This window comes from Thunnus maccoyii, chromosome 3 (genome assembly GCF_910596095.1).
Source record: "Thunnus maccoyii chromosome 3, fThuMac1.1, whole genome shotgun sequence".
In the NCBI taxonomy this organism is placed as follows: domain Eukaryota; kingdom Metazoa; phylum Chordata; class Actinopteri; order Scombriformes; family Scombridae; genus Thunnus; species Thunnus maccoyii.
Window position 1 is genome coordinate 15889885 of NC_056535.1, and position 52060 is coordinate 15941944.

Below are 52060 nucleotides of genomic sequence, written 5' to 3' on the forward strand. Positions count from 1 at the left end.
GGGCCAAGGCTTCTTCCAGTCTGATGCAAAGACCTCACTTGCCACTATAAACAAAGTTCATGGCTTGCATCACTGAAGAAAACAGTATGAAACAATCCATAAACGTATGTGTGTGTATGTGTGTGTGTGTGTGCATATATACAGAGCACACACGCAAAAAAAATCTACCCACTCATCAACGTCCTTCAAGAGAATCACAGGTGCATGTCGTCCCTGATAAAACAACATGACCTTTAAATCAAGGCAATGCAGCGAAGGATGAAAAGTATTGACATTTAAAATGGAGAAATCTGTCACTCTGTATGTTTGCCAAAGTGACACACATTTCATATGTCTGTGAGGCCAGAAAACACTAACGCACATAACAAAACCTGCACTGGCAAACAGAGAAGAGACAGTCCAAGAACTTTGTTACAGTATATAAACCATATACAGACTGTCCTCGCAAGATAAGCCTCACCATTTGCTGCAACGACTATAACGACCTGTCTACATTTACCAAACGAGGACCCCTACTGGCTGTCAAGAGTAAATCGGAAATATTGTGATATTATTAGTGCCTCAAAACCAACTGGCTGTCCACTGGAAATTTTACAAACATCCTGAACACACCTTTGCTGCTCATACATGATCACTGATGTGGTAATAGATAGTTTGTGGCTGTACTTTAAATATTTAAATTACCTTTTTGTATCTATATTTCCTGAATAGTGTATACTGATATTACCAAAAGTAGAAACGCAGCCTTCTTTCTCTAGCTTTACAGACCTCAGACAAATGATGTGAACAAACAACCAAAAGTACTTTTGTGATATGCTTATGCGACAGAGACAAAGTCAATAACAAGTGAAATCCGTCATTAAATCATAGCTGACAATAAATATCCGCATTTAGATAAAGTCACAAGTGAATTTCACGCTTCAGAGATGCGAGTTGCTTACTTTGTGAGGCAGCTGGATTCACAAGATCACAACATCACAAGGTCACGCGAGAATCCATCTTGTCAGGCTTCAAGTTATGTGCTTGTGTCTGAACCACCGGTGGTTCTGACTAATCAGCGTCGCAAATACAGCTGCCTCACAAGGTGAAACGATAGGTGGTGATAGACAGATGGTTCATCCAATCACCTGTCAAGTATTTTTTTTAAGTGCCTGCCCTTTTCAAATCAGTTTCCATGGACGACTTCTCAGATGGTTCTGTGTAACAAACCATCTGGCGCGTCAGGTTAGCAAGTTGACAAAAATAGACCTAGCACGTAAAGAGCCCAACTTTTAACCTGTTAACAGTAACTGCGATCTATCCCTAACATTACCCAGTACTTCTTTTAACTATGACCATAACTGTTTCCCAACTTTAATCAAGTAAATTTTCCACCTAAACCTAAATTAACCTGACCAGCAAATGGTCAAATTTATCTGTTTTGTAACAGTTGTATATAATGATTTTGGAAGGCACTGACAAAGAATGATTTATCACCAACAGATGCATCAGATTGAAAAAAAAAAAAGTTAATGTGTGTTGTTTTGGAAGGCACTGACAAACAAGTATTTGTTGATAGACTTGTTTGCTATATATATATATAAAATTAGAGGGCCTTGGAACCAAGAGCACAAAACATGTACAGTACGCCTGTCATTTACTGGTTTCTAGGATGCCAAATAAGGCAAGAGAGCACATACGCTGAGCATAAAGTCTCTTTGTTATTTTTTGTTTTGTTGTTTGTTGTCCTCAAGTCATGCAGACCACAGTTGATCCACCAGTCTGACTCACCCTGCATAACCCTAGCGTGCTTAAAGACCACACTATAGCATAAAACCACATTCTGCCCTTCAGACTCCAAATCTTAATCTCAACTCCAAAAATAAAACCTGTAATTTCTTCATCCGCTAAAAATAACATCCTATATGCATTTAAGCCTCATACAGCCACTTGCTCTATTTTTCTGTTTATTGAACATCAGGCAATGATTGTCTTTGTGTGCTTTCTATTGTATAAAATAATAGGAAGATGCACCTGGCTGCTGCACATCCGATTCCATTGTTATGTACGTGTGTTCACCTTTTTACACATGTGCTTTTGTGTGTTTGCATGCTAGCTTGTGTACTTTACATGATCAGGTTTCTATAGGTCTGCATCTGCGGTAGTGTGTTCTTCCAGCTCCCAGCAGGTGTGTAAATGGTTTGACAAACAGAATAATAATGTGGGGAAGGGCTGCCGGTCATGTTGACAAGGTGGATCTCTTAATGGCCCTCACTTTGCTGTGCGTGGTTTCATGCTGTAATGTTCTCTGTTTGCCTCAAACTGTGCTACATCATGACTGCAGCGTAATGAAAGAGAAAGTTGGCAGCCAGAGTTCAGGATGTTCCAGCACCTCCCTGAAGAGCTGAAGCCTAAGAGGAGCTACGGAATAGGCAGATGTTCACGAGCCTCTTTATGAAACAAGCTCTCAGTATCCAGCATGTTAACATGGACATATCTGCACAGTTGGATGACTATGTTTCATTCTGTAACTATAGTGTTGAAATCCAATATACCATCCTTTCTGTGCCTTAAAGGTACCCTGTGGAGTTTTTGACCACTAGCTGCGCTATGAGGCAATATTTTTACAAGCAGGCCCCCGTTTTGTTTGAATCTAAACACGCATGTGGATCCAAGCAGGTACACATTTCTTCTTCATGCTATTCTAGTGATCAACAGTTAGTGGCGATGACAAGCAAGAAAAGGTCTACAAGCTAGCCAACGTGAATGTAAACAATGCATAATTTAAATAATCTTTAAAAAATCAGTTTTGTAAATGTACTATGATGAAGGAAATGGATTCTAAATCTTTGTTAGTCCTCAAAGGAAATCCAAAGAACTCTGAAAGTAAACACAACTTGGGTGGTTTACGAGAAACTCCAAAGAACACATTTAAATGGAAATTCCTGTATTTGAATGATGAACATTTTCTTCACCAGAAATTTAGAAAACATGGACTGAGGCAAGAACATTTCTACTGTTTTCTGATCTCATTGTTCTGTCGACAGCTTTCCAGAAACACACCTCTCTTAAACAGAAATCATTTCAAACCCTCGTTAAGTCTGAAAGAAAGTAAAATCCGCTTTACCCATGTATATCACGGCTATTGCATCAACTAGGACCACAGCAAAATATTTGTATAAATGTGTCAGTATCTGTCTTGAGCTGACAAATAGCCTAAATAATTTAGGTAGAAAATCCACTTTCAGCTTGCCTCATATGATGCAAACACAGACTAGTGTTGCTATACAGGTATATGTGGGAAAGGTGCTTTACTCAGATTCACAATCAAACAAACTGCAGACACACATAAAATACCCAACCTAATGTCTCAGGATTCTTATATATGCTTAAAACAAGACACAACATGTGGACAGTTCATGAGGAGAGCAGCAAAATAACCGAAAATTGTTCATGCGCATTTGACATTTTGCATGTGACAGCCAAAGGTTCACCCTTAGAGGCAGCTGTACTGACTGGACTGCTTTGAACAATTTGACAATGTTACTATGAGATTTTTAACAGATGTATGTCCAGCTGCAGAGTATAACTGCATTTTTCAGTTCACAGATGGCATTTCTTCTGTACATTAACCTGCAGGTTAACATGGCTCTTTACCTCCTTCGGTCACCTTGGACTCACCTCGAAACATGTAGCTCCCTCCCCCCATCCTCCGATGCTTTCCCTCTCTTTCCACCTCATCTCCCCTCCTCGTCCAGACCTTTCTTCCTCGCTCAGTCGACTCCATCCACTCAGCCATTATTTTCCTACCAAGCCCCTCTTTGCTCCTCATTTCCCGTTCCTCGCCAATCAGGAGCTGTTTGCCACTTCATGACAGCTCATAATCAGACTCTACGCAAAGACAGACGGAATTTTTCATGAGAAATTATTAGCGGGGAAAAGCCCAGACAAAGCAATGTAACACCATTATTACATAATGATTTTTAATTTTAATGAGAGCAGCCAAATCTGTAGGGGAAAAACAAAAGTCTTCATTAATTACAAATACTGCATGAAATCAACTGCAGAGGGACAAGCTGATCTCAAGAGCACTGCATGAAAACAGACACACACACACACACACACACACATATTTTCAGTAAAAGAGGACTTCTGAGAGTTCTCTGGGAGGCTGCATTTAAGCCTGGCCACTGGGGCGCAGAGCATCTATCATTAAAACAAAGTGCAGACTGAAATCAGCTGTGCTCTCCTTCACCAGCACTCAGCTCTCCTTCTCCGCTGCGTCCTTTTCCTCACTGTCCAGATCTCACGCAGACCAACACCACATTAATCAGCCTGTAACTTACTTCTTTTAGAGCATCATTCATTCAGACTACAAAGGTTTGTGTGTGCATGTGTGCGTATTGTCGTCTGTCCCCTGCTTAGGTTGAAATAGCTGCCTTTGACTTGAGGGTAAGCTGAGCTGCAGTAAATTGGATTTCATGCTTAGTCCTTCACAGTAGCAGTATGCGACACTAAGACAGAGCCATCCCTCGCCTGCAACCACGACAAAGTTAGCAGCTCAGCATTCCTGCCGAAAAACTACAAACAGGAGTCATAAATCATTTTAACAAATCACGATCATCGGTGTACTAATGGCATCATCTGCCACCAAACATTGGATCAACTTGACACCGTCTCTTTGTCACGTAACTTGGGGGAAAGACGAACGAGAACGTGGTGGATCCACAGCGGTTTTTCTGGTTAACAGACCCGCTGCCACCACAGTTGTCCCCTCTCTGCAGCAGTGACAGAGAGGGGTTTTTTTTTTTTATCAGGGGAGGTTGGCTAATCCGCCGCAGAAGCTCATTTCAGAGTCATCTGAGCACAGCAGCCCATTTAGATGCAGATGTGAGACGGCTGGCATCGTGTGCCGAGCTGGTCCTCTTGAGTGTGGAGCTGAGGGGGCCTGGCACTAAACATGGCTGTGTTTCTATTTTTTTGGTTTTTGGTGGGACCCTGCAGTGCTTCTGCCTCACATCTGACTTCATTCTGGTAGACAGCATGTCAACCAACCCCCCCCTCCTCACTCAGTCTCCTGTCCCCTTCCCTTCTGGTCCTGTCATGGAGCACAAAGATGGAGGCAGGCAGGGAATACAGAGAGGCTCCAGCATCCTCACTGACATTGACATTACCTCTGTGATCATTAAACCTAAATTGGCTAAATGAATTGCCAATTTGATAGACCTTAGTCACAGCACATTGGTGTGTGCACGCCTGTGTGTGTGCACGTCGGGGGGGGGGGGGGTTGTGAAATCTACTGTGACGATAAGAATTCTGGTTGTCTGTTTTTCTTCTCTTTTTTTTCCCTCCACCTTCTGCATCTCTTCATTTCTGTCCAACTACCTCTCTCTCACAATCTACACAAAAAATTCAATAAGCTATTACACAGGCATTGATCTTTTTCTCACCCAAACATTTGCATTAGAAAAAAAAGGCAGTAAGATGAGGGGGCCGGTTGAGACAGCGCTGTCTGTTCATTTTAGTGGAGAGAAGGGGCAATAGACACCGAGGCCTGGATTTATAGAGTTTGGCAGCACTTTAACACTTTAACTCTCCTCAGAATGTGTCCAATCAATGCTCTCCCTCCTGCGTGGCCGCTGTTGAGGAGTCGTGGCGTTCACTTATCTGATGTCATTGTAAATCAGTCAGGAGGGGGGGTGGGGTGGGGTGTGAGGGGGGAGTGGGGGATGGGGGGTGGCGGGGGTGGGGGTGGGGGGTCAGGGGATGCTGCTGCTACACTCCGTGCTCAAGCTGCTGTGGGGTGCTGCAGAATATGACACTGAAAAGGCTGCGTGCCAACTATAAATACATCACTCTATTGTGAGTGTCTGCGCTGTAAATGCAGATTTATAAGGAACAGCAGACCTTTAAATTGGTAATGTGGCGTAAAATGAGCAGTGGATTTAGCAGAAGCGTGTCAGGAATACACTTCACTAACCAAAGAGGAAACATAATGATCATATCTCTCACCCGATCCATGCAGCTTGAAACATTGTTGTCCCCCTTATTTGCAGAGTGTTTAATTGCATCTAAGACACTTTCCAGTTTGCTTTTAATTGTTTTTTCATGCAATAACTGGATGCAAGAAAGAATCCACAGAATGTGATAGAGAATCTTGAATTTTAGGGCTTTTAAACAATAAGTTTTGTGATAATCTATATTTTCTTTTTGTCACAAACCTCTTGAAAAGACCAAAACCAACAATAACTTGAGCTAATTTCTGTGCATCATAATTTTTTGTTGTCCAAAAACTATTAAAAACACACCAGTGAGTCACACAGGTACAAGTTGTTGACATCTTCCTAAAATACAACGAACATGTACAGTGGCTCTGTAGTTTAATTTGAATCACTCCCATCATACAGTCCTGGACTATTGGCTGAAAACAGTCCCCAGCAAATACACTACTCATTCCTGTGAAGTAATATTTGCTAAAAAGCTACAGTGTCCAGGAATTTTCGAGGAAATTATTTAATGAAATAAAACAGAGAAGCCGTGTGCACATCCACAAAACCTCAGTGGGATAGGTGCTGGATACAAAAATCTATTTAACTGCGGTTCCTCCTCTTTCTTTTTTTTGCCTGAGGAAGATCTGTAGTTGGTTGAAACGTTGCAAATAGAATGAAAGAGAGCTTTGATTTAGTGTGCGGGTACTCCTTGTATCACAGGATATTATTTAGTCTGGTTTTTTTAAATGAAACTATATAGAAAAGCCCAGAAGTGTTAAGAAATTAACACATTAATTGGATTTGTTGACAGCGAATCACAAAACAATAAACATTTTGAACATCACCAGCCGTATTCTTCAATATTTTAACATTTCAAACACTAGAGTAAAAACAAACATGTATTTTTATATGACAGATTGCTTCTTAAATCAAAATTTATTTTTATCTTGTTATGGCTTACGCGCATTTCGTCATGGTATCTGGTGTTTAGCGTTCACTCATTCCTACATGTTCGGATGTTGGTGTGAACTAAGGTGTCTTATTACCGAAGGTTTTTCACTGTGCACAAATCTTGCTGTAGTTGGTTTGGAGAGGTGATAATGACCACCATGTGAGCTGTGGGATTCTTGGTATGTCTGAAGGACATTGAAACCCTGACCTCCAGTTCTGTATCTTATTTCCCTTCCTAGCCTGTAAAACTCTCTCCTTCTCGTGCAGCATATGCGAAAGCTGCCACACGCAAATGACAATAGCTACAGCTGAGCTTCAGCTGCCACAACCTCCCAAGGACTGAAACGGTCGGAAGAGGAATGCCAGAAGGAAAGTCTTTCCCCTCCATCTATTTCTGATCCTGACAGCACATTCTTTGCGTCTCCCCTGCTGTCAGTGAAAGGAGCCTCCTCTGCTGTTACCAAAATAGCTTTTTCTTCCCCTCGTTTTGACAAGTGACCAGTTTTTCTTTTCATATGTAACAAAATTGTTCAGAAGTCATCACAAAGCGGCTGCAATAAGGATGATGGTTGCATATAATCTCAGGAGAAAAGATTATACAAATTCTCTCTGCATAGCCAGATTGGGCCTGAAGCATCCTGCTGGTTTTACGCTAAAGAGAAGAATAACTACAGGAAGCAGAAGTGGAATGGAGAGAGCGAAACAGAGAGAGGATGAGGATGAGGAGAAGGAGGAACAAAACAAGCAGGGGGAGACTGGTGCTGGAGTGAGGAGAAGTATAGATGAGGAATACAGAGGCAGGCAGGCAGACAGAATAAGGGACCGTGAAATGGGGATAGAGAACAACGCTTGGTGAGAGAGAGACAGAGGGAGAAATTGAGAAAAGGCGGATATCTGCAGCACCCCAGCTGTGAGGCTTAAGGAGCTTAGCCCTCCTGCCCCTCAAGTGCAGGCATCCACCGCTGCTGAGCTACTAGTGAGAGAAAAAGTGAGCGAGAGGAGCAAAGAAAGTAGAGGTGTGGGTGGGTATTGGGGCTCAACACAAGAACATGATGCAGAAGATCATGGTTTTGATTTAGAAGGAGAAAATAACATTAATTTAAACAGTAAAGCAAAAAAAATAAGTTCCTACTTCAGTTAAAATCTGTTTTGCAGCAAGTGCCAGTTCTGATATGATGCTTCGATTTAAAGAAATAGTTCAGCATCCTGGGAAATTCACTTACTCTCTCTCTCGCCAAGAGTTAGATGAGAGGATTGATATTACTCTCATGACTGTAGAATAAAGATGAAGCTATTGCTGCTAAAAGCCAGTTAGCTTAGCATTAAGACTGGACTGTACTGATGTGAGTGTAGTATCAATCTTCTTATCTAACTCTTGGCAAGAAAACGAAAAGTCCTTTTTCCCTTAATTAACTATTCATTTAAGGGTTAGGGTTAGAGGGTTAAACAAAAAAAAAAAAAGACAATAACACAACAATAAGTCATATCTTAAACAGACAACCAATCAGACAATTCCATAAAAGACAGCAAGCGAACGAGCAAACAAACAAACAATAACCAACATACACATACACACATATCGAAAACACACACAAAGACAATAATTAGGGGATTTAGCCTCTCCAAGTCATAAACTCACTGTCTTACTGTAGCAAATGTATAAATGTGCATTAGTCTAGCTACATGTCCTCTTAAGAAAAGACTTTAATTTAGTACATTGGTAACATTTCCTCTAGGACATGATTGCTAAGAAAGGTGACCATGTTGAGTTGTACTTACACTTATATTAATGTAAATGACTTTCAAGTTTAGCTATTTTCAACAGTACATAATTGTGGTACTTTTTGGTATCTTGTCACTAACACATCCTGTGCAACTATTTCACTTTGTGACTTTCTCAACATTATCCTCTGAAAGAGCAAAATTTGATATAGGTGTATTATTTATGGGGTTTTATGCATTTTCTCCCATTTTTTAATCTCCAATTTCCCTGTTTGTACATCTACCACAGGAAGTGTAAACCGACCGGGGCCGGTCCCTGCCTTCCTCAGGAGCCCGTCTGTCATCCCACCACCCCCTCTGGACATGAAACCCTTCCTCCAATTCCCGCTGGAGTCGCCTCACCCAGCTACCATCGGCCTCTTCCACAACTTTAATACAGTGAGTGCTCACAGGCAAGCCTGCATACAAGCGTGCACGCACATGTGTGCACACAAACAGTGTCTGGGATTTGTTATCGTCTTGTTTGACTTAATGGAAGACAGAGTTGGTATACAGTTGTGGTTTTGGTGTGTTGCCTCCTGAGAGACGACAAGTGATAAAGCGCTGAGGATTTATACATAATAATCCTAAATGATAAGGGGACAGCTGTTTACCTTTTATTCAGCAGAGTGAGTTTCAGCATAATTGAGAAAATGCCCAGGCGAGTGTTTTACTGCAATAAAATGAGTTACAGCTAATCAATTGTATAAGAGGCACAGGCTGTGTTCTCTACAGTCAGCATTTTCTGTGGCTCCTTCTCATTTCCAGATTGGGTTTCATGTGAAGGTCAGCGTGGTGACAAACACGGGTGCACGTGCAACACACACATGCATGCACACACATACATTATCATCCAGCTCAACTGCATGCACTCGGGCAAAATGACCCTTCCGCAAGTTCATGATTCATCCTGCTTTACTGAGGACATTGAGTGTGGCTACTAATGCTAGAGTATGTCAATCCAAATCACTCTGTGTCTGCGCCGTAAAATTTAAGCAAGTCTACAACACTGCTGAAATCTGGAAGGCTGCAGCTTGCTGTGAAAAGCTATAAAAAGCCGGACGGCCGCATTCAGCTTGCTTGTCTTCAGAGGCAGCAGAGACTGAGAGGACACAGTGAAGGGCAGAGTGAGAAAAACACTTGATTACTGTGATTCAATCACAGTTATGTTCCAGTTTAGGTAGAAATTTTTCAGGGGAATGTCCACACATCATTTCTGACAGCTCATATTAGGTCTGCCTCACCAGGTTTACAGGTAATTTCCAGACATTTTATAATCTCAGGTGCATACTGTAGGTCTCACCTCCCTGCAATGAGACGTTAGCTGCACGATGAGGCATTGTGTGGGCAGACGGATAGACTCTGACTCTGTTGATCTGTAACACTCCAGGGGAAAATCATTTTTCTGTATTGCTAAAGTTTAATGTTATTAACCTCTGTGTCAGGTTCTCAGTACGGGAAAGAAAAATTACTTTAAAGTAATGTAATTTTCATTACATCACACCCCATTCTTGATACTTTTTATTAATTTTTTTTTTTTTTAATATTTGTAATTGCCTTTCTATTAAATGATTTTCATTGTTATTGTCCATCCTTCACATACGTACACACAAGAGATTCACAGGAAACAATGCATGCATGCACTGGACGTGATGTTGAAGACAACATTCAATCATCATGTCAGATGACATTGTTGATTGTCTTCTGGCGTGATAATCAGATTGAACAGCCATTTTGTTTCACATCATTGTTATTTAGTCCGCCTGGGAGAGGACATCTAATCAGTCAGTAGTGAGTGACGTATCTCTCCATCAAAATTAACACAGCACAGCACAGATTGATTAATACACCAATTTAAGAGCCAATTTTAGTAACTTAAAGTAACTAACAGCAGCCTGTATGGCTGTGTGTTACTTTACTCTATTATCTATTACATGTTTTGTTGCCACCATTCTTTATTCCTCCTACAAAGCTCAGATGGGCATGGATGTTAAAACAGCTGTGAAAGACCAAAACACCAGATCTGAAGATTTGGAAAAAGGCTATCTGTCTTCTTTAGTTCAAGGCCCTGTTCACACCTGGCATTAACATGCGTCTTAAGTGATCCGATCACAAGTGGAGAGCTTTAAGTACATCGGTTCACACCTGGCAGTAGAATGCGTCTCCACATGCGAGTGACTATACCTGTGATCGGATCTCACTTCTCCGCTCTGTATGCAAATGAACATGTACATCATTTCCGTTTGCAAAGACCAAGTGTGTTATTGTTTTTAGGCAGCAATTCCCTTCCTGTGCCTAGTCTGCCGGAAATTGAAAGAAGAAAATTAAGTTTGCAAAGACCTTGGCGTGCGGGTAAAATCAAAACTCTTCGGCCTAAATGGAAATCAGACAGTGTGTTTCATGTGTACTCCATCCACGAGAATCTATTTTGCCTGTTGTTGTGTCTTCTTCTTGTTTCACACTTTAATATGATGCTGTTGGTGCACAAATGAGTACATACCTCTGTGGCCCAGAACACATCCGCATACACACTACTAAAAGAATGTGGCCATATGCGGCCCAGACCACCTCCAAATATGGTCTGGGCGTTCAGATCTCAATGCGTTCGATGAGTCACACCTGTACTTAGAGCTATCCACTTGTGATCAATCACCCAAGATGCATTTTAATGCCAGGTGTGAACAGGGCCTAAAACAACTAGACTAGACAGGATGAAAGCTCTTAGCCCACAATTGGTTTGGCTGCATTGTAAACAGATACATTGGTTCTTCTTCTGTTGCATTTCTAACAGAGTCATTAATCAAGGTGTGTTTGCAGCCCCCAGTGGTCAATACACATGGCATTTAGCACTGAACTGTGGGACCTGTTTTATTAAAAGACGCTTCCCGTTACCAACAGCAATCACAGGTGTCGCTGAGTCAACCAAGACTGAAATTTTAAGGATTATAACTTCAGAAATGTGAAATAAATGCAAAAATGTGGGATAATCTAGAACCACAGAGGCCTTACACCATGTCTACACTGAAAATGTCTCAGCTGTGTTTTTCAGTCGTCCGTGTCTGACGTGTCTGACGGAACAATGTGCTTCTATGTTAATCAATACAGCTGTCTACAAAGCCCATGTATCAGCTCGCATGTCATGCGCGAGTAACTACAGTCATTGTGGTAACGGTGTTACAGTGTATTAGAGATCTGATATGTAAGAATGGAGCTGCAAATAAATACCCATAATTTATTTGTGGTGTACATTTCTGGTGAAACAAAAGCTCCCCTGTTTGAGGCAGGAGAAAGTGAAAGAGGAGACAAAAAGTAGACTAATAGGTTAACGAGGTTATAACTGTAGGGACGGATGAATAACAAGAGAGCCTGATGAGAACAGGTGGTCAAAGAAGCAGAGAAAGATACATATATGATGTGAGACAGAGAGTCACCGATAAAAGACGGAAGGGTTTTTGTTGGTACACACACACATCCACATGTGGAGACTAATGCGCTCAGATTCATACACACATTCACAACACACAAGCTGTCGTGCCACACTCGCTGGCACTGAGACAAATGTACAAATGTAAACAAAAACAAAACTGGAGCTGTTACAGGCCTCCACGTGAAAAACACAAAACAAGAGAGAGGAGTGGAATGGAGAGACAAGAGACAGGAGCAAAAAAAAAAAAAAAAATCAGGCTGAAGTCTATAAATATTTCCAACAATGCATTCAAACAGGGTTTAAGTTTTCAGACCAATTATACTATTTCCCCTGGTGCCTGGAGCTTGAGAGTGTAAACAGTCTCTCATTTGGCAGTGTTCGTTCACAGACAAGCAGAGATGAGAGGCTGAGTAAAACCGCAGTGTACTTTTGGCGGCTTAATGAGGGCAACACCCAGCACTGCGGTTGTTGAACCCTGCCAACGGGTCAGAGAGCTCACACGAGTCCATTTGAGTCGTCTAAAAATGAGGTAGTAAACGTTTCATAAGAGATGTGATGTGGCATATATCTGAGCTTGATCTAAGAATGAGAATGAGTTCGGTTAAGAAAAAAACATGGTCCGATCTTTTTAATATTTCTGTCCATGGCTTTGATATTTTATCCTCTGGTTTTCTCATAACTCTTTTAACATATGTCTAAATGTATTGTTTTACTGTTTACTTTTTATGTTAAACAGTTAATTAGACTGTTCTAATTTATTTTTTAATTATTTTAATTAATTGTTTTAATTCACCTAATAGGATAAATGTCGGGCTGCATTTTCCATAATTTTTAATGACAGTAATTATGGATGTTTAATGACAGAATTATACTCCTGATCATTAAAAATATCTAGGGCTGCAACTAATGATTATTTTCATTGTTGATTAATCTGTTGATTATTTCCTCGATTACTTGATCAGTTATTTGGTCTCTAAAATGTCAGAAAATGGTGGAAAAAAGTCAATGTTTCCCAAAGTGAAGGACGGTAAACTAAAATGTCATGTTTTGTCCCAACCAACAGTCCACAACCCAAAGATATTTAGTTTATTGTCAAAGAGGTCTGAAAAAAACAGAAAATATTCACATTTAAGAAGCTGGAACCAGTTAATTTTAGTTTTGAAATGACTCAAAACAATCGATTATCAAAATAGTATTATATATGTATTCAAACATATGTAAATCCATGAATGTTAGAAATCCATGCTCTTTCCCATAATTCCTAAATGTATATACCTAATCTTAAATTTATATACCTAATCAAAATTATCAACAGCATATGTATTTATAACCTCAGGTTGTCTATATTCATTTTGGCTTTAAAATTTGTTTCAAATGAAATGTTTTAAAATTGTAATTTTTTTTTTCATCGCACAGTTAAATGATAAATATAATTTCCCTGCAGTTGAATTCAGTTGCTTTTCCTGCTGCAAGGACCAGTCAGTGATGCTGCATGTTATCTAAAATACATCTCTTCTTTACCCAAGGAAACACAGGAAATATCTATCTGCCATGTAATATTGTCGTATGCGTACCTTGTTTCAAAAAGAAGTTTTGTAGCACACAAACTAAATACAAATTTTTGGAGATGGGGATTCTGTAATTAGGCGCTTCTAATGCCAGCATGAATTAAAGCGTTTGAACGGCACCCAAGAACTGAGGCACAGACAGCAGCACCAGCTGCTACTGAGAAAACACACACCCTCCTGTCCACATCAATCACCGCTCTCACTTCAATTCACCACTTCTCCACTCTTTTTTTTTTACCTCCCAGCTTTCTCCCCCTTCAGCGGCTCCCCCTGTCATTCACCTGCACTTTTTCTTTAACGCCTTTCTTTCTCATCCACATCCACCTTTCGATGGACTGCGGTTAAGAGAAACATTGCCCTCTGAGTTCCTCCTGTGTTGCTAAATCTTTGATGTGACCTCTCAGCTGCATCTTTGATGTCCTCTCTCCTCAGATGGACCCTGTCCAGAAGGCTGTGATGACGCACACCTTTGGGCCACCAATGGTGAAAACAAAGAGGCCCATCATCTCCTGCAATGTCTGTCAAATACGCTTCAACTCAGAGGTATGAAAGCTTGAACTCCTTTTATAGACATTCCTTGTGTATCTCTCTGAAGATTGTTGTGTTGTTGTTGTGTAAGAACATTAAGATCAACTAAAGAGGAGTCCTTGTATGTATAAACATACTTGGCCAATAAAGATAAAGATAATAAAGATAAAGATGATGTTTACTGTCCTCCATTTTATTTAAGTGTCTGAATTGGAGGGATTTCAGACTCAGCCAATACTCTACTAATTGATTGTTCGCTAAACTCCTCCCCCGAACAGCAATCGTCCAATCATAGCTTCACAAACGTCACAGAAGGCCTGTCAAGCTTTGGATGTCTCCATATGCCGTAGTGGTGTACATGGAGCAGTCGTAACAATGATACCTGGAAGATAACGAGTGTGTGGAGGGTGGTGTAATTTTTTTCTAGCCTTTCCAAAACCAAAAACATAATAGTAAAGTGTAAAGGATAGAATAAACAGTGTGTTTACCTGCTCAAACTTTAGCTACAAATTTTAGCATATCAGGTTAACTATCTTACTACTACCTAGTAGTAACCAAGCATGTCATTAACGTAATACTAAGTTTGTAGGGTTACAGGTTACTTTAAAAAAGCCTTGTTCATGAGTAGCATAAACTGTGTAGTATTTCCTCGCTGTGTGGCCATTCCTGGATGCTACTATATCAGTGTTTAGGCAAATGTTTAGCAGCTCTGTCCTGCACTTGATTGTATTTAGGGAAGTTACACTCCAGTAACCCCAGCCAAACTGGTTAGTTACCCGAGACAGCATTATATTTGCCAAACACATCAGGTAGTCTTCAGTGTTTCCCATTAATTACCTAGACTATGGCAGCCCCCCGCAGTCTAATTTGTCCCGCCACAGTTTCATAATGAACTGAAAATGTTTTTACACCTCTCATATCTTCATTCTGAATGCCTTTATTGTTAAAAATTAAAACATTCAATTTGGAAACAAGTTTGTTAGCTAAGCAACCAAACAGGGTTATATTAGCATGAAATAACAGTCTGTAGACATTTTTCCTTAAGCTAATAATATGAGGATTAACCAGCGCTACACCACAATATTCTTAGTATTCTTTACTCTAAGGATTGTGCAGACTCTCTAAACATTTGCGTTTTATTAGAAAAATAAACTTGTCATTATAGAAATATAAACTTTATTGTCCCCCAGTCTAGGCTCCCTAACTGCAAATATCAAACTTGCAGCCAGTTACTTGGGCGTAATCTTCAATAGTGATCTTCTGTTTAACAAACAAGTCACAGTCATGACTTCTTGTTCCTCTCTTGTGCTGATCTTTAGAAGGTCACACATGATTTTATATCATCACACCTAGACTGTTACAATTTGCTGCATTCAGAGTTTAAACAAAAAAACAATCTCATGCCTTCTGTTAAGACAAAACAGCATTTAACAAATTCAAAGAAACAAGATTGTATCACTCCTGTTCGGGCCTCTCTTCACTGGTTACCAGTCAGTTTTAGAGCTGATTTTAGGATTTTACTGATTACATGTAAAGCACCGCATATGCTGGTTCCTACTGTAGTTACATAACTGACTTTCTGCTCCCGTATGAGCCAAAGTGCAGCCTCAGATGCTCAGGCAGGATTCCTCTGGCTTTTCCTAAGTCCTGGCGCAAGACTAAAGGCATCCAGGCTTTGAGTCTGGGCACCTCGGCTCTGTAACTCCGTCTGGAGATCTGAGGCTTGCAGGATCAGTAACATCTTTTAAATCACTTCTTAAAGCTTACCTCCTTAAAGTAAAGTTGTTTTGAAAGACCATATAAGTAAAGTTAGTATTATTATTCTTAAAAATCTGCCAGATAGTCGTCATTTGATCTGTCAAAATCGACAGTTGCCTGCTTTCATCTGCCTCTGAAACCAACGGCTCATTATTTAAAAAAATACTAAGAATTTGAGTAATAAATCTGCGACTGTTATTCTTGTAAACTGCGTTATGTGCCCAGTGAGAACTGAAAGCTTGACAGGCGTAGCAACAGTAACACTGGGGGAGGGGGGGATTGGCTTTTGTGAAAGGTCAGTTGGTTCAAGAGGGCATGTTAGGAAATTCATGTACTTTTAGATGATATTTCCTAGAGGCCGAGAACCCTACATCTGCACTCTAGACACATGAATTCATGACCTAAAAAGTTAGATGGCTGGACTCAAAGTGGGCTGGTGATTGACTGTACAGCTGGAGCAGGTGAGAACTTGGTTCACAGTTTCTCAGCTCCAATTTTAGCCCCTCCAGAGAGGAGAGTGGGGGGAGGAAGACTGAGAAAAACCTGCTTGCTTAATTTACACTGACAGTCCAATTTTCGATGTCCTTCTGCACTTTTGTATCAAAGTCTAAAGAGAATGCTGCGTCAGGAAAGCTGGACAAATAATAAAGGAAGACAGCCGGCAAATTTCAGAGTATTTGCAGGAAGCTTCCTTTTTAAGTTTGTCCAGACCCAACACAGGTAGGTGTACAGACCTTTTATTGGGCTGAACTGTGTGACTAGCTTGGACAACATATTTCAGGTGCTGAAAGCAAGCCTCCGTCAACAAGAAAGATTTTTAAGTTCACTTTGGTGAGGTTTTAATGGAGGCACGGCTAACACAAACTCTTCCTCAAAGCTACCTTAAAGCTGATCAAGCATATTTTCTGCATTTCAAGTCTTGACACTATGCCAACATGAGGCAGAGAGACTAAAATAAAAGAGGCCAGAAATTATGAAACGTTAGAGGAATGATTTGAGTGTCCCCGTTAAAGAGGCAGAAGTGTAAACTGAAGCTGAAAAACAAATAGCTCATAATCTGGACATCCAAAACCCAACTACTGGATGACATGATTGATGTGTTATGAGTATAGCACTGGGCCTTTAACTGTATATGCCTGTGTGTTTGTGTGTGTGTGTGTGTGTATACCAGGTATTTTATCCAGAGTGTGGACATAAATCAGTTTACAGTCACATTGTAGGGACTCGCCTCTCTTTGGAGACAAAATTCAAGTCCCCATAATTGTAAATCATTAAATTATAGGGTGAAGACTTGATTTAAGGTTAAGGTAGGGTTAGGGTTACAGTAAGTGTCCTGGAAATGGAAACACGACTGTGTGTGTGGGTGTGGGTATGTGTATGTGTGTGTGTGTGTGTGTTTGTATATGACCACATGCATGGAGCGGAAATATTTCGATAGTCCGAAGATGTGTTTCTTTGCAAAGAGAAATATTTCAGATTTAGATGGCCACTTTCCATGTCTTGGAGGGCTGAAAAAAAACAAACATTTTATGATCCACAGCTCACAATAACTTCTATGGTCTAAAGTAACCTAAACATTTGGGTTAAACATTTCAGCAGTGCTAAGAGTGTATCCCCATCAACTGAATTAATAAAAGGACTTTTACAGATGGAAAAAGCCCGGTGCTGTAACCTTTCTACTTAAACATAAGTAGAAATCAAACAAAAGCCTGATATACAAGCCTGGCTAAAAATATAAATACATTCCAGTGATGAAGTGCTAAATACTTGCACTCTAAATGCAGTGATGTGTAAAGGACACAGGCAGGGAGTCATCTGAAACTTGTGTAACACTGCCCTGTTCTCTCTGTGAGGGGCCGCTTAATTATATCTCCTCTACATGTTCTCACATGGTCTACATGAGCATGAGGTACAAGACTGGCAGGGGCAGTTTTATTTACTACAGTATGTTCATATTTACATACTCTATGTTTTCACTGAGTATTCATGTATGAGAATATGTCCATGCATGTGAACATATGTGTGTATGGTTCGTGCCAAGCCCGCGTTATGCTGTGAGATGTCTAATACTGAGCCACCTGTTTGTCCGGCCTGCTGTTTTACTTGTGAGCCGCGGTGTGCATCTGCTCTGCTGCAGCTCTACAGCACTTTCCACAGTAACCTGAGAAAGTGGGAGCTTAAAGCACGGTGGACATTCTTTAATAATGAAGGAATACTCTGCTTACAGTACAGTTCTTGGCTTACTCAAGCTGTCTGGGTTGCGCTGCAGTTCAAAGGCAGACAAACACTCATTATTTTTCATCAAGTCCTCCTTAGGTCATGAGCTACTCAAGTATTTTAATAATACCAACATTTTCTTTCTTGTTAATGTCTGAGGGAGGCCAGTGTTAAATAGAAATTCTCAAGTGCTTAAGTGTACACAAAGTGAAAGAGGCAGATTGATTGATAGTGGTCATTGAGAAGCAGGTGCCTCTCATTGCTACTACACCGTAGCCCCTCGTAATTGTTGTAATTATAACGTTGCACTTCATTTGAGGCCACAGAGGACATATTAGCCTGCCAGTGTTCAGCTCAGCTCTGCTGCAAGGCTGACGTCACACCATGCTGCATTAGCCATCGTCACCACTGCAGTACCATACTGGACACCTCTCTCTCTTTTCCTCTGTTCAATCTCCCTCTTCTTGTCCTTTTCAAGGCTCACACCGAACCATGTTTCATTCATTACTGTTATCTGCTTGGCGAGGTTAGTTTTCTCGCCGTTCGCCTCTACAGTTTTCATGTCTCTGCTTCCCTCTCTGTGGGCTAAACTGTATCATCTGTCCCTTCTCCTTCTCTCCACCTCACCAGCTTCTTCCTACCCCCTCTTCCTGTCGCTGCTGCCTGCACCCCGTACAGTAGATTTGGCTGCTAGACCAGCTCTCTCCGCTTTCTGTGCCTTTGTCGCTTTATAGATAAAACATCAAAGCACATCCTGCTTAGAGAGAAAAGGATTTCAGGGACATTCACTTGCTCTCATTTTCTCCCTCTTAAGTCCCATCTATGCTTCCTCAGTCATCTTAATCCTTCTTTCCATAGGCTCTTTCATGGCTTCTCTCAGTCCATTTCACCTCCTATTCCGAACATCATTTATATTTTATCATTATTCACTTTTCCTCTTAACTCCAATGATCTGATCTGATGCCTTAATCTCTTTTACATCCTATTGTCTATGCTGCATCCTACCCCCAACCTACAAGGCTGTCAAGCTTTTTATGTTTGAATTGATGGCAGACCTTCATCGATTTCCTAAGACCTGACATTGAAGGTCACATGGAGAGTGAAAGTATCAAAGCTCAAGCTGAAAGAAAAGAAAACAATTGCAAGTCACCGAAAGGAAGAGGGAAATAAGCAGACAACACAAAGTGTGGACTGCAGTGAGAAGAAGAAGCATTGAATATTTGTCCATCCCTCGCTCCCTGCTGTCATTTCTTTGTGGACTTGTAGGGCTTCATCTCCTTGTCTAATTGCGGGGCTTTGGGGAGCAGTAGTCAGAAAGGTTGGGTTACACAGGCAGAGCTATATATGCCTTTCTGTCATCACCAATCAGGAGGAGGGCTATATGGGTATCTATCACTGGCAGTTAATACTTGAGGCTTACAAAGGCATCCTGGACATGTCCCAGTGGTCTCTTTGCATCAGTGAAGTATCCCACCCACCGAGCCCCCACCATGTACCTGTCACGCGCTCCCTCAGCCTTGTTATTGACATAATGAAACCTATCTAATCCCAGCAGGTCTATGCCTGTGCATACACATGCACATACAGTCACAAACACAGTCTTGTATTACTGTATTATCAGTGAGGAGCTTACAGAACTATATTTGTGCCCTAACACCTCACTCTTTCCTTTGATTTCATTTGATACTTACAAGCATATCTGGACTAAGAGGATAACAATGATTCCCAAGCCCATTATCAGTAGAAATTATTTCCATAGTGGAAGATTCTGCACCTCATGGTCTACATCCAATGCAGACTTTAAGTGCTGATGCAGGAAGAAGCGTGCCCTTTGTGTAGCGAGGTGGAAGCAAGTGCGTGGAGGTCAAGGTGGTAGATGGCATGTGGAGTGACAGACTTTCATGCAAGAGACCAAAGTTTGTGTCCTGTCACAGACATTTTTATTAACCATAACCACTATCTTCCCCAAACCTTAATACAATGTTCTAGTTGCCTAATCCTAACCATATTATAGTTTATTTGCCCAATCTTAAAGGTGCCATGTGGAGTTTTCTTGAAGTCAAATAAAGTTCTGGGTACATTCAATGTTACTCACCAAACATATTGTGGATATCCTTTAGGTCTACCTTGTTGAACACATTTCAAACACAAGACAATGAAAAAAAATGTTGTAAATCATACATAGTTTCCATCCATGTTTGCTAGCTTGCAGTCCTCTTCTTCCTTGCCTTTGTTGGCACGTTACTACACTTCTTTGCTTGTTGCCATGTTAGTGTCAGTCAGCAGAATTGCATGAAACTAGCAGCAGAAATATGTTTCGCCATGCAAACAAAAACGTGGACCCACTTGCACTCCATAGCGTTACAAGTGGTCAAACCGCACCATAGTTGCCATGCATATTGTATTGTAGAAATAAAAACAGCATGACACCATAATTGTTTTTCAGAATTGTTCAATATCAAAGTTTTTCGATAAGGTTGCATATCAAGTGCAAAAGTCAAACATAAAAAGTTCTCATAAATGCTTGACTAATCTTAAAACGTAACTTCTCTCATTACCTTAACCTTAAGTCTGATAAACTGCAACCCAAACTCTACACCCACTATAAGGACTTACTGAAATGTCCTGTTTTTTGATCCTCTTAAGTATGATTATACAAGGACAAGCAGGCAAACACACACTAATGGACACAAACTCTTCTTGATTTGATTTTTTTTCCCCTCAGTAGCTGACTGTCAACTGTCACTAGTCACCCATAGCCCTCCAGCCCATTTCAGATAATCCCAACACTCAATAATAATCATCAGCTCAGCAGGCCAGTACGGTGATTACACTGGTAGTGAAGGAAGACGAGAATATTCTGGAGGCTAATCTTCCCTGACAGCCTCATCAGCACATCAGACCCACAAACCATCAGCTGAGCAGCCATTTACTGTAATGCACCAAAATCACAGGGTGCCAGGATATATTTCAGAATTTGTGGGTAATTGTTGGATTATCCTTGGGGATAAAAATCCAAATGTTTGTTTAGTTTAACATGTATTAACAAGACAAATTTGAAACAATGGAACGTCATTTAGTCAGTCAGGTCCTGCTGCAGTGTGACACACCTGGAAGTCACCCGACACAACCACATTCTTCCACATTGAAGACATTGAGGGTTAGCTGCGTTGTTCAAAGATATCTAATCAGTGGGAACGAGGAGCGTACTCTCTCAGTTTCCAAACTCTCATTTTCACCGACAGCGGTCAAGGAATCTAAGAGGAATTAAGACAGCACCTTTCTGGTCACAAGGACGGGTCTCAAATCTCTACACTTCTCTTAAAGTGACAGCAAAGCAGAGTGAATACAATGCTTACTGTATGATTGCATCAGTGATTAAACAAACAAGTAAATATGACGCTAACTGGCCACAGAAAAAGGCAAATGAACACATGAAATGTTCTGTTAAAAAATGTAAATAAGCATCAAATCCATTATTTCTTGTAAATCTCTAGTATGTCTTGCTCTCCTTCCAGAGTCAGGCAGAGGCCCACTATAAGGGGAACCGCCACGCTCGGAGGGTGAAGGGGATCGAGACATCCAAGACGGCTCGTCTCCAAGATGGCGACAAGCAGCACCCTCCCCCTACTGCTTCCCCCTCCCTATCAGGCCCCTCGCCATCCAGCCCGGAGCCTGATCCTAATAAGCAGGGTGAGCATCACCTGTGACATATGATGTTACATACCCACACCCAGGAATCTGTCACAAAATGGCACAGATGCTCAACACAGCTGCAGTGTAAAGTGATAGGATAGAAACTAACCAGAGAGGAGTGTTGATACCCTGGTGTGTACAAAGGAATGTAGCTCAAATATGATTTTATGAACCTGCAAATCTGATTAACAGAAAAATATGAAACATTCATTCTAACAATCTGTGTAAATTTCTCTCATGCTCCAGAGATTCAAGATTTCATCACACAGTTCAATGTTGAGCTGATCAATGGCAATAGAAAAAAAAAACTATATGTAAAAAAATAATTAAAAAGTATGTTAGACGCTAAGCCTAATATAGCTAACATGTCACCAGGGTGGCTGCCTGGCAGGTGCAGATGGACCAGCCTCATTGTTTTCACGCTTTTATATGGTGATCATCAGGGTTGAAGGGGGTATTGTATGTTTGACTTCCCACAAATTATTTACTAACCTGAAAACTTTGTGCTGTTCACAGATGACACCCAATCATGTCCCAACTCTAATGAGTCACCTTTGACCCCTAGCCGCCTCCCAACACCCACATTTAGCTCAGCAGACGCAGAGTGTCCCCTCTTGCCCTCTGTCAGCACACCTTTGCCATCCTCTCCCGTCCCCTCAGCGACCCTCAGTACACCCCCTGTGGACCTGGCAGTGGCTGGTCTTCCTGACACCCCGTCCCCAGCGCCCAGCCCCTCTTCAGGGGAGTCAGAGGAAGAAAAAGCCAAGAAGCTTCTCTACTGCTCCTTGTGCAAAGTAGCTGTTAATTCCCTCTCACAGCTGGAAGCACATAACAAAGGTAAGTCCAACACAGCTTTGTAGGAGTATTTATATTCATGAGTACAGAGTGCACAATCTTGAGAAATAAAACTTATAAACAAACAACAGCATTATGCACGATGGGAAGCAATGTCAGAAAGCATAAGGCATGGCTCCTCAGAGGGAATCCTGCACTTGTTCTGAATTTGCAGTCTGAAAAACAAAAGTAGGTACTTTACTGCCACTTAGTGGTAAAAAATGGCAGGTTAAAAATGCAATTATGCAATTGTTTTCTGCATTTTTAAACCAACATGTACTACACTGTAACATGGCCTTGATTACAACCATTGAGATATCTTTTTATTTATGTATTATTATTCCCAGGTACCAAACACAAAACAATTCTGGAGGCTCGGAGCGGACTAGGACCCATTAAAGCATACCCACGTCTGGGTCCTAAACCCAGCCCTGAGCAGGGAGGGGAGCTATCCACTGACCCCAACACTCAGGAACGCACCTTCCACTGTGAGATCTGCAACGTCAGAGTCAACTCAGAGCTGCAGCTTAAGCAAGTAAGAAAACAGACAAAAGGACCTTGAGTGAAGTCATTTCCAAGCAATGTCAATATCCAATATCTGTCCTGTCTCATTTTATGTTGCAGCATATATCAAGCCGGAGGCATCGGGATGGAGTTGCAGGGAAACCCAATCCTCTTCTCAGTCGGCACAAGAAGCGCACAGACTTTATGGTATAGACTCTTTGTCTTTACTATCTCATTATGTTGTGGAAACTCTCCTGATGCACTATGTTTAAGTTGTTTCACATCAACTTGTACTTTTTCTTGAATTTCTCAAAGGAACTTCCAAAAACTCTGGGGGCCGGACTTTTACCAAGTCCTCTGGCTGTTGCCGCAGCCATGGCAGCTGCAGCATCCTCGAATCAGCTGGCCCTGCGTCCCCCCGGCCCGACCTCCCACCCTCACCCCAGTCACCACTTCCTACAAGGAACACCCCTCAGCCTCCTGAGGCCCGCCCCGGGTCCCATCCGCACCACCCACGGGCCAATCCTCTTCACTCCTTACTGATGGTGAGAGAATGAGGACGAATCAGGAAGAAGCACACTGTGAAGTGGAGGCCTGCAACCGTGTGCCATCAAGAGCCAAATCGGCTAGTGTGGCTCCAGCTGGTGTTTCATTATAATGAAAACAGTAACCGTAAATACGACTCTTTATGGTGCATACTGTAGTTGCAGACCACTGCTGTTATGTTAACAGGGAGAACCAGAATTAACAGACAAATCTAAGACATTTTAAAGAGACTGTATATGTTTCCATCCTTCCCAGTTTTCCCTGCATCACTTAACTATCTGCCAATCAACAGACTGACTCTGCAGATAGTTTAAAGAGGAATAATAAACAAGCATTTCTATCAAGCATGGACTTCTTTGAACATCCTCCAATCTGCAACTGACTAAATATCTTCATCTAACATATGATCCACTGTATCTGACTCAAAACCCTACCTCTCTTATGTTTTTAATGTTCATCTCTGCATCCAAAGCATCAATGTTATCAAAAAAAAAATAAATAAAATGCCCGCTGGGTTAGATATAGTAGTTGCCTCTGATGTTAGCTGGTATCATACTGTAGCTGTCACAGTGTGTAGTGGGTCGCTCCACTGTAAAGTTCTGTTTTTGTGGCCTATAAAGAGAATAAGGTACCAACAATTTATTTTTCGTTGCTGCAGTAACTGGCAAACATTTCTCTGTACTGTATGTCTAGACTTTCACAGCTGGCCTATATGGTCACTATTTACCTCTGTGGGACAGAAACAGGAAGTCGAAGTGGAGCAGCAATTACGTTACGTCTTAAAGCAGATATTTACTGATGCACATCAACCACATTTGTGGTTTGACAAAGGCGTTGAGTTGTGATGAAGAGGTAATTGCTGACGGAGCACTATGCAGCTATGAGTGTTTATCTTTGTGGTCTGTTTAGAATGAAGTAAGGTTGGAGACAGTGAAGTTAGTCAAGATATAATTGTCACCAGACAAAACGTTTCCTGTAATGCTTCCCCAGATTCTCCCAAAATGGTACATGTGCATAAAGTCTTACTAAGCACATACAATAAGTACATACAGTAAGTCTGTGGTGAAGATGACCTAAGATTCACTTAAAATGAGGATCTATTGTTTTTTTTTTTAATTTGCACCTCACTGCACAAAACAGCACGGTTTCAGTGTCTTAATGGAATAGTTTCAACACTGTGAGTACAGCAGGACAATGGTTGATTTATATAGTAGCAGGTATTTGCAATATGTGCACATATAATTACACAGACCACATTTTCACCACAATCCAGTGCAAGGAGTGTGGAAACAGTGGGATGAAAGACACCAGCATTACGTTACAGAGGGAAGAGAAAAGGACCACATACACGGATGAGACGTTGTATGCAAAAAAAACAACACGTGATTTTTGATAGCATTATAGGCCTGTAGTTGGATAAAAATGTTGTTTGTCTGCTCTGCCTTGTGTACTCCAACCCGACATGAACCCTGAACTATCCCAGTGAAAACTGTCACGACGGCTTGTGAAACATTAACGGGAAGCTTTAGGAAACGGAAACTGTAGCAATACTTTCAGCACTCCTGCTAACTTTTCATGTTAACTGCAATAAAAAGAAAATGTCTACAAATGTATTAATTGTTATTTAGGAGAAGTGTATTGAAACTTTACTGTAAATGTAGATTATTAAAAAAAATGAGAAAAGGTACATGTTGGGGCTTCCTAATTGTTAAATGAAAACAAAATTATACATGAAATCATTAAACTGAGTTTATGATTGTAAAAAACGTTGATTGGTGAATTCTTTACCTTTTTCTTCTTTTATTTTCAAATGTAATGAGATGTGACATTGATAACAATAAACCACACATGCATTTGGTTGTACCAGTAGTTGAGTACTGTGATAATGTGAGTACACAGTGTATGCAAAGTGAGTAATGTGCAGAATATTTCAAGACATTTTCTGTTTTGACACATAGTACAATACGTTAGTAATAAGTGACTGTTACATAACAGATTATGTATATAAAACAGATCCATTTGGCTTTCAAACTGTTTGTGATCAGAAATTTATTTGAGTTTTTAATTTAGTTAGTAATTTAGTTAATAATTTAGAGTTTTAGTTAGTGTATTGACTACAACAAACATTAAGGAAAAAGAAAAGTCACCGTGTCTGTGGAGGCAGCGTAAACAAAGTGGATGCACATAAAACCATCTGTCAACAGGAAGCCTGATGTTCAGAGGAAGAGACCACTGCAGTGAAATAACATGCTACACATGAACATGAAACCACCAACTTTAAGGTAAGGAATTGAACACCACACACACTTTTGTTTGATCAATTTTGTTTGCAAAAGCAATTACACTGAACCTGACAGAAGAGATAAAGCTGAATGCTGGGTTTGCCATTGTTTGGGTTATGAACCACAGGTTTACCACATCAAACAATTCAAAGACGCCATCTTGGGCTCTCAGAATTTGTGATAGGCATTTTTCACAATATACAAAATGTTATAGACTAAGTGACTGATCCATTTGTTAAAAAAAGAAAAATGAATTGATAATCAAAATAATTATTAGTTGCAGTCCTAGTCTACATAGTGTCATATAGTTTCTGCTTGTTATCATTTTCTTACTCTCTGGTGGACAAACTACAGAATAGTGACACTGTTTCTAAACATCTTTGGCATTTCTGTACTACAATTTCTTGTCATTTATAGTCTGACATCTACGCAGAAACATTTCACTGCCATTGTCTTGTAATGTGTACATGACAAATAAATCTTACCTTACCAGGTCATAATAAAAACTAATAGACTAAAACATATTTCACTTATAGAATACATGTTTTCCACATTTGGGCTGTGAAACAAGTTATGTTTATGTTTAGTTTTTAAAGTTTAGTCCATTTGAAAGATAAGAAATATGCTTATTATGTAAGAAATACGCAAGATCTCTCTCTTCCTTAATTTAGGCACGAGACGGAAAAACCGTACGTCACACAATTTCACTTAAGCAGGCACTTAAGCAACACAGAGTTTAGTCATAAATTGAAATACTGACAGGAAGCCAGACATTCAGAAAAGCAGATCAGTGCAGAGCATGACACAGCTACGCATCAGCATTTAGACAAAGAGGTAAGGTGAGAAATTTTGTGGTCATTCATGAGTGATTTTTTCTAAAATAGGGTTTTTTATTTGCCTTACAAATATATTGTAAATAACAATATAGTGTTATTTATTTTAAATCCTTAGGAATATTTTTTATCGTGTTTTTTGTTCAGTTAAATTATAACTTTATTACAGCAGTGTTTCGCTGATTGAATCATGATCTATATTCAGAATTCACCTCAGTGATTTGTTACACAGAAGGAAATTCTTTTGAGATCAAACTATACACAAAACATTTTTTGTTAATTCCTTATTTATAATCATTTATAATGGCTAATGTTGAGGAATGATTTCAACTTGCTCGACAATGTATTTCAAGCTACAAGAGCCACAGCAGTTACACATACAGTTATAAATGAGAAAACAAGAAATTATCCTAAAATTATCCTAAAAAATCCTTTTAAAATGTTCTCATTAATTAAAACTGAGCTTATAAAAATATAATGAATGGGTAAAAAAAAACACTAAAGGCAACAACAGTGTCTGTCAATGAGTGAGGGTTTTGTACAAGAGGAAGTGGTGACTATGAACTAGACCTCCTGTGACTTCCCTTTTGACCTGTTTGGCCTGGTTTGGGTTTCTGTTTTACTGGAACTTTCCATGCGAACACCGCAGCGCTAATCTACATACTATTCTAAGCTAACTTATATTCTGATTCATCTTACCTGACAGAATGCTGCTGAACCAAACAAACCAAACGGAGGACGACTTCTTCTCCTGCTACAGTCCTTCAGTTGTAGGTTACCGGTACTTCGCTGTGCTATGGGGATGTGCTGTGACCATCACTGGTACGGTGGGAAACCTGATGACCATTCTAGCCTTCGCCTTAGACCCACATCTGAGGACTCGCTTCAACGTGCTCATCGTCAACCTGGCTGTAGCTGACCTCATGTACTGTGCCATACTGCAGCCCATCTCGGTTGATTCCTATCTGCACCTCAGATGGCGGAGCGGTGAGCTCTGGTGCAGCACCTTCGGCCTGCTCCTCTTCCTCTCCAACTCTGTATCCATTATCACACTCTGTCTGGTAGCAGTGAGTCGGTATCTCCTGGTTGCAAAAAGGGCCGTGTTTGACCGTGTCTTCTCTGACCGTGGTCTTACTTTCCTCTTGATCTCAGCGTGGGCACTGGGCCTTGCCAGCTTTGGTCCACTCTGGCCTGTTTATGTATTTGTACCGCAGGTGTGCACATGCAGCTTCCACCGGACCAAGGGCCGCCCCTACTCCACCATACTGCTCTTTTTCTACTTCTTTATCGGCCTGGGCTGCGTTGGCGTATTCTACCTCCTCATTTACAGACGTGTCCTGATTGCCTCAAAGGCTCTACTCCGCTACAGGCTCAGCCGTCGATCATCCAGGAAGAAACCAGCTTCTTCTGTACAAGGGGCCGATGACAGTGGTGTAGAGAGTGGCATGGCTAACACATGTAGCTGTGAGATAAGCAGCCAGGGGGATATAACCCAAAATAAGGATGAGATCACCTGTGATAATTCCTGCCCAAAACCCCAGGGCTCTGCTGAGGCTACGGATCCATCAGCAACCAACAAGCCTTCCCCTGATATCTTCCCTAAACCCCTTACAACCACACCTGCTCCCACCACGTCCCACTCAGCAACCTCAGGAGATGATGGCGAATTTAAGCGTGTGACACGCATGTGCTTTACTGTTTTCCTGTGTTTTGTGTTCTGCTTCGTCCCCTTCCTGTTGCTCAACATAGCCGATAAACGTAACCGCGCCCCCCAGGTACTGCACATGTTCTGTGCAAACCTCACCTGGCTCAACAGCTGCATCAACCCCGTGCTCTATGCTGTCATGAATCGACAGTTTCGACAGGCCTACCATGTGCTGCTCACCAGGGCTGCTGCACCCTTCACCTGCCTCTGGACCTGGTGGCCAGCTCTGAGGTCCTGAACTCCTGGAACTTAAAACTTGTCTAATCTTTTTCCTGATATAAATCCTGTATGATATTATCTTCTTTCTATTTAATAGGCCAAGGGGGACAATGTATATTAAAAAAAAGTGTTATGTTTGATTTGTGTTGCATTACCAATATTTCAGACTGCTCCATTTCCTTCACAATTGTCCGTTATTATATTCATAAGATGTTTTACTGTGTTTTGTTGTTGTTGTTGTTGTTTGCTTTTACATTATGTATTCTATACGTACAATATTATAGTAAGTGTTTATCTTATGTATGGAATAAATTTTATTTTCCTCATACATATTCCACAGTGTTTGCAACAGTTCTTCAGACAGCCATTTGCAACCATTAGCCTATATGTCATCACTTTTCTACACGTCTGTTACAACATCTTACACCTCCCCAATGTTACCAAATTAGCACAGGATATTCCTGTTTAACACAACATGACTATTTCAGTAATTCAGAAACTTTTGACCCTGCTCAGTTTCTCAACTCTGTGTTGCCTCTTACCTACTGACAGTAAATGACTAATGATAAAAGGGCTCAGATGATCTGGCCTTTAGCCTCACATGTAGGTGGACTGTGCATGTGTATGCATGTTTGAGTGTCAAGGCATTCATTTATTGAGAAACCAACAGAGGCAAAGAAGATTCATACTCGTATGTTCACATCCTACCAACTGTTACAAGGTGTGATTTATCTTGCAAGAAGACTAAAAGTCTAGAGCCACACTAGCGACCCTGTGAAGCTGTAATGCCATCAACAACAGAGCTGCTGATCAACAACAAAGTCGCTGATTGGAGGAAAAACAAGACGTCTATTCTTAGGTCTTCTACACAAGCTATTGTTTTACTGTGGAAAGAACAAAGACACTAAAGCTAACAGCAGCATTATCTGGGTGCCACTAAAATTTGAACAAGTTCAGTCCTTTTCAACTCTGACCTTGCTGGTGACCTTTCTATTTTTAACCTGGAAGCAATGACACGGGGATGTTCCCAGAACAACACAACACAATACCACCTTAAAATCATACCACAACACTGGAGCTGCAACAATTAATTGATTATTTGCTAACTATTAAATTTATTGCCAACTATTTTGATAATCAATGAATTGTTTTGATAATTTTTTAAGAAAAAAAAGCCCAAATTCTCTGATTCAAGCTTCTCAAATGTGAATATATTTTCTGATTCTTTAGTCTTTTATGAAAGTAAACTAAATATATTTGGGTTGTAGACTGTTGGTCGGGACAAAAGACATCTGAGGACGTCATCTTGGGCTTTGGGAAACAGTGATCAACATTTTTCAACCATTTTCTGACGTTTTATGGGACCAAACAACAAAATAATAGACAGATTACTCAATGAGAAAAATAATCGTTAGTTGCAGCCCTACACAATATAAAATGTTAGCAGTCTGACAGGGCAACCAGATTTGTGAATAGGACGATAGTAAAAAGGACGTTTTCCTCCTACCTGGCACATGTTGGTGACAAAGACCTTATCTTCACCTTGGCTCTGCACAGTGCTCCGAGCCGTACCGAGCTGTGAGAACAGTTCAGGAGAAGAGGACATTACACACAAATCACTTTGCTGATTCAAATCATTTCGTTCAGATCAGTTCAAAGATTTGTAGTAACTATCTTCTTGGACCTTCCTAAGCTTAGCAGTCACATTACCGTTCAAATGCACTTCGGTATGAACAACAGCACTATAAGTGAAAGCATCATTGTTCATCTGGTGTGATATTTGCTGTTCAGTTCAGTTCAGTACAAAACTTGCCTATACAAGCACTGCACATAAATTTAATAGCTCAGCAGTCTGTTACTTATGACAGACTTATGAGATTATGGTTGTTTCTGTCTTTTAATATGCTTTAGCGAGAAGGTAGCTAGTGAGGGAAGCTCCGCTGCTAAAAGCTACTGATTCAGTCAGTGACAACTGTGAAGCTGTGAAGATTCTTCATGAGGATATATATATATATATATATATATATATATATAGAGAGAGAGAGAGAGAGAGAGAGAGAGAGAGAGAGAGAGAGAGAGAGAGAGAGAGAGAGAGACATATAGATTTATTCGTACTTGTACTGAATACCTCCTTTACAGACCCTTCAATTAGTAGAGCAATGTAAAGTGGCCCAAGGTATGGCCATTTTGTTACCTAAATTGAAAGAGTATGTCCCCTGTACTGTGGCTGTCTTACGACATCTTGGAGTGTCCTCATGCCCAGGGGATAAGGTGCCAACATTAGCCACAGTGCTTGCGGTTCCCATCCAGCCAGGGACTTGTACAGAAAATCTCAGTCCTGCATGAAAAATCCTACTTAAGTAAAAGTACAAAAGTATTAGCAGCAAAATGTAGTGGTTTGGTCCCTCTATTTCAGTCCAGTGCCACTCCAAAGGGTCACCAGATAAATCTGAGGGGTTGTGAGATGGTTAATGGGAGAAGAAAGAAGAAAAAAACAAAGTTCTGATACACAAATTAGTTTTCAGTTTTGGACTTTTTCTCTAAGCTTTGATTTTTGGTGAAATATTGGATCATTTGAACATTTGATCATTTGATTTATTGAAATGAAACCATGTGAGAAGTTTAGAGGTCAAAAATCACTATTTGGTGGAGCTGTTAACAACTCATAGACATCTGAAATGTGATCCTAAAAAAGTTGGAAACCACTTATTTCATCTTTAACAATGTGTTGTATTTTAAAAGCTTGTTATATTGTTCATTGTTTCAAATCTTCATTAAGTAAAAAAGTAAATAAAGCTGTCAAATAAATGTAGTGGAGTAGAAAGTACAATATTTCCCTCTGAAATGTAGTGGAGTGGAAGTATGAAGTAGCAGCAAATGTCATTAAAACTCAAGTAAAGTACAAGTACCTCAAAATTGTACTTAAGTAGAGTAATTCTGTAAATGTACTTAGTTACTTTCCACCGCTGGTCAAAATATATTACTTAATCTAAAGATGCTCTTTTTGATTTTGTTTAACTTACTGGATAACAGATAACTGCTAACGCTAACCTATTTAAGCTATCACACAATATCAACGGTTAAAGCGTTTTTCAGAGCTAACCACTAACTGATAACAAACAATAGTTTATATTTACACACCTGACCTGTACACAGCAACTGGCTTGTGTTTCTGGCCACCTGACGACCATAATATAAGTCAAATATTCACTATTCCTTCAGCTTTGGTTATGTCTCTTCAAAGTCCGGAGAAACATTTGTCTTTAGCATGTTAGCTGTCTGACTCTTGCTGTTTATTCACCTAAAAACAGCTGCCTGCTGTTGTTTAATAGGCGGAACTCAACCATACAATTATATATCTCCCTAAAGCTGCAGATTTATTTCTTATTGGAATTCATTTTATTTATTTTAACATACAGTTTGATTAATGCTGGACCACGTTACAATACAGTGAACTTTAGACTCATGGAAGAAAAACAGCTTCATATCTGTTTTTCTTAATTGTTGTTGGGATTTACAACATTCAGTAATTAATGAAAAAAACAAACAATCAAACAGTCATATCACATTTATTGATGATAACAATTCATTTTGATTTGAATGAACAGATAAACGCAAAAGTATATAAACGGCAGAAGTGCTATGTTTCAGTATAATGGATCACAAGCTGAACATACCAGTGAGGAACAAGTAATAATAAATTATGTGCAGTCTCGACATTCTACTATACAATACCTCATATAATCATTTTCCCACCAACTTAAAAAGACAGATTTATAACAATCCTTAGACGTCTGGACCAAAAAATCCAGGGCCTCCAAATGCTAATTGTTTCATATTTTTAAAAAAAGAGTTTAAAATGCATGAGAGTTAAGGGGTCTAATACAGGTGTCTGGGACTCTAATGGAGTGGATATGAGTCCAGCTCATTCAATTATCTCTTTCACGTCTTCAAATAGTCTCACTGAATCATGTTCAACGATATGACAGCAGAATAAATTGGAATTATAATGAAAGTTAACATCGGTATTCAAATGCTGGTAACAAAAGTTCTTCATAAATATTCGCTGTCAGGATTAGTAGAGTAGTATTTCACATGAAAACAGTATTCAAAGCAAACTATTATATCAGTGCTGGGTTTGCTAAGTACGCCACAATTTTAGGACACGTATGTTGTAATGTAAGAAGCTAAGAGTAAAGCTGACAATGAGCGAGATATAGTGGTTTGGTTAATAACACAACAGATGCTTAATTGAAGATGCTTCCACAGGATTGTTGGGCGGGCAAATGAAAGGCTTGAAGACTGAAATCAGGCAGCATTTGGTCATCTTGCAAGATGTCAGAGTCATCAAAGAGGTTGGGGTTGTTGAGGTACATCAGTAAATCGTCCTCTGGGTTTGAAACCGAGCCAGACAGCATGGGATCAGGACGATACGTTTCCAGAGACGACTCTAGAGGATGAGGATCGCCGTTTTGTTCTGAGAGAAGAGAAAGAGCCAAGAGAAAGACATTATTTCTGCTGCTGTGGCCATGTTATTTATTTCTGGTACTACTTTCACTGAGGAAATGAGAGCAACAAAAGGTTTGTTGTGCGATGCAGCTCAAAACCACAGATAATTTCTGTAGGAACTTATGTACAAGTAAGATTTGATTTAGTGGAACATACTCAATGCAATGTACTTTGGTAATTGGGTGCTTTGCTCCAGCACAGTCACTATTCAACTGTGCTGATGACGTTGCACATTTATCATTACTAATTTATTCCTGAATACATTTTACTAATTGCATTTGATTTATATTTTATGCTTGTATTTTCTTTTGAGTTTGTTTAACTTGTGTAATAGCTCAATTAAAAGTACTTATATTACTGTGAGCTACAGTACATCACTCATACCTTTTGTACTTCACAACCAAATCTGTACAAGGATCTCAATATTTACTGGGTTGGAAGAAAAAAATAACTTACCCAAATATTTCTATGTCTTTCCAAATTTTCAAATGAATTTAGATTTTTACCAATGTAAGATAAAACACTATTACTAGCACCAGAGCCGCTGACACCAGGGAAACACCGGGTCCTGGGTCAAGGGAGGACCCAAAAAGGCCCTCTAACCTTTAAATAATCTACTGGAATATTTTGTCAAAAATACATATTTGTCAAAACTTAATATAGTATTTTTGAGGAAACAAAAAAGAGAAAATGATAGCAGAAGTGCAACGGACTTTATGGCCAGGTATTTGAAAAAAGATATTGAAGTGGAAGATGCAGCTGCGGGGGGCGGCGCGGACAGGGCGCGGCCTGGACATGAGCAAGACACACACGGTGGGCCTGAATAGCACTATTACTCATAATAATAATAATAATAATAATAATAATCATATAGCCAAGTTATCTTAGCTTTTCATTATTGATCAATTACTGCTGTTTTCATTTTATACAGTTTTCCAGTTGATTCAGTAGAAACATCAAGCAAAGTGTCGGGTGTTGAAGCATCAGAAGATAAAATCAAACACTTAAATAAGATGTTAATAGAGTTAGTAACAGTTTAGCTCAACCAGACCACCTCCATACCGGTTAGATATTATGTTCCAACTACATGTGCATGCAGTACAAGCAGCCCCACAGGTTATAAGTAAGAAGTTTCACACAATTTCATAGCTGTCACGTGACATGTATCCAGCTGCAGCACATTCCCCCTTGATTTCATGCACCGCAAGGCCGAAATAGAGAGAGCAAGACAAGAGCTCTGTGATGAAGGGAGGGAGAGCGATTTGTTTGACGAGGTTTTTAACTGGATGGGACAGCAAGGAGAGCCATGACTCACCAGCTGACTCTCCACACGGGCCATTGTTTGGCTCCAGGCCTTCACCCTGTGCCATGTCAGAGGACATGGGTGACTTAGCCCCCGGTGTGTTCCTACATGACCAATGACAAACAGTCATTACTTAAAAGGGTGTGGGTACACTACTTCTTAGATGAAGTAAGTGCTTTTTTTTTTTTTTTTTTTTTTTTTTTTTTTTAAGATGTTTTTGTATAAAAAAGTATATTTAGAATATAAGGGACGGTTTTATTTTAATTCATACAAACAAGACACTTTAAACCAGGCTGTAGAAAATAAAAATAATATACTTACTCCTTCGACACAAACATCAGCTTAGTTTTGATGTACTTTATGTAAGGACTGTCAGCTGAAAAAGAATAAGTTTAAATGTGATTTAATGTGTCATGTTCATCTCCAATGTTCACTGCAGTGTAATTTTACCAATGACAACTGCGAGGCAAAACACCATTCAGCAAATGACATGTGAGTTGTATTTTTTTCATATTCCAAAAATCTTTTAAGTGGCAAACAAAAAGACTGACGTTGCACTCACCTCCGCTTTTGCCAGTGTAGTATTTTTGGAAAGCCTCATTTTTCGGGGTGTTGGGATATAAATAAAGTAGCGGATTTTCTGGGACATTTTCAGCTTCTAAGATCTGGTAATTCCTGATGATTTCATGGAAGGGAATCTGGCAAAGGTCAACTTTGGTGAAGGGCTGGACCGTCTTTACTTCAGGCTCACCTAAAATATACAGAGGATGATCACACAATAGAAGAAACATGAGTGAGGATAATGAAACATGTAGCTTGTCTGTACTGTATTTCTTAACCGTCTGCCTTCTAACAACTTCAAAATATTTTGCAGCATCATAATGAAATGAAAGCCTCTCACCAGTCGCGGTGGTGTCCACCCAGGAGAAGGTGATACCTCCGATGACACTTTCACTGAAGCGCAACAAGAACGTGCCTCTCTGTTTTTTCTTCAGGAGGGACTTCTCTTTGCCTTTGCTCACGAAACCCATAATGAGGCTACAACACAGATGAAAAATCTTACTCAGACACAAACTCCTGTTTCCCAAGAATTAAAGAGATGAGCTCAACTGCTCAACTCTGACTTAAACTCAGATTTGGCTGTGTTCAGCATACTGTACGTACCCATCCCTCCACAGGTCTTCAAGATATGTTTTCACCATCACCAAGATGCCATCAAACCACACCCAGAAAGTGTCAGGAGTGTTTTCCTGCAGCAGAAGTGATGGAAATGCTCATCAACACACACCAACAGAGAGTATTCACAAACAATACTTAAAATGCTGATGTCTAGCAGCTAATATTCACCATGTTCACTGTGTTAGTTTGTTAGGTAGCTGAAATATGTATTAGCACTCAGCACAAAGCACAGTGAAGCTGTTAGGAATGTTGTTTTTGCAGATGTTTGGTCATAAACCAAAGTACTGGCCAAATTGAGATTTTGACCTGACGATGGCCCTAGATGAAAAATCAGGGGATCACCAGGTTATTACAATTCATCCTGAGGGGAACATGAATGAGTTCACCAAATTTCATGGCAATCCATGCAATAATTGTCAAGACTTTTCACTCAAAACCAAAACATCAGAGAAGCAGATCACTGAAGTCAAGATATATCGAGTCAAGTGATCGGTTGACCGGCGTTGCCTTTCAACGAGCCGCTAACGGGCAAATTTCCAAATATTCAATATTCTTACCTTGCTAAATTTGGACCAAGCTACTTTGCAGGTGTCATAGTTCTGCTGCTTTCCTGATGAGAGAAAAATGAATAAATGATGTATTATGCAACACACTGACACAATCTATAATAAAAACATGTTTACGAGACATGAAGGATGCTGGATTATATTGTTTAATCATAATTATCATCTATTCAAACTGTGCACAAGTCTTTATGGGTATCTTCATAATTCCAATCTAATACGATTAACACACTTGAGACAAGCACTGGTGGATGTGGGTGTAATGAACATAAATTAAACAGCTTGTTAGCTTGTCTTCCCTCACATCCAGTGTTTGCTCTGAATGATGCAAAAGAAAAAGGATACAAGAGAAACTGAATCTCTTAATTGGGAGAGAAGATGGTAAAAGATTGCCAATTTACTACTTCCCCCAATGGTTAGACTAGAGCACAGTATGTATGTTCAGCTCTATTCTTGTGAGAAACTGCTTAAGTAATTTCTTACTTTGCGAATGCACACACAGTGAAGTGCAGACCAGTGCGAGCTTCAGTACAAATTCATCTAAAATAAAACACGACGTACAAATCTCTCCAGTACACCATGCTTCCAGCTATCTTTTGGAAAGACTGACAAAAACACTTGGTGAATAAAGCACAGTGTACTGGAGAAGGGTTGTGCGGCGTGTTTTAAAACTGAATAAATAAAACAGTAAACATTTTGCCCCTCCAATCAGTGACAGTTTTGTCACCATGTTCCTGATGATAAAAGCGCTGCCAGGGAGTTATTTTTTATATTTAATGTAAAGCCGATCAGTCTGAAAATGCGAGATCCATTTTAGAAAAGTATGTCAAAATCAGACCAAAATGTCTCAGATGTTTCCTGATATCATGTTTGACTCACAGATGAATGAATTTAGCCCCATTTATAGACTAACAACCACAAAAATAAACCAAGACAAGCAGCTGGAGCAGGACTTACCAAAGAGTCTATGTGCAATCATTTCCAGCTGATCATCATTCAGACTACGTTTGGTGGCAAAGAGAAACTGCCAGCTCAGCATCTCTCTAAATTGTGGCCAAGTGGCAGCAGGAGAGTTGGCAAAGAACTTAACGTCCTAGAGAAACACAGACACATTAACGGATAGAACATTCATTTCTGACGGCTTACAACAGTATAATTACTAAACTGCAAAATGCTGCAAAGTGTGTGTTTGGTGATCTCTCACTTTGGTGTCCTGACTGATCATGTTGAACCAGAGCACAGAGGCCCAGGCGCTCTGCTGCTGGCTGGAGTTGGAGATGATGGTCACTGGGAGGGAGGAGGCCTGTGTTGGGTGTCAGGGGAAAACAACTTTCATTAAGTCATAGATGCAACACGAAAAAACAATAAACATGATGATATGATGCTGTTTTTTTTTCCGAACCAATGTAGGTTGATGACATTTTCATATAAGGAAGCAGAAGAGACTCCACCTGCAACTCAACTGACAAGCCTTTCAGTTCAAACACAGTGTCGAAGTAGATGATGTGCAGCTCCTCTGTAACACTCAGAGAAATCTTTCAACACAACACACAAAACACACACACAGATCATTACTCAGTTATTTACACTCTTCCTAAATTATTAATAATTGAGATAATCTGTATGCAGTGATGGCATCTTCAGTGTTGTCAATGTTAACTCACATCACTGACTCCTTTGCCGCCACTTCCACACTTCTGCTCCTTCAGAGTCTACGAGGAAAAGAAATTTAGCTTTTAAATAATGGAGTTTAGCTGTTGGATGATGCTTGAGCCCTTTATGTGTGCATTTGAGAATAGCATTAACACTGATACAACACAAAAATACTGGGATAACTAGGCCCAGGTTGAAAGTTACAAAGAAACTATATGGAACAGTATGAGAGAATTTACTGTGTAACTCAGAGTTATCAACAGTTTATATTGGTGTCAAATGTAGTCAATAGTCAAGTAGACAAGTCGACAGTGATTGTCTTTTTCATTGGTCTTTGTCACAGAAAATTCTCTTTCCAAATCAATTTCACTCACTAGATGTCTGAAGTCTGCTACCATGCCTCCGCTCTGGCTCTCTGTCATGTTCAACGCCTTGCTTTTGGTCCCCAGGACATTAAAACGTCGATATCTGCAAGCATGACAGGTTTGGTCAAACAAATACACATAAATGTGAAAGCGCGATACAATTCCTCTGGAAACACCACTTGATACGGAATCTAAAGTTAAATAAAAAAAATACTCACCCTTTGATCTGAGGTGCTTCCCTAATTTCAGAGGAAAGAAAAACAGAACAGTGACCACCAGGGGGCGACACAAGTGATCATCCTGTATTGTCGAGTCAAGAACTAATGGCTGCAGGTCTGCTTTGTGTGAAGTGGAATTAACTCAAACCAAGAGAGGGAATCTCACCTGTCCATGGATACATTTACTTTCATGGAGTGGTTCAGCTCAAGAAACTTGACAAGCAATCTGAAAACATTAAATCAGGCATAAGATACAGGAAGAAAACAGACAGTAATGTGGAAAAACAGGAAAATAGAACCACTCTCAAGAGTACACTAAGGATTAGATTAAGTTTGATAGACTAAAATCACATTTAGGAAAACAATAACAGCTTTACAGAATAGCATTAAATTATCCTTGTTTTCCTTATTAATCTCACATTAGTTCAGAGCAGCTGATCTTGTAATTAATGTGCAACACCACCAGTTCTGTACATAATGCAATCAAGTAAACTGAGTTTAAGTGTGTTTAGCTCCACTATAACTCGATGTATCATTTTGTTTGTGAAGCATAAGATATTTGCCTTCTTCCAAATGTTTTCCATGCTTCTTCTTTTTTTAGAATAAAAGTCAAAGGCCTAACATGAGCAAACATCATGCTAATTACTACATATTTAACTATGAAAACTGATACTGAATGCCACATAACTATCAATGCAATGGTCAGAATTTACTTATCCAAAAGTCTATACATGTAGATTACATTATAAACATGTCCTAAAAGTAAATTCAAATAAATACATAGAAATATAGGGATAACCTGAAGTGTTGCACTGACCTGGTCTTAACAGAGAACTGGACATTTGTGCGGAGAACCAGTGGGCCTTTCCCCTGAGGCATGGATGGCTGAGTCTCAACCACGAAGGCACTTCAAGAAATAAGAAAACACCAATGTCAGGAAACTTCCAATGGAAATTATAAGAGAGCAAGAGAGCATGTCGAACAGTGTCGTAGAGAGAGAGAGACCTTTTGATTAAGTTTTTCAGAAGAGTATCTGCTCTCTTCTGCAGAGCTGGTCTTTGGATCTTCACAGGGTCGTTGTCATAGGACACCTTTCCTACCAGCTCCTCCAGCTTACAAATAAACTCGCGCACCTGGAACAGACACACTGCCACACAGGTGAACCTGCAAAACAAGATGAAAAGAGCAAAATAGATTATGTTCACACAGGCATTAGAGAATGGAAATAGAGCTGAGGATAGTGATGGTCTCAAATTCCAGCTGTAAGACACTTTGACAGCTGCTGTCCGGACTTACTGGCTTTATAGAATTAAAATGATAACTGCACGTTTTGCTCTAGCCAAGAACTTTCTGATGTAATATTCAGCATTCGTGCTATTAAAGTAAATGTCCAAGATTAAAACTAGTGTGGGGCATGGAGAGATAAACATACCATTTCTCTAGTTGATCCAGGCAAACATTGTCTGGAGCTCCAATACAGGCTTTCTGCTGCCTCCTCTGCCACTCCACCAGCTCTTTCTTCACCAAAGTGTCGGTCAAGTCATCAATCCTGTCCAGGAGCTTGTTCAGGTCTGACAATGTGCTCTAGAGGAGTGATTATATCATGGTTTGGGGAACAAAAATGAAAAGAATTAGGAAAATAAATGGACTGGTGAGATGAAGGTGTTGTTGAAGAATATTAATAACGTCTTACCTTTCTACAGTCGTTCAGTCTGTTGACAAGTAACTGAAGAACTTTCATTTGTTGGTTCTTATCGGCCTCTTCTCCCCTCGCTGAATAAGAGTTTCCACATTGAGATCACAGTTTCCAAACAAGAAAGACCAAAGTAAAAGAGAACATGTAGCTGGGATTCGGGCCACTTTTTTATTCATCCCCAGAGAGCATCATCAGAGCGTGCAAATAAAACCAGAACTTTGTAATGTGCTTACCTTCCATCGTGTGGGTTTGGTATTTAAAATCAAACTCATCTTGCTGCTCCTCCAGACATATCATTGTATGTTCCATACACTATATTCCAAAACATACAGAGAAATAAAAAAAATCAGTGAATGAACTGTAATATATTTCATCAACAAAGCACACCAAAATAACATTAAGCAACAATAATAAATAATCTGCACCTGCACTTCATTCTTGAGGCCGGCCATTTTACGTTCAAGGTCCTGCTGGCTGCTCGTCTCCATAGCTTCCTGTTCTACATGCAAAAACTGGACCTGAGAGAAATCAAAGCCGTAGGAGGATCAGGCATGTAGATAAGGTGATTCAGATGTGGGTGACATTGTTATACAGCAAAGAATATGTTTGGATGAAAGTGGAGGTTAAAACGACATCACTACTAGATGGAAATATTCGTTTTTTAGCCCACACACTGAGTCCCGCAGTTTGTATTGAGTACATGAACTAAAAAAACAGGACAAATTCTATCATGGAAATTCACACCGTACACATTTTCTTTGTAGACTTGGCTTTCAATCCTAAAACATATGTATGAAATTGCATTACTGCAGACACACAACACATGTACTATTAGTGGTTGACCACTGAGTCATATGGGCATATGTATGTGCAATGTAAAGTGACTATATGACACACAAGAGAAAACTTTAGCAGTAAAATATTTGCCTTAAAAAAGTAGCATGAGTCAAGTGCTATCTTTTAAAACAATATGCGTGTATTATTTTCATTTGTATTTTGTGTGTGCAGAAGGGTGTGTCTGGTGTATTGTATGTGTCAATAATTTGATGTGCTGTTGCCCCAACCTGCTCAGCCAGATCAGCAGTCTGCAAGATTTCCTTCTCTTTTTCTAAGAACCACAAGATTGTGCTTGCCAAAGTCATCGGGTCATCCTGGTACCTCTGTGAGAGGAGAAAGGTCGGATCAGAGTCAAAGTTAATTACTTAAAATTATTAGCAAAGGCAGGATAATGAGAGGAAAAAAACACCTGGGATGTTGAGAAAGTACTCTTTAAAGACAGACAAACCTGAAAGTTATGTTTATAGCGTCTAATGTTGTGCTGCATTAAGAATGACTCCTCTTGTACAAAGCGACTGTGCTGGATATCCAGATTCTCCAACAGGACTTGGAACAGCACCATGGCAAAGTCCTGGTCCCGTGCTGCTCGTTGCCTTGAGAACAAGGAAGCAAGATGTAAATACAGTACGTGACAAACAGGATCAAATATTTATGACTCTAACTATATGAGGGCCACAAGAGATAATCCTGCCTTACCACTCCTGCTTCTCTATCCAGGCAGACAGGTAGTGCCGAACATCCATTGGCAAAGCATCCCTGTCATAGAGCTCGTGTAACTGCTGTGTGTACACAGCGGGCAGCTGCCTCAGTCTCTCCCACTGAGTCATGCTGAGGTTGCTGAGGAACATACCAATATTAACACAAACAGCCAACACACATATTAATGACTAATTCAGTGAATAACAGCTGTATACAGCACAAAGTACAGTGAAAAAGTTTTTTGGCACTTTAGGCATGTTACATTGTTATCTATCATGCAATACCATCAGGCAGTCAGCTGATTGGTCCCAAATTTATTTTGCAGCATGATAATAACCCCAAACACACAGCCAGAGTCATCAAGAACTATCTTCAGCGAAACGAAGAAGAAGGAGTGATGCAATAGATGATATGCCCCCCACAGATCCCTGATTTCAACATCACCATCACAACTGTGGCAAATTCATGCAGGAACATGAGTACCGAGTACCTTGAAAAAACTGCAGGTGTACCGAGGAGAACTGGTGTTGTTTTTTCAAGGCAAAGTGTGGTCACACCAAATACTGATTTAAGTTTTTTTCTGTTTGCTGTACTAAGTTGGCTGATTAATAAAACTATTCATGGCATTATTTTCACTTTACAGCATTTTTGTGCCTAAAACCGTTGCACAGTACTGTAAGTCCTGAAACTCATCTATCCATAAAAACATCATCGAACTAAAACACAATAACATTTCATTTAAATGGTGATAGGTTCATACAAGTCAATAATCGACAGCGGAAGGAGCAAAGAGCAAACTGTTATGCTAACCTATGACTTGTAATAGATGCAAATTATGTAATTATGTTTCTGTAGTCTACTGAAAGTTGAGACCGAGTATATTTCATTTGTTTGTTCACTAACGTTAGCTCTTTTCAAAACAGTCTGTCAACATCGCAGACAGGGCTAATAACACATTATTTATTCACCACATATGTACTCACCTAATTTCATACGCTGCAGTCTGTCCGATTTCTCTGTGGAGATGTTTTAGTTAGTTGCGTTAGCCGATCATTTAAAACAGGCGCATAGCTAGCACTTGTTTTTCGACGTTACTTGGTGGCTGCAAATGCTGATATATGTTGATAATACAACTTCCAGTTGTTTGCAGGCTTATGAATGTTACTTCCTCCGTCTTTTCACCCCGTTCTCTTTTTCATTGGATATCTACTTATCCCTCCCAACTGCCTCTTCTCAAGCTAACCATGGGCGCCATGTTGGCTCTGACGTATTCTAGTTAAAGCGGCATTAGGAGCCGAAATGTCCGAGTCCAGTCGCGCAGTTTCCTCGCGAGCTCGGAGTTAACAATTGATTGGTCGAGCCCGACAGAGAGCAGCACGCGCTATTGGTATATTCACACGTCACTCTGTTGTGAGGACAGCGACGAGCAGAATAGAAACTTAAGGCCCTGTCTGAAAATTTCCAAGAAATGACGTTGTGAAACTCATTTAGCGAGAAGAGGAGCGTGTGACGCAACAATTTGAATAATTCCAAATCAGTTAACCACAAAAGAGGTTGTGTCTCTTTGGCATTAGTTTACAACCACGTGTTTTGTCTTCTGCATTTAAAATTGTTGACAATAGGCTGGTGGAGGACGTGGGCGTATTCAGAAGTGCTGAGCCTCTATATAAAAAATACCCTGTTATATCCTGCATTCAAAACTGTCAAAACAAAACAAAACAAAAAAGAGGTACCTCAGGAAATTGTGCTCAAAGTATGAAAGGGAAAGTACCCATTAGCTATGCGGAAGAAATTTCCATTGAATCGTTATAACTGATGCCTTAAAGTGTAAATACCCTATATTTTTCTGGGGTAGTTGGTCGAGGTGAAATTCATTTGAACTACTTTATATACGTTTAGTTTAATCTATAACAATGCACCCTTTTTAAGGTTTATGTGAAGTAAATAATTCTGGCAGTCAGATAAATATAGTGGAGTAAAAAGTGTTTTCCTCTGAATATAGTGGAGTTGTAAGTATAAAGAATACATAGCCAATATTGGTACTCAAGCACAAGTACCAAGAATTGTACTTATATTTTACGCCACTGCTTGTACCTCAGTAGCATTTTTTTTTTTAGATCTGTACACAAAAATCAACATTTTGTTAAAGGTATCCATTTGTGTCTTGTATGTCATGTGTGTCATGTAATGTATACCATGTAATTCGTTATTTACCTTTATAATACTTACAATTTGTTCTGTCCTAAGAGAGAGCTTGGAGTATCTTGGAAATAATAAGCAGTGGTAGTGTTATTTTTTGGCTATTACCACCATAACAATAGCTGTGGCATTTATTTTATTCAACCATACAGTTCCTGCACTTTCCAGCAGATGTCACACTTGACACATCAGTACAGAAATGAGGATTCCACTTTGGATTTCTGTAAATTGAAAAGCAATGAAAACTTTCTATGCTGAAACTCAAAATCACAGGACTGTAGAAATGATTGAATCAAATTGACTAAAGCCATGAATTTTGTACCATTTTCAGGTTATTTTAATTCACATTACCTTTATTCATTTAACTGTGAAATTACATCTTTAAAAGTGACCGTCCAAAGGCAGTTTAAGTGAAATTTAACCCTCATCCTATCAACATATTTAACATGTTAACACATAAGGACTACTGACCCCAAGAATAAACTACGGTAAGAAACAACCTTCATAGCAAAATTTTAACATATTTCTTCTCAAAACATTATTAGTTATGTTATTAATGTCATCTAAAAAACAGATTATTATTATTTTAGGAAAGTTACAGTTAATTTGCATATTGTGTAAAAGGAAAATATATACTTTTCTTTAATACAAATTGCAGCTTTTATTTCAAGTACAATCTTTCCACAAAGCCTTCAAAATGACTGATAGAGTGTCCCTAAATCACCAGATAGTGTGTGATACTTTAAATTAGCAAACATGAACTCAGTAAATAGTTCCAGCTATTAAAACTGCAGGGGCAGAATTGGGTGCTTTTGACTGGGCTCCCCCTAGGACTCTGATACATTGGTATTTTTAGAAAGCACTAATTAAAACAGAAACAGAAAAAATGATATGAAGTCATTAGAAACAAATTGATTGACAAAGTCATGAAAAATTGGAATGAAAGAATAAAGCACCTGTGACAAAAAGTAAACCTCTGTGGTCTGCAGGTTCTCCAGTTGGTAGGATGGATGTTGAATCTAAAGAAGTATCATAATTTAATCATGTGTAATTTGTGTGTAGCCTATTTGTAGAATGTACACACATTGCCAGGTTAGTTAAAATCTCCACATTATCAAAAACAAAGCAGAGGACATGATCTCTGTGCCATAAGTTTCTCCCCATATAAACCTTACTCTGTAAACAGAGTAGTTTACCACCGGTGCGGTGATTGGTTGAGGTTATCAGCTACAGAGCACATACGTACTTTATATAAACACATGTTGTTTTACACAGTCTGTGCTACAGAGCCACACTACTGCTGGAGCTGGAAGTCAATCAAACACGGCAGATTTTAATTCTGACCACCCGCCTGCAATCATCTGAGAAAGATGAAGTGGAAGCATTAATGAATCAATTTCCCAGTAAGACTGTTGTTTTCTGCTTACAGCTCAGCACATCTTATAATCAGACCTGCTCAGCCGGCTCCCTGAGGTCAGACCTGCCTTTGATAACACCAAAAATACACATTGTTATATCTGTGGAAAGATGGGAAACCTGAGAGAGAGGTTCAAAACTGAGGTGCCGGAGTTATTTTTCTCCTAAACAAACAGACATGTTATCTAACATTATTAGATAGATATTAAGAGATACAAGAGTGGCTCTTTTAGTTAAAACAAATCAGTTTCTGCCATTACCAGGAAGCAGACTGTGTGTTTCCTGTATTGCTTATCTGACAAAAAAACACCCAGCTTATTCCTTATCTTTTTCCATTACGCACAGTCAGGGCTAAAGTGATATGATATATGTTTTATAATTAGCTACTAAGCTGATCAACTTGCTGAGAAATAAGAACTGTGGACTTAGTTTTAGGAATGCAGATTCATCATCTGGTAAAAAGTTCACAGGTCAGTGCTGGCTCAGGCTCAGAAGAGAAATAACTTATTGTCCATTAGTTATCATAAATAACTCAGCTCTGTTTCTGATAATAACTCAGGTTTTTGACAACATATTGCTAATGTGCATCTATAACTAGTGAACATGCTCTGTTTTGACTAATATAATAAAATCAATGGATCCATCCACATTAGGTTGTCCTGTTCAAGGTGCCTTCAGGGAGCTTGTCCCAGTATGCATTGAGCAAGAAGCAGACAACAGTCTGGATGGGTCACCAGTCTATCAGAGGGATAACACACACACACAGACAGAAAAACAGATTTCACTTTACCCAGGATGCACGTCTTTGGACTGTCGGAGGACATTTCGAGTTGTCACCGTAAGAAAAGCACCAGTGTTACTGATGACCTTAACAATGGCACCATTATATTCAAGTGCCACAGTGTGTGACAGTGAACCAGCATAAACAATACCAAGACCCTGAAACTGAAGCAACTAAATGGAATTCAGTCGTAGTCATTTTTTAAGTTTATTTACATATGTATGCTTTTCTTACTGCAACATCAAAATGCCTTCTGTGAAAAAGGTCTATTCAGGATCCTCCTTCAGTGAGATGACAGAGTTTATCCACTGAGCCTCCTCGCTGCCCTCATGGTAAGTCTTATCATAAGCATATACTACACTATGATGTTGTATTTGGCAGCTACAGAGCGTTTACTCTTTAGCATATAAACTACCACACTGACAGCCACTGCATGCACACAGATTTAATATACACTTTATTAACATGTAAAGGAAAACATATAAAACAACAAAATTCAGTTCTCAATCTATTGTCCCTGCAATTACACCAGAGGTGGGAATGTGACTCTGACCAGACAGAAGGTTTTGATTGGAAGGAAGAAGACTGATGGAGGACATGAGGAAAAGAAAAAACAGTGGTGGAGGGTACAAATCAAAGTCTTGAGGGTTTAAGGGCTGAGTTTCCTGAGACCAGTTCTTTAAATGTTGCTGCTTAACAGGATAAATTGTACAACTGTTGTATCTATTATACACAAAAGGAGATATTTTTCTAAAAGCAAAGGTACAAAGCTTATTTTCTGACTTTACTTATTGTTAGATTATTGAGATTGTTTACAATGAATGTGTAATGTAAATCACTTTATACTATTTTAATAGCCTTAAGGTTAGATTGTCTCTCTTTCTCTCTGAAAATCATGAAAATCATCTTCAAGAAAGAATAATTATTGTGCAAATTGTGTAAAATGATGTTTATGTGCACAGTTACACAAAACAAAATGCAAAAAAGCTTTTTTTCCCCTTTCAAACATGATTCTGATGATCCACTGAATAATCCTGTTTTCCAAATTATCTAGATTATGTAAAGTCTGGTAAGATATTTTGTTACTCCGAAACCATGTCAGTTAACGAACATTGATCCTTTCTCGTTATTTTAAAACATGTATAAACTAAAATATATTTATTACTAAAGCTTCACAAGCATCAGTCTACTGTACAGTGATGACACCTTCCTCCCAGCTGAACTGGTTCACCAGCACGTCGTCTTCATCCTTCATGGAGTTGAGTAGATACCTGACTCCAGCTTTTACCCCGGTTTTCACCCCTGCTCCCAGGGCATAGCCCGCCACCCCGGCAGTCCCCCCTGTGGCGACCATGAGAGCATCTGTGCCAAGGTCAACGGCACTGAGGATGGCTCTCTCCTTAGCAGTTTCCGAGCAGTTGACTGAGGCATAATACACAGCTGTGCCGAGATTGTAGAGGGTGCTGACAGCAGGGATCCACTCCATCACGTTGTACACGCGCTCCTCACTTTTGTTGATGCAGCTCCTTTGGGTGCTGCGCCTCATCCGTCCACCTGAAGCGGCGGGGATCGAAACATCCTCCTCTGCACTGCACTGACGGATCCAACACTCAGACTCGGGGGATTCAGAAGGCAGGATGCGACTGCCTTTCTTCAACACTGCCTCATACTTGCCAGGTTTGTGTAGTCCACTTCTGGTCACACCAGCACACAGGACTCCCAGTCTCTCACAGGTGTCCACAGCCTCCTCCAGTCCACCTGTGGCTCCATCCACAGCTGTTCCTACCAGTATGGTTCCATTCACTCTGGTCCAACCCTCACAACGCTCCTCATGCTTAGAGGTGCCTTGTCCCATTGTACCTTCTCCCATTACGGCCAGCTGCTGGATGTTAAACATCAAAGCCTCTAAGTGGTGCCCTGCTTGATCCCTTTCTGATGTAGATGCTGTTGATGCAGGTGTTGGCATGGATGTTGACTTGCTCATCCTCCTCTTTATCAGATCCTCCACCTCCATCAGGAGCTCCTCTGTGTCAGTCACTCCCAGCAGGTCGTACAGCTTGAGCACCAGGGTCTGCGCCTCCTGTGGGCAGCCTGCCACCACCAACACGGGCACTAAAGAGAGACCCAGCAGCTCCTGCGGGAACACGGAGGATAACGGGTCATCCACAGTGCTGGCAGACAGCAGATCCCCACAGCTGACATTTCCTTCAATGTGGAGATGATCTTGAATCTGCCCCTGAAGCTTCGCCCTGAGGACTGATATGACATGTTCAGCAGACTGGACTCTCTCCTCTTTTTGTCCAACCGCTGACACAGGACCAGGCTTTTCTGCAGATGAGAGACTGAGCTGGAGTCGGGAGCCCCGGAGAGCCTGATCATCCTGTTTGGTCGTCTTCTCTCCAACTTCATGGATGTCAGTTTCTGGAAGCAGAGTCTTCCTCAGTGCCAAAGGAGGTGGCACTCTGCACAGAGCCTGTTCATTCAGCAGGAGCTGGATCACAATCAGCCACTTGAGCTTGGAGAACATCCTTCCACTCTTGTTAGAGCTCTTTTCTAAAACCACTACACTAAACACAGGAGAATAAAGAAAAGCAGGCCAGCAACATAACAAATTAGTCCTCATTGTACATAGTAAAAAAACAGTTTCTTAAACAAGATTATTGTTTTTTTTTTTAATGTGCTGTCATTCAAAACTCAACTCTAATCCTGCAGTCTGTTGTGCTTATCCTGTACTCAGTCACAGAGATTAATGATCCAGTATCCAGCCAGTTTTATGGCTGAATTCCTATCTGGTAAAGTTTTTAGAGTCACAATTAAATCCCAATGTAATAAAAACAAGTTTATTACATGAATAGGTGTTTTAAAAGTGACCAATTGCCTGCATTTTCAAGATTTTTATACTTTATTAATGGGTAAAAACATTGATCCACACTATACAAACAAACAAATAATCAATATTTTAAAATGTTTTGAAGATTTCTATTTTTTTAGCAATGCAAAAAAAGAAAACCAAAAAAGTAGTGCATCCCAATATGGAACCTTGACAACATTTGTGCATGCCCTCTTTTTCCTGCACTCACTACAACTAAAAATAGAAATGTTGTTCCACCCACAACTTCATAATTTTATTGCATGTTTTAATCCAGTGGCAGCTCTTCACCTACCTTAATGATTAGATGTGGAGTCCGCAGCGTAGCAGTACGACCAATACGGCTTCAGCATGTACTGTAGGATGCTTTTGTTTGTCCTTTTTCCCCCACTTTTTTTTTTCTTCCACAAAACATGCATAGCGATCTTCTTTCTCTTTGCCTCCAATGAGAATCTCCTTCTTTACACATGACATCCCACAGCCCTCCCTCTGTCTCATCTGTCTTTCAGCTCTCTCTTCTCTTTGGCCTCATTGCTCAACGGGGAGATCAGGGCTTGAATATTGATTCACGTGGGGAAAGTCCATGTGTACTAAAGCAGTTTTGTTTGTCTGCCCTGCTATCCTCTCATCCCCCACACCCCCTCCTCTCACATCTCTCCGCTCTCTCTCTCTCTCTCTGTCTCTCTCAGTCTGCATGTTTTGTTTTTGACCCAAATATTTGAAAGACATCTCCCCTCATGCCGTGAGCAAATTTATCTCTTACAGCCAAGAAGTGAAGTGAGGAACATGAGGGCTATCTGAGGTAAAGATGAAATGGAATCCAAACAAAACTCAATATTGTAATTGGTGTATTCTTGTTACTGACATCCTGTTCACTTTCCTTGTATTCTTCATATCTTAACACACTATTTTACTGTGCAAACTTCATTTAAGATATGACCTCTTTTATACTCTGAAAACCTCATTCACTCATATGATGGAAATTGTTAATACAAGTCCATCTGTTTGGCAATCAGAGCAGCCAGAACAGCCAGACTTTGCCCTGGAGCACATCAGTGTCAGTTTGACCTTGTCGGACTCGCTTTGATGATGAAATTACTTGATTGGAATTTGAACTGTGACCTTTTTTTGCACAATAAATTTGAACTTGAAGTAAACAATGTAAACAATAAAAGAATAAACAGGCCATTATGTCGTAAAAAAAAAAAAAAGAAGAACCGGAAATGCACATTTTTATGCTGAATTTCAATCAGGGTGCATGTTTCTTTCAGTGTCTAGTTGTATTTGTGCTGTGACCAGTATTCAGTACAAAAGAACGCTCTCGTTTCACGGAGATTCAAAGAATTTAGGCTTGTTCCCCTCCCACTTCTACTATACCTCCCTCACTTTCACTTCCTCCCTACTCGCTCGCTTTCTTTTCCTCTGTTACACACACACACACACACACACACATACACACACAGTCTGAGAGAGTACTCCAAGGCTTTTATTCTCTCCCTTCTTTATAAACTCAGAGGCTCATTGAGGAACAAATTGTCCACAGTTGCCAAAAACAAGCATCAAGGTTTCACCGTGAAAATCTGTGTTTGACTCAATTTTGTCAAACTCTTGAAAGAATAAAGTTTTTTATTCTAGTAATTATTCTTATATCCACAAAGCCTTGTGAACTTTAAAAGTGGCCCTCATTGCACTATAGTTTGAACTTAGTGCGACATACATGGACCATTTTATAATTTCATATGTGAATACAAAGTCTCAGGAGAGCAGGGATCTACAATAAGCATCCTAGACTCTGTTGTTATGATACTTTCTATTAAGTGATTAACATATAATTATCTTGTGTACAGAGCAGGGCTTTAAATCACTCATTAATCATCATCTCTGCCAGGATTTAAAGTCAAAGAAGGTGATCGTCTACAGAGAAGGAGAAATATGTGATCAAGGAATCATCTTATTTACAAATCAAAGGACATAGATGGATAGATAATACACTAAAAAAGCTGGAAACATATGTATAAAATCCACAAAATAAATAACGACTTGGTATACTTGGGAGCCCCAGTTTGAACCAAACAGAACAGATACATACTGCAAGTTTGGGCGTCAAAAGGATTAAAAACATATTGACAAATGCTGACAAACAATACCATAAGCTCATTTCAGCCATTAGACTCTAGATATGAATTGGTACCAAATAATTTTATAAATATCTGCAAGTAAGGACCTATCTTTCAAAAATTAATTTAAAAAAAATCCCAAACCATTAAAGAAATGTACCCTTTAATCAGCTTTCTGATTAAAAATCATAATGGGGTAATCAAAAACACTTTCAAAAATATATAGAACTCTCAAGAACAATATGGACACCGATGATAGCATCCAACAAATAGGAGATCAGCTGAATGAAGAAGAATGGAAGCAAATGTGCAGAGAAATTAATAAAACAACAAATTCTAAATATTGGAGGGAATTTGCATTGAAATGATATACAAGATTTTTTATTACTCCAAACGACATTTGAAAATTCAGTGAAATCAGACCGCTGGAGAAAATGTGATGAGACACATTTTCTTTTTCTGTCTCATTTTAAAATAATTTTTGCATTCAGTCATAGTGAGTATCATGTGTATTCTCAATATGAAATAAACAATTAACCCAATATATTATTATTCTGCAGGAAACAGACCAGTACCTGTATATACTTATATAAACATTTTGTGGGTGTACTGAATTATGAATTAATTACAATAAAAGTATGAAAAAAAGGGATCATCTTGCCGTCATTGTTGTGTGTTTTTAATGAGTTTGTATGGATAAGATACTCACTCTGTGTGTGTGTGTGTGTGTATGTGTGTGTGTGTGTGTGTGTGTGTGTCTGTTTTGCTGATTCAACAACACTAGATGGTGATGTGTATCCACAAAGGACACTCTGATACTGACATCATCCTCTGCCAGCTCTGGCAAATCCTGCAGTA

General features: G+C 39.8%; 4 protein-coding genes across 7 annotated transcripts; 2 read left to right on the plus strand and 2 right to left on the minus strand.

Annotated features, from left to right (window-relative positions):
• The first annotated feature begins 7608 nt into the window (after positions 1-7608).
• On the plus strand, positions 7609-23756 carry LOC121891252 (zinc finger protein 385A-like). The gene is made up of 8 exons (XM_042404080.1): positions 7609-7744; positions 8932-9080; positions 14109-14219; positions 21698-21872; positions 22392-22712; positions 23057-23244; positions 23334-23420; positions 23529-23756. Exons 1-8 carry the CDS (start codon positions 7609-7611, stop codon positions 23754-23756), a joined length of 1395 nt encoding a protein of 464 aa, XP_042260014.1.
• A 1778-nt stretch (positions 23757-25534) lies between these two features.
• On the plus strand, positions 25535-29900 carry gpr84 (G protein-coupled receptor 84). Of its 2 annotated transcripts, none has more exons than XM_042406445.1 (2): positions 25535-26880; positions 27581-29900. In XM_042406445.1, exon 2 carries the CDS (start codon positions 27582-27584, stop codon positions 28815-28817), a length of 1236 nt encoding a protein of 411 aa, XP_042262379.1. In that variant the 5' UTR covers positions 25535-26880; position 27581; the 3' UTR covers positions 28818-29900. The 2 variants fall into 2 exon arrangements, with proteins under 2 accessions (XP_042262379.1, XP_042262378.1); XM_042406444.1 differs by having other exon boundaries at positions 25535-26875.
• A 2451-nt stretch (positions 29901-32351) lies between these two features.
• On the minus strand, positions 32352-43119 carry stat2 (signal transducer and activator of transcription 2). 2 transcript variants are annotated; one of them, XM_042406442.1, is made up of 24 exons: positions 42804-43117; positions 41818-41958; positions 41570-41714; positions 41349-41444; positions 40710-40802; positions 40518-40596; positions 40282-40361; positions 40021-40172; positions 39594-39752; positions 39406-39495; positions 38755-38814; positions 38589-38609; positions 38380-38473; positions 38017-38064; positions 37804-37887; positions 37557-37655; positions 37310-37445; positions 36347-36399; positions 35775-35860; positions 35512-35648; positions 35173-35361; positions 34932-34986; positions 34623-34714; positions 32352-33275 (listed from the first exon to the last, which is right to left on the minus strand). In XM_042406442.1, the coding sequence occupies exons 2-24, from the start codon at positions 41946-41948 to the stop codon at positions 33046-33048; spliced, it is 2409 nt and encodes an 802-aa protein (XP_042262376.1). In that variant the 5' UTR covers positions 41949-41958; positions 42804-43117; the 3' UTR covers positions 32352-33045. The 2 variants fall into 2 exon arrangements, with proteins under 2 accessions (XP_042262376.1, XP_042262377.1); XM_042406443.1 differs by lacking the exon at positions 34623-34714 and having other exon boundaries at positions 33129-33275; positions 42804-43119.
• Positions 43120-46656: 3537 nt separating this feature from the next.
• On the minus strand, positions 46657-49650 carry apof (apolipoprotein F). 2 transcript variants are annotated; one of them, XM_042406890.1, is made up of 2 exons: positions 49381-49650; positions 46657-48778 (listed from the first exon to the last, which is right to left on the minus strand). In XM_042406890.1, the coding sequence occupies exon 2, from the start codon at positions 48741-48743 to the stop codon at positions 47403-47405; it is 1341 nt and encodes a 446-aa protein (XP_042262824.1). In that variant the 5' UTR covers positions 48744-48778; positions 49381-49650; the 3' UTR covers positions 46657-47402. The 2 variants fall into 2 exon arrangements, with proteins under 2 accessions (XP_042262824.1, XP_042262823.1); XM_042406889.1 differs by having other exon boundaries at positions 46657-48783.
• Positions 49651-52060: the final 2410 nt, after the last annotated feature.

Coding starts and splice junctions, on each gene's coding strand:
- apof (XM_042406890.1), bottom strand. CDS start 48,743: ATGTTCTCCAAGCTCAAGTGGCTGATTGTGATCCAGCTCCTGCTGAAT.
- stat2 (XM_042406442.1), bottom strand. CDS start 41,948: ATGACTCAGTGGGAGAGACTGAGGCAGCTGCCCGCTGTGTACACACAG. Junction 40,597..40,709: donor GCCTCAAGAATGAAGTGCAG/GTGCAGATTATT, acceptor TTTGGAATATAG/TGTATGGAACATACAATGAT. Junction 33,276..34,622: donor CCCGTGTGGAGAGTCAGCTG/GTGAGTCATGGC, acceptor CTCTTCTCTCAG/AACAAAACGGCGATCCTCAT.
- LOC121891252 (XM_042404080.1), top strand. CDS start 7,609: ATGGAGAGAGCGAAACAGAGAGAGGATGAGGATGAGGAGAAGGAGGAA. Junction 7,745..8,931: donor GGCAGACAGAATAAGGGACC/GTGAAATGGGGA, acceptor CATCTACCACAG/GAAGTGTAAACCGACCGGGG. Junction 23,421..23,528: donor AGAAGCGCACAGACTTTATG/GTATAGACTCTT, acceptor AATTTCTCAAAG/GAACTTCCAAAAACTCTGGG.
- gpr84 (XM_042406445.1), top strand. CDS start 27,582: ATGCTGCTGAACCAAACAAACCAAACGGAGGACGACTTCTTCTCCTGC.